This window comes from Delphinus delphis, chromosome 17, assembly GCF_949987515.2.
Source record: "Delphinus delphis chromosome 17, mDelDel1.2, whole genome shotgun sequence".
NCBI classification, from domain to species: domain Eukaryota; kingdom Metazoa; phylum Chordata; class Mammalia; order Artiodactyla; family Delphinidae; genus Delphinus; species Delphinus delphis.
In genome coordinates this window covers 9,929,765-10,001,853 of record NC_082699.1, presented here as the reverse complement: position 1 = coordinate 10,001,853, position 72,089 = coordinate 9,929,765, and the positions used below count along the sequence as shown (strand labels likewise).

General features: G+C 37.7%; 1 protein-coding gene and 1 non-coding gene across 2 annotated transcripts; one reads left to right on the top strand and one right to left on the bottom strand.

Annotated features, from left to right (window-relative positions):
* Positions 1 to 44,164: 44,164 nt before the first annotated feature.
* On the bottom strand, positions 44,165 to 61,102 carry LOC132413402 (UDP-GalNAc:beta-1,3-N-acetylgalactosaminyltransferase 1-like). The gene is given in 3 exon segments (XM_069540010.1): positions 44,165 to 44,350; positions 44,666 to 44,793; positions 60,049 to 61,102. Coding segments are annotated over 3 exon segments (1,314 nt in total). The 5' UTR covers positions 61,049 to 61,102.
* LOC132413425 (U6 spliceosomal RNA) lies at positions 59,656 to 59,757 on the top strand. Its single transcript, XR_009516723.1, has one exon. It is a non-coding gene; the product is annotated as a U6 spliceosomal RNA (small nuclear RNA).
* Positions 61,103 to 72,089: the final 10,987 nt, after the last annotated feature.

Sequence of the window (72,089 nt, the reverse complement as noted above, 5' to 3'; positions counted from 1 at the left end):
TAACATCTTTATTGGGGTATAATTGCTTTACAATGGTGTGTTAGTTTCTGCTTTATAACAAAGTGAATCAGTTATACATATATCCCCATATCCCCTCCCTCTTGCATCTCCCTCCCTCCCACCCTCCCTAGCCCACCCCTCTAGGTGGTCACAAAGCACCGAGCTGATTTCCCAGCTATGCAGCTGCTTCCCACTAGCTATCTACCTTACGTTTGGTAGTGTATATATGTCCATGCGTCTCTCTCACTTTGTCACAGCTCACCCTTCCCCCTCCCCATATCCTCAAGTCCGTTCTCTAGTAGGTCTGTGTAATTCATTCTTGAGACCGGCACCCATATGTAAAATTTTCCTTCCAGAGGTAGTCAATGAAGAGCCCTCTTGTATTAAACTCTACAGGAAAATGAGGGTTGAAACATCAAATATAAATAGAAAATTTATAAAATAAATTATAAATAAATTATTCTATTTATATAAGTAAAATAAAGAATTTTAGAAGTGACTCTTGATATTTCTGTTTTATATAAACAATTAGAACTCCATATGAGAATTCACACACACACACACACACACACACACACACACACACACACACACACACACACACACCAAGTACCAAAAATCCAAAAAGGTGAAAGAACCAAGACTCCTATCAATTCTATTAGTTAAATACTTTATCCTGTAAACCTAAGTTGTGTAACACTAAAAGCAAACGTCTTACCAGTCTTCCTGTTTTTTTTCCCTAAGGAGAAATTAAACTGGATTATCTGTTTGATGACTTCAAATAACTCAATTTTCTAGTGAGTATTAATGGGAAAATGCATGATAAGTCAAAATGATAATTGTAAAAAAGTGTAGCAACACTAAATGCATCCCTAATAACTTCATTAATTTATAAAGTATCTAAAATATTAAAAATAAAATAGAGGTGCAGGGATTCTAGTGCAGATTCTGTCATATGAAGTTGTTACCTTCGGTTTGTTTTCTCATGCTCCTTATATATTAAAAGTAGACGATAATTTCTTCCCAGTCTACATCATGACTTGTTTTAATAAGTGGTATGACTTATGTAAAAAGTTTCTTGGAAACTATGGCATTCCATGGTATGAGGTCGCTATCTCAGCTCTCCTTTATTTTAGACTGAACTGCTCTGCTCATTGTTATCTTTTCAGGGAATAAAAATTTGTTTTAAAAAAAGAGTTAACAGGGCTTCCCTGGTGGCGCAGCTGTTGAGAGTCCGCCTGCCAATGCAGGGGACACGGGTTCGTGCCCCGGTCCGGGAAGATCCCACATGCCGCGGAGCGGCTGGGCCCGTGAGCCATGACCCCTGAGCCTGTGCGTCCGGAGCCTGTGCTCCGCAACGGGAGAGGCTGCAACGGTAAGAGGACCGTGTACTGCAAAAAAAAGTTTACAAATGTAAAGTATTTTCTTTAAAGTGATACTGACCACGAGTTGGGGTACAGGTGAATTAACGCAATAACAGGAATAAGCCATTAAAAACAGAAGAGGAGACAACCTCTTTTCTCTGATATTTATATATGGAAATATGTTTATGTCACAAACACACTGTGTTCCTTGCTTTATAAGTTCCTTAATCCTCTCAATTCTAAAGACCTTCAAGTCTACCCCATTTCAGTAACATACTTATCCCTTGTCCTAAATGAACTGGCTTCTGAGATTTTAATCATTAAAAGCTCTCTCTTTTAGTATAATTTCCCTCATTTCCGCTCATCCCCACCCATCTGTTTTCTAATGTCACCAAGGCCACTAGTTCCTTGACCCTTTCATTCCTTGTCAGTTAGCTTCTTCTTGCTTCACTGTTAAGCAATGAACCCATGGTCTAGCTCTGAAATCACTCACCATTACCCTCAATCCTTCCGCTCTCTTTTTTTTCCTACCTTAATGATTCAGTGTTGGATCAAAACAGTGATTCAGCTCTGTAGCTACAGGTAAACAGCACTGTACCTATTCAGCTGCTGGACAACACAGCTACCCAGACTGATGCCGCAAACAAGTGATACTGAACTAAGTGTTTCATTAAATGAGCCAGGACTATTTTCAGACTCTAGAGCTGATGGAACCTCATTTTACAGATACAGTACAGTACTCTGGTATAATATTTGTCACATTATGATCCTACTTAGCTACGCTCTCTGCGCTCATACTAGAGGATTTATTTCAAAGGCAACCACCTGCTACAAGCCCAGCTCCTCATGCCTCTTCCAAACTTTCCCACTGTCCTCTGGTTTCCCCATCAGTGTCCCTTTGGCTTTCACCTCTCTGTCTCTGCCTAATTCTACTGATTAACTCTTCAACGGCTTTCCTGTTCAGCAAGACAGTTCCTTGACCCAACATCCAAAAGGTCGATAATCCCACACCTGACTCAGTCTGTAGACTTTCACAGGGATGGGCACTTCAGGTCTCAGCTTGCCTGGGAGGAACGATTGGACATATTTATTATGATTACTTATTTGTACAGCTGTATTGTCTAGAAGACAATGAAGCACTTATGACCAAGAACTGAAAGAGTTCAAGACATCAAAGTTAAAGAAATCCCCTACATAGGATCTTCCATGGATTACTTGCAACAGAGTCACCTGGGACTTTTTAAATATATTCTTTCCCGGACTCCACCCAATACCAGTCATTGCTCTCCTGGGGGGTAGGGTAGAAGCATTTGAACAAGTTTCCCGGGTGATTTTTTTTCACCATTTCAAAAGCTCTACTCTAAGGAGACCTGTGTTATAGTGGTGAGAATTTCAAGTGTCCTACATACTCTAAACAGGCTATAAAATGTAGAGATGCAGAAATTAACACAACATTGTACATCAACTATAGTTCAATAAATTAAATTATTTTAAAAAGTACAGGTAAGCGTAGGTTCTGAGTTGGGCTAAAATCTTGTACTACTTACTTCCAGGAGATCTCTGCCCCCTCAAGAAGCTGAATTCTAGGGTTACCAAACTTTTTCAGTTTTCTGATTCCAGAAGCCTGGTATTTTATGTGAAATCTGCTGATTTTTATACAATGGAAAATAGTTCTTAATTTGTTAAAAATTGTTTGAACTACAGAAAACATGTCTACACCAGTTAATAATTCTGATTTTAGAGCAACCTGGACAATTATAACTAGAAAACACATAATTGAGGGCCAAGAAACTAGAAAACCAGTATTTGAAGGCCCAGCAAGGAAGGAGGGACACAATTCAAATAGTCCACAAGGAAAGAGAAGAATGAGGAAGAGGTCAAGGGAAGAAAGGGCTACAAGTGAGGGCTGCTCAGCAGCATCGCATGGTGCGGAGAGGTCAAGCTGGACCAGACTGAAAGTACACAATTGGCAATTAGAAAGTCATCGGTGACTTTGGTGAGTGCACTTTCCGAGCGCTGGGGCAGAAGCCAGAACATAATGGGCAGAGAACGAGTGAGATTAAGAGAGACAGAATCAAGTAGAAATTATTTTCCAGACACTTGGCAGTGAAGTTGAGGAGTGAGCTAATACAGTACAATGAGAGTAAGACAGTACAAAGAAAGCTGCTCTCCTAATAGCTTTATTGAAACAGAACTTTACTCGATGCTCTGTGGTGACCTAAATGGGAAGGAAACCTTAAAAAAAGGGAAGGTATGTATACGTATAGATGATTCACTTTGCTGTACAGCAGAAATTAACACAGCACTGTAAAGCGACTATCCTCCAATAAAAATTTTAAAAATAAAATAAAATGAAACTAAGTAGGAAAACAGAAAAGCCAGAGCCCTAGATTTTGATAGTGGGAAGAGAAGAAGAAAATCGGAGGAAGAATGGATAATGGATAGATTATTTCCATTTATTTAAAAAAACAAAACAAAAAATTAGTACACACTTTTCCTGTGTTTGCATGTCTGTAGCTCTCTCCTTCTTTTGGGCTTATAGATGGCAGGTTTTTTATTGCTTTTTTGTTGTTTATTTTGTCTCATTTTTTAAATCAAATCTCATTTTCTAGGCCTATTGGCTTTGAAGGAATCATGTCACTTGCATGTTTGCACAGAAAAATAAAAATTTTGAATCTTAAAAAAAAAAAAGAACACACACAGAAACGTTCACAAATCCTAAGTGTAGAGTGCAGTGAATTCTCCCAGAGTAAACACCCCTTTGACCACCACCACGGTATAGAAACAGAACATTAGAATATTATCAGGACCCCAGAATCCTCCCTCATGCCCTTTCAATCATGTCTCTCTTTTTCATCACCAAAGGTGACTGCTATCCTGACCTCTAAACACCGCAGAGTAGTATTGCCTTTTGTGAACTTTGTGTAAATGAGATCACAGAGTATGTAATCTAAAGTGTTCACTTGTTCACTCAAAAATAATTTTAATAAAATTCATCCATGTTATTGCATATATGTAGTGTCACTTATTTTCGTTGCTCTACAGTATGGCTAGATTACAATATATTTAGGACAGGTGTCTAGTTTTGGCAATTGTGAATAACGCTGTTATGGATATTTTGTATGTAAACATTTTGGGTATATTTTTACGCACATATGCGTGTTGATTATTTACCTGTGAGTGGAATTGCTGCATCACAAGGTAAATGTATGCTTAAATTAATCAATGCTATTCCATTTTTCATAGTTGTACCATTCATATTTACATTCACATTCTCTCCATCGACATATGACTTCCTATTGCTCCATGTTCTTTTAACACTGAGTACTGTGTTTTTAATTTTGGCTTGTTGATGTTTTGTAGTGGTATCTCATTATGACTTTAATTCATTCACATTTCCATGATGATTAATGAGTTGACCATTTAGATACCCTCCTTTTTTGAAGTGTCTGCTCGTCTGCCCACGTTTTTTCTATTGAGGTATCCAAATTGTTTCTTGTTGAATTAAAGGAGAATTCCTCGTATAGTCTGTACAAGAGCCTCTTTTACATTTATATATGTGATAAATATTTTCTCCAACTCTACACTCATAAGTTTATTTATTTATTTATTTGGCTGTGTTGGGTCTTCGTTGCTTCACAGGAGCTTTTCTCTCGTCGCGGTGAGCAGCTACTCTTTGTTGTGGTGCGTGGGCTTCTCACTGCACTGGCTTCTCTTGTTGCTGAGCACGGGCTCTAGGTGCCTGGACTTCAGTAGCTGTGGCACGCAGGCTCAGTAGTTGTGGCTCACGGGCTTAGTTGCTCAGCGGCATGTGGGATCTTCCCGGACTAGGGCTCGAACCCATGTCCCCTGCATTGGCAGGCGGATTCTTAACCACTACCCCACCAGGGAAGTCTCTCCAACTTTACACTCTTAAACAGTCATTTTCACCCTCTTACTGATGTTTTTTGATGACCAGAAGATTTTGATTTCACACAAATTGATCAATTTTTTCCTTTATGTTAGTGCCCTAAAATCCTATAGCTGTAGAGTAAGTCTTGATATCTAGTAGACTACAGTCTTCCACGCGGCTTTTTTTCTTCAAATATCTTACAGCTCTTCTTGGCCATTGCGCTTCCGTATAAATTTTAAACCTGGGTTGTCAACTTACACATGCATGCGCATGCATGTGCACACAAATAAAATCTGTCATTTTAATGAGGATTTCTGGGAATTTATAGATCAGTTTGAGAATTCACCTCTCTTTAATATAGAGTTTTCCAATTTATAAACATAATATATATCTCCATCTATTTAGGTGTCCTTTACTTCCTTTCAGTGAAGTTTTATAGTTTTCTGGGTAGAGCTCTCTCGCAGCTTTTGTTAGATTTATTCTTAGGAGTTTGATATATGCTCCTGTAAATTGTATAATTATTTAAATTTTATTTTCTAATTATTTGTTAATTAAAACCTTGTTAAGGTCACATATAATAAATTATCTATAGATTTAAAATTTTTCTACATAAAAAATCCTGTTGTTATAGAAAAAGAGTTTTACTTCTTTGTTTCTAACCCTTATCCTAATATACCTTTTCTTGCTTTTTCAAACCAAAGCTTCCATACTGTGTTGAAAAGAAAAATGACAATATTTTTTCATTTTTCCCTTGGTTCTGTTCTCACAGGGAAAACTTAACAATACTTCACCATAAATTATGCTGATTATTGATTTTTAAACTTTCTTCTTTTTAATAAATAAATTTAAGGTTTTAACTGTATCCTATAAGTTTTAATATGAACTAATTCAAATATTTTTAAAATTTCCATTCTATTTTTTTCTTTTAACCCATTAGTAATAGAAGTATTTGAAATTTTTAAAATACAGGGGTTTTTTTGGTTTTCCTGTTATTTATTTTTTAATTTTCCTGTGATCAGAGAGCATATTAAGTAGTATTTCAATTCTTTGAAATATTTTAAGATCTATTTTATGGTGTAACATATGGTTAATTTTCATAAAAGCTTTGTTGTGTGCATTTGGAGAAAAATGAATCCTTCAGTCTGGCAGTTAAATATTCTGTATCTGTCACTTATGTCAACTTTGTTCATCATGCTATTTAAATCTATATATATTTTAACATTCTTTTTGATTTTTATATCAGTTATATAAAGATGTATATTAAAATCTCCCCATGACTATAAATGTATCTATTTTTTGTAGCACATTATTAGTTACATGTTAATTTAGAATTATTATATATTTCCAATGAATCAAATCTTTTGTTACTATAAAAGTTTATAAGTAGTTATTATTTAATGAACAATATTAACTTATGTCACCCAAATGATTGTTAATTTTGTTCTTTATTCCATCTTGCATCTCCAAATATTAATTTTAGATTATTTTCCTTTTACCTGAAAAATATTCTTTAGATTGCATATCCTAGTGAAAATTCTTCTAGGTTTTCTTTACCTGAAAATGTTTTTATATCACCTTTATTTCTTTAGGAAGTTACGCATTGTGTGAAGAATGTGATGTTGGCAATTTTTGTCATTAAGGGCAGCATTACTTTGTCTTTTGGTTTTTAATTTTTATGTTGAGAAATTGACTGTCTGATTGTGGCTTCTTACAAAGTAATGTATCTTTTATCTCTGCATGTTTTTAAGATATTTGTCTTTGTATTTGGTTTTCAACAATTGTTCTATTATCTGGTTGTGATCTTCTTTACATTGATCCATTTTGAATCAGTAGGGTTCACAGTACTTCTTGAATTTGCAGCTTGTTTCTTTACTCAGCTTTAGAAAATTCTTAGTCTTCATCCTTTATATATGTCCTCTATTTTGATACGTCAGTTACATATATGTAAGTCATTTTTATTATATGTTTATGTTTTTTATGCTTTCTTTTTTTTTTTGCTTTTTAAAACTTTATTTCAACATAACTATACTTACAGAAATACACTCATATTGGTTATTAGAACACAATTGTCCTATCTTCTAACTTACCAATTCCCTCTTCAGCTGTGTCCTTTCTATGTTATTCCTAACTACGGAATCCTTATTTTTGATTAAGGAATTGGTCTGTTTAAGAATTTTAATTTGCTTCCTATTTATTATTTTCAGTTCTGTGTCACAACTCTAAGAAGTTTGCCATATTTCACTATTATTTGCCACGTATTATGGTCAGAATGATATACAATTATCCCATTTTAGGGGACGGATAAACCGGTAAGGCACAGAGAAGTGAAGTAAATTGAAGTCACACAGTGAGGGGAGGTAGATTTTTCAGCCAGCTCTGTGGGGCTCCAAAGCTCATGCCCCTTTCCGGTTTATTAAACTAGATGTAATATTCTGTAAACCAAGGAAAATACAAGATAAAGAGCCTAAAAAGATGATAAGGAATGAATATAGTAAACAGTTTACTTTTCATTCAGAAAAATTTAAGGGAGTCTTTCCTAAATTACTTCCTTCATATTTCTCTGTTTGTCTGAAGATACTGGTGATGTGAACCTAAACAAATGTGTTTCTGTTGCATGGCAGAACCCCAGGCCTCAGTGGCCTCTCTCTCATCTGGCCTCTTGATGGGCAGAGGGGTGGTACTAAGAGAATATTTGTGGATGGATGTAAAAAAAATAAAACAAGAGAAAACAAAAACAGTCTTTAATGTGGCTTTGAAGGCCTTCCCCTCTCCAACTTTCTTCTATCTTCTTGACCTTCTCCATCCCTCCATTCAGACTCCTCTCTGATGTGAAAAAAACAAAAAAGATTTTTATTTTGAACATGTTAAGTATGAGATGTTTATCATACATCTGTTATTTACCAGGCAGATATACTGGGGCAATAACATGACTTTCCCATCATATCTACTACAGAGCATATCTGTTCACAATCCAGTCATGACAGAAGCATCTTTATCTTGGACTTCAAAGGGTCCTTCTCACTCTAATAATCACTAAGGGTCATATCATGGCACCATTGGCATGACCTGCGGCATGTACTCCCCTCTGAGAGAACTGTTCACTCAAAGTAACTTCTGCTGTATTCGTTGTTACACTATGGATACTGTAGAAGGGAGAAAAGACATCAAGACTGGGAATACAAAAGAGAAAGACTGTGACATAGACTTTAGCCTACAGGTGCTCAAAATACGCAATAGAGGATAAAGACGTGCCAAGCTGGAGATCTGAACACCATCTGCCATGGATTCATTAAGCCCTGGAAAATGCATCTACCTAGAGGTCCCATCTCAAGGAGCATCAAAGGGGGATGAATGGCTGCAAATTTGAATTGACAGAACTGTGAAGTCATTTGTGTGTTTTTATTTTTACAAACACTAATCCACAGGGTCTTGTATAACATTTCCTCTCACAGTAACCTTTAAAAAGGTTATATTATCCCATTGTGGAGAATTATCTGAATAGAGTTTTACCTGCATTTAGGGGCTGAGAGGAACACTTTGTCCAAGTTAAATTAGCAGTACAAGTGTATATATTACATCTTGAGATACATTTCTTACCTGCAATTAGTTCAGACAACAGAGGGTTCAAAATACACAGTTTAATTTTCCAAGGCATTTGGGACAATAACAATATTGCCAAGAAAAAAGTCCTGCTGAAGACCTATTTTAGGTACCCATTTGACATTTAGAGTAAAGATATTCTTTAGCATGTTAATTTATATAGACATCTTTAAGAAAATAAAGGGCTTGAAAGACTCTAGAAAAATAGTACTAAATCTCTTCATTATTATTGTGTTCCCTTTTCCAAAAAGTGTGGAGTAGATTAAGAGGGTAGCTGATAGCTATAGGGGATTATGGTAAAATGGAGACTTAAAAGGAATAACAGAAAAATATCACAATCTTGACTGACTTTATGAGTAAACTTGCTTGACAATTCATTCAAGTTATATTGATAAAATGGCCCTTTTAAAACGCAGTGTCATGCTACATCTTATATGTTACATTTTTCCACATTTTAATGGAACGTTTGTAATTACATTAGATTAAAATGTTATAAATTAGAATATCATGCTTTTTGGGACAACACAGGACAAACCCCCCACAGAATTGAACTTTCTAGCATTGCCCCTTCCCTGTTCACTTTTCGGGAGAGCAGAACTGACCTCAGAATTTATTACGCAAGATCAAATAATGTGTTTTCTACTTTGCTGTCTTGTTTGTTTATTGTTGGTGGTTGTTGTTATTGGGCTCCAAAAAGTTTGAAGTTATATATTTATTGGATGACTGTATTAAATGCAGCTAAATAGAATCATGGAGCAATTGGGTTTTCAGGGGCTTAGGAACCAACAAAAATATTAACTAAGGCACTGTTCAAATTTGATCAAGCTTGGGAAAACCTAAAAATCATTGATATTAGATTGCTTGTGGGTGACCGGAGTTAGGATTCTTAATACAGCATCAGGAGGCATTTATCTGTGTCATAAAATAACCACAAATATTTGCTTTCTTTTTCAAAAACAAACTGAGCCCTTCTTTTGCTTTACCAACCTCTCTAGTTTAGGGAAGAGGCCAACAAAGGGTGGTGTGAAGATGAAAAATTTTTTGTAATCAATTTGTTTGAATTAAGAAATAAACAAAAACAATAGATAACTCCCTGGGGAACAAATTCACTGGAGCAGGAAGCAGATAATCAAGGATTTGTACTTTTTATTTAACAATCTATAATCTTAGTTATAGCTGCATAACTAGTATTTAAAAGAATATCTGCTTTAGCAATTAGGTGTGGAAATCCTTAGCTAATATGACCAACTCAATACTAAAATCCTATAAGGCGAGGATTTTAATGAATGTGGTTTGGGTTATGTTTTATTGAAATCTATTACAATCATATCTATATTTGAAAATGTTAAGTCACTGTTGAATATCCTCTACTGGTTGTATATTGTACAATTGTGCCTTTTCTTTTCAGCAATACAGAAATTTACATGTTGAATTAAAATGAGGGAAGAAATATTAACAGTTTCTTTCTTTTTAAATAAAGAAATTATAAAGATCGTAATTGTTCCTGTCCCAAAGAGCATGTTACAGGAAGTTTGTAGGTAGCTTTCAATTTTTTTCTTATATGAGATTCTATCTGTTAGTGAGAACATATTAGTACAAGAGATTATGTGACATAAGGCAATATTGGCAATAGAATGAAATAATGGCTTTTGCCAAGGACACATGGAATGAGAGGGTAAAGCAGCTACATGAGATGAAATGAATTCTACCCATGCTGTGACGTTCATTCTGAATCTTCTCTGGATGTTTTGATGAGAAAGAGTAAAAGTATTGGATTATTTTATTACATAAATTTAATTTAAAGGAGAGAGTAAGGTCAATAGATTAAGTAACAATCAAACTTCTGCCATTAGCTATAGATGTTGTGTAATCTAACTCCCAGATTTTTAAATGAACAATTTTCCCTCAACAATATACTTGGGAAAATTGCTTCCTCGTTCCATTGGTCAAAAGCCAGAAGAAAATTTTGTTGCAGTAACTTGGGTTCATTTTTCTTAGAAAGAATACATGCAAATTTGGGAGACCAAAAAAGCAATGTTTTACATACAAAGTATAAAAAGAAGATAGCAGATTCCATGTCTATGTACATTGTATACACACACACACATATGCGTGCACATGTGCACATGCACACAGCATTTGCATGATGCAAATATGTCACAGAGCACTGATCTTTTCATTGTAGGAACTTGAAGGGCAGCATAGAACTCCTACCTCCCTCACAGAGGCATGAAACACACAAGTGTTACTCTGTAAAATGAATTTTATATTGTGATATTCCTGTTACTCAGTTAACTGAAATGTATTTTTAGGATTTTCTTTTTTACAATACCTAGACTACTTAAAATAAGTAATGAAAAAAAATGAAATAGAAAACCATCAATTATTTTTCCTGTCAATATACTAGCCTAGCACTTTCCAATAGAAATATCATGCAACCAACATACATAATTTTATATTTGCTAGTGGTTACAATAAAATAAAACTAAATCTACAAAAAACTAAAACTAATCTAAATGTAAACTAAATATAAAGGTGAAACATACCGTAATATATTTTATTTAACTCAAGATAGCCAAAATATTTTCATTTCAACATGTTGTCAGTATAAAAGTTATTAATGAGATAGTGTACATGTTTTTATTGTCTTCAAATCCACTTGTATATTACCCTTACAGGGCATCCCTCTTTGCAGGAGCTCCATTTCAAATGCTCGGTAGCCGCATGAGGTGTGGTTCTGTGAAAAGTATTTCTGATTCTCAAGTCTAACCCTTCCCAGTGTCTCTCCTAAACTCCTGACTCATATTTCCAATTGCTATTATCCATTTCCAACTACATATAATGGACTGTGACTGACTGTAATATTTTTGGCTTCTTCCTCTAATCTCACAGCTTCACTACTTTTGTCCCTTACCTTGGTCAGTAGCATTGCTATCCACACCCTTAATTGTTCAAATTAAAAATCCGAAGGATATTCTCTACTTTTCCCTCTCCCTCATTCCTCTTCAATGGAATAAGATTTAAAACATCCCAAGTTTGCACTATTTTTTGTTTCCCCGCCGTCTCAACTTCATTCAAAACTGTAAACATCACGTACCTGGATTATTAAGGACTTCTTAATTCATCTCTCTACCATTCATCTCTACCATTCTCTTACTTCAAGCCACCCCATGATCTCTTGAGCATGTGGGCTATGAATTAACTTTTTTTTTTTTGGTCGCGCGTCGAGGCTTGTGGGATCTTAGTTCCTCAACCAGGGATTGAACCCGCGCCCTTGGCAGTGAAAGAGCGGAGTCCTAACCACAGGACTTCCAGGGAACTCCCGACTTTAAAAAAAATTAAAATTAAGTTACATTACTCATGTAAATCAAGATGTTATACAGATTCCTTTGGCTATATTTCTATTTTAAAAAACACGTTGCATTTCTTCATGTACTAATTGTAAGAAATACAGCAGCAAACTAGACAAATTGTCTTCCTGTTCTCAGGGAGCTTAAAGTGCAGTGCCTATGAGATGCCCACTAGGACAAAAAGAAAAGTTTTTGTTTTGTTTTTTTGTGGTACGCGGGCTTCTCACCGCTGTGGCCTCTCCCGTTGCGGAGCACAGGCTCCGGAGGCGCAGGCTCAGCGGCCATGGCTCACGGGCCCAGCTGCTCCACGGCATGTGGGATCCTCCCGGACCGGGTCACGAACCCGTGTGCCCTGCATCGGCAGGCGGACTCTCAACCACTGCGCCACCAGGGAAGCCCAAGAAAAGTTTTTAAAACTATGACCCCATACTACACATCCAGTTTGCCCTGAGCAAGTAAACATGACCACCAAGCCAAAAACATCATCTTTAGTGGTGTAAGACTTTCAAAAGTTAGTCTCATTGGAATCATTGGAAGGCTAGTCAAGTTTTTTTTTCCCCCTTAGGAGTTAAATGTCACTCTAGTTTATCGCTATATAAAGTTGATACTCTATGTAAACTTTTAGAGAGAAGAGAAATGGCTCTAAGTTTAGTGAGAATGTTATATACTATTTTCTGATTATATTTCACTAATGAATTATAATAGTATTAATCTTTTACCTTGTTTATTTATTTCAATTCCCTCATTTCTGCCTAGCTCTAATCCCAATTCATTGTATTGTTTCTTCCCTATTTTCATTCCGATGGAAATCTACCCAAAAAATTACTTTGCAGTTATAAGAATTAAGACATCTTTTAAGGGATACATTTCACTCTATAAAATCCATATGAATCATACTACAACACTGGATTATTGTTAAGACGCTTTGAGTTCCTCCACTGGATCGGGCTGGAGCCCAAGGAAATGAAGTACGGTGGATCGTGCAGAAAGTGTGATGGGATGGGTCTAGAAACAGTGAACCTCACTTCTCCAAATATTTCATCGGTCAGAAGGCAGTCACATGGTCTGGGAAAGACAGTCTTCTTGGAAACCAAGGAGGAAAAAGAAAGGGTTTCTGCATATAAAGCTACATTTCTTCTGTGCAAGGAAGTGGATATTTTTATCCTCACTTTATAAATGAAGATAGGAGGTATTAAGTAGCTTGCCCAAGATCATGGAGCTAAGAGGGAGAGAGCGAATTCAAATCTAAGTAATCTGACTTGAAAACCATTTATCTTTCTACAGACTTTTTTTCTGGCTGATTGCTTTTTTCTTAAACTTTTCCAAAATAACAGGGAGGCAGTAGTTGCCCTACTTCCACTTCATTACTCTTTGTAGTAATTTATTTGATTGATAAATTTGACTCAGTCCCTTCATCTATTTAGAGCAACCTGCCTTCAACATGTTCCTGTTCATCTTTCTGCTATATGGGAAGTACCTGCCTAGTCAGGGATATGTTATAGCTCTGCCCTGGGGAGTGGAAAGGAGGTTATTTAGAGTGTGAATATTAGAAGGACTTGGCCATGGAGCCAAACCACTTTCCCAATAAAACTTTTCACTAATATAGCTGATGTCTTGATCTCGCTCCATCTCAATCCTTTCTCCCTAATGGTTCCAAACTTCAGAGGGGAAAAACGGCATATAGCTGGTCTTAAGTCAATCTACTATTTCATTTAATTTTTAGAACAATAATTTAGCATGCAAAATTTAAAAGTCAATGTACATCAAAGGCGACTAAGTCCCTTCCAGAAGAATGTGTAGCCATTAGAAATTCCAAGACAATTAAAACAATAGCAACGTTTGTATGTTGCATAATACTTGACGATTTCATTTTTAATCATGCTGCTTAACATCGGTTATAACCAGTAATGGAGCAGTACCTTGAAATGGGTGGTTAGTAACATAAATGACCCCAAGAATAGTTTTGTCTTTGCTTAGAATGCATAGAAGTTTGACATCTTAGGGTGACCCAGTGACTAATGAAAGATACCCCTTTCCAAGAGGGAAAGAGGGGAAGAAACTGAAGCTTGAAGAGGTCAGACTAGGCAAAAAGTTTGTGGAAAAAGAGGAATGAGGACAAAAACCTCCTGGAACTTGGTCCCGTTTTTATTATTTAATTTTTGAGAGCAAATACATTCTTTATTATGAGTAACTTAATTCACTGTAGTAAAGGAAAGTATCCCAACATATACTCTATAATGGAGGGTTGATATTTCACTTCAGTTAGTCCATGATGTGAATCTAAGTGCAGTTAATGAGGACTGGATTTTAGATTATATTTTCTAATGGGATTTTTTTTAATGAATACCTTTTTTTCCACAGTGGAAAAAAAAATGAAGGAAACTCAAGTAACATGCTCTAGGTCATAATATAAGTGCAAAACCAAGTAAGAAAATAAGCTAACAGTCCCTCTCTACCACTTATAAGTACAATGTAATAAAATTCATTATAATAGCATTCTAGTTTTGTCATAAAACCTTAACAAACCATAGTTATTACATGAAAAATAGAGTAAATAATATTTTGCCTAGTAAAACTATAGTAAATTGGTCCTAGTAATAGCAACACTATAATGATCATACTGAAATATAGCAGCAAGTTACGATCTGTATATTTACTACATTATTATAATAATTTTAGTTCTACCATAGATTTCTTTTATACAAAAGCTAAATTTACTCTAGTAATTGCATTCTCTTTTCACTTCACTTCACATAAGACCGTAAAAGAGTAACGTTTGATTTGAAATATGAAAGTTTCAAATTTTTTTTTTTATTAAATGATTTGCAGTTGGGGAAGATTAAAGGAGAAAAACACAAAACTTTTTCAGAACAAATATATCTACCTGTGTAAGACTAGTAAAATGTCAAAATCAAAAAGTAAGCTTTTATCAAAATTTAAGCATAAAATTTTTCTTAATATGTGGAATACAGAATAACCTGACATAACTGAACCGAACTGAAAAGAAGCTCTTGAACATATTCTATGTCTTCTCCAAGGGAATCTCTCCATCTTTTCCTTGCCTGGTGACATGGACCAATGCACTTGGACTCTGCCTGTTGTACAAGCTCTCAGACAAAGGTAAGGACTCATCAGGAATTTCTAAGGGAAAATGATGTAAAGGGACTCACTGACACTCGTCAGAGGATGCAATAGACAGTTGAACAGGCGTGAGCCTAGGAAGAAGTGAAAACGGTTTCTTGGCCAAGAGTAATCTTACTCATTAGATATCGACATTTCCTGTGAGAATTCAGGTCTAAAAATATTTGATAAAGAAACTTCAGCTTCTATAGAAAATGTTTTCTCCTTCTGTCATTTGCTTCTACCTGTTCATACACTGAAGTGACGGTACTATGACAGAGGCTGGCTAGATGCTCACCAAATCTGTTTCCAATTCCTGGACATAGAGTTAAACTACATTTCCCAGCCTGTTTTTAATTAGGTGTGGGCAATATGACTCTGTTCTGTCCCAGAGAACGTCTGCCACCTCCGGGCTCACCCTCATGAGAACCTCATCATACTTCCCGCTCCTATGGTAGGTAAAGACGGCAGCACCACAAGATGAAAGGGACCCAGGTCCCTGTGTCTCATGCTTGCGGGAGAGATTCCCTAGCCTCGTGGCTGCAATGTGTGCAAGCAATTCATCTTTACTGTATTCAGCCATTGAGAACTTGAGGTTGTTTGTACAGCACTTAACCTTCACTGACATTGGAACCCCAAGTTCCAGTGGCCTCTCTGAATTTTGCTTTAACACTATTTGTAGAAGCTGTGAGAGAAAACAACTTTAACTATACTATGTTTTCTTTCTCTTTCTTCCCTCCCTCTCTCCCTTCTTTCCTTCTTTTTGTTTCTTCCTTGCTAATGGAACTAAGTAGGTGGAGGGCTATCACGCTCCCATACCCCTATTTCCTCGCCTTTCCTTTCTTTCAACTCTCAGTACCACCTCTTTGCTTCTGTTTTGAATTATATTTGGAATAATATTGTACATGCAGATGTGTAATGTTTTGACGGTAACCTCCTAAGAACCTCTGCTGAATATCTGTACAAATCTAGCACAGAGACTCAAGCAATAAAAGGTTTACGTATAAACTGTCTAAATAGCTTAAGGATGTATTGTAACAGTGAATTTCCTGTTACTTAACATTACTTAAAGTAAGGTAGAAAAACACTGGTGATTTTGATTTTGAGCTCTATAATTTCTAAGACAGAAAAAGCATTGTGTTTCATCATGTTTACGGGTTTTTTCTGTAATTTCCTGCCTCTTGTTTGTTTTCAGAACTTGCATTGTATTGACTCCTTCAACCCAGCTTCTTGTACACACCTCTGCTGTGCATATCTAGAAGATCTTTCTCACTCCTTGCAAGAGAATCGCAAATCCAGCTTCCCAGCCCCACAGTAAATGCCATATTTTATATGAATTGTTTCAGAAGATTCTCCAAATTGAAACGGATCACCTTATTCTCTTCCCATTGCCTTCATTTTCTTAAATGGAATTCATCTCACCATACCTCTTACAGCCTGTTACAAGGTATCATCCAGAACACACAAATATCTGTCAGGGTCTTTCTGCCTTTAGCAAATTTCCCTCTCTCTAAAAACTCGAGAGAAGAAAACGCAGCAAGTCCTCAAGGGCGATGTAAGTATTTGTGTATGTATGTGCGTCACACTGGACTTATTATTTTTTTAATTGCTTAGAAAGAAACAGATTTTTTTATAGAAATTGTCAAAAGCAAGTTTTGCTCTAAATGAAATTTGGGTTTTGTTTTTTATACGCTGCTAACATGAGATAATCTGGTTCGTTTGTTTGGAAGACAGGCAGCATGGGAGCACTTGGCTGTTCCTGATTCGCTGGTTCGGTTGGAGAGGCTCGAACAGCATTGCTGAGGAGCTGTCCAACCCAAGAACTTCAGTTCTCTCCTCCCCCACTGATGGCAAACATCCAGGGTCCTCCTGTAGTGGCCCCTGAGAGTGACCCCGGAATCCTTAACATCGTGTTAAGTGCAGTTGCTGTAACTGCTCAGAATAAATCTTGAGTTAAAACTTACTTCCCGGGCTTCCCTGGTGGCGCATTGAGAGTCCGCCTGCCGATGCAAGGGATGCAGGTTCGTGCTCCGGTCCGGGAAGATCCCACATGGCGCGGAGCGGCTGGGCCTGTGAGCCATGGCCACTGAGCCTGCGCGTCCAGAGCCTGTGCTCCGTAACGGGAGAGGCCGCAACAGTGAGAGGCCTGCATACCGCAAAAAAAACACCTACTTCCCATCTCGTTTTTAAGGCACTACTGACACATGAGTTTTAAGATCAGAAAGGCCTATGTTCAACTCTCTGGCACTAACCTGTTATCATTCAAGAGGACATTTTGGGCACTGCTACTTAAGGTGGCAGGGTAACCGCCAGCCTCCAGAAGTGAGCCCAGAACATGGTAGGAGGCTGGCACCCAAATTCCTCCCTGTTTTGCACCGTCCCCTTTTGGGCAGGAACATGGCCTCCGAGGGGAAGGTCACGGTTGGCTCGGGCACCTACCTGCCTGCTCATGTATCCAAAGCCTTGACAACTTCCCTTTATCAAAATCTGCCTGGATTTGTTGGCTTCTTTAAAAAAACCATAACGCAAAAAGGTTTTGCATTGAAATGCTGACTTTCACCCAGCCTTAGAAAAAGGATGTCCAGCACATGGATGGAAGAGTGGCTACATTTATGTCCAGGGAGCTTATACGTGACCTTCTTACGAGAGCAACCACTTCTCTTTTAAGCACTTCTCTTGCTATTATGCGTGCGTGCACACACACACACGTGTTCACATGTGCACACACACACACAACTTCAGCTGCGCAGGGCATCTTACTATGTATGTCAGTCACCTATAGGAATGTCCTGCACACTATTAGGTATGACGTTCATGTTAGCACACTTGTCTTTCTAGGTGCATCTATTGTTTATTGCTCATTGTTCCGTCGGGCTATATCTATGTATTGTTCTTCCAACTATTTTATACTTTATCAAAGGGGTGGGTGTCTCATCCAAACAGAATTCAGATGAACTCCACCCAAAGTGGGTAGGTGAAATGCTAGGCAGTCTTAGATTTAGGAATGGAGATCTCTGATTACTAGCAACAAGCCTATTAGGGTATTTCTTTCAATATTTTTTCTTAATTATGTAAATGTAAGGGGTAAATAACCACCCTTGGTATTCAAAGGACAACTGAATAGGAATGTTCAGGAATTCTTTTGTTTGTTTTTAGAATTCCATATCAAAAATCTCTCCCCCTAGAAAGGGGGGATCTATGACCAATTTACAAAAGATATTCAGGAGTCTTCAGATCTAAGGAGACCCATTGGGGTGAATGTGGTTGCTCCATGTCAGGTCCAAAAGGGGGGAAGAACAATAATCTGGATTAGCATCTGTTCACTCTACAAGGGATTAAGTGCTCATTAGACAGAGTTTGTGTGTGTTTGTCCGTTTTCCACTGTACATGACAGTTTCTGGAAGCTTCTACTGACCCAGCCATGCTGGCACAGTGGCTGGAGCTTGGGGAACAACGGCCAAGCCTGTGGGTGTGAAGTGGAGAGCTGGAATGTGGGCACTCATGCAGTGGGCAGGGATCTGAGCATCACAGGCAACCAGGCAGAGCAGACCTGTGTCTCTCACACACTGTTCTCACGTCGCGGCAACAGGCAACGGCAGAGCTGCAATTCCAGATCCCCCTAGAACTAGGTGTTCAAGGCAGCACTGGTTCTGCGTCAGGAGTGAGCCCACGAGGGTTCTTGAACCCTTGGTATGTGGGGACCTCAAGAGGAACATGTAGGATTTCATTGTTTATGCGATGATTTCCTTGCTCTAGAGAGTAATTGGGAAAAAAAAAAAACCCAGATATTTATAAACTGAACTGGTGAAGCAAGACGTTGGAGAAGTTTCCATTTGCCATGTCATCTACTCCCCTCCTTGTTTCTTGCTCTATAATATAGAAAACAGAAGAAGCTAATGTATGCTTCCACAAATAGCAGAAGTCTCATTTAGTATGGTCAGTAAAAAAGACGCTGAAGAAACCACTCCAAACTCCAAAGTGTAAATGAGAATTCAGAGCTATGCATATAAGGACCTATAAAATGTATCACTACAGGTAGGGAGGACTCTATAGAACAATGTGGATTATTGGATCCAATCTGCAGTTGTGAAGCACTAATTCTACACAAGGCTCTACGTCTGAGACTTTACCCTTGAGATGGGGTAAAGAATTATGAAAAGTGTTGATCCAAGAGTCCAGTTCCTTGGTTCTTGTTACAGGTCTGCATCTTGCTAGCTTTGTGCCTTAACTTCTCTGGCCCTCAGTGTCCTATATAGGAAGTCGGGGGTAATAACAGTCCCCATCTTACAGATTTGATGTGGGAATTGAATGACTATTTAATATAAAGCTCTTAAAACAGTGTCCGGCACATCCTAATAATGAAGAGTTGTTATCATTATTATCATCATGGTTATTATTACTAATAGTAATGGCAACAGTACTATGTTACTTGACTTGAGTAAGGAAGTAACATTAGACCCTCCCCTCACACATAAAAGGAATTGTAGACTCAGGATGATGAAAGGAAAGGGGGAAAAAAATCAAAAGGAGACAAACAATTGAAAGCACCCAGGATACTTATTTGGGGCAATTGGAAGGAGACCATTTTTCAAGGAGTTTTACGCGTTTAGTCACTATACCAAATAAATTCTTGGATCAATACATCGAGAAATAACTTTGTAAAGCGGAAGTCTAGGATTCTTTGGGTCTCCATAGGGCTCCCCTCCCAAGGTAACAATGCCTTTCTAGGTGTTCACCAAGTAACACGCTCCCCACCCTTCCGCAGCCACAGGGCCGGGGAGGTGCAGGAAGTTAGCTTAATGCCACCAGTTGTTAACTGCTGAGCGAGATGATAATTAGTAATAATTACCACACTTCAAAGAAATTAAAAATAGTACAGTGTGCTCTCTTGATTGTATTAAGTAGGCATGGCCTCTGGTCTGAGCTCAAGCAAGAACTCCAGCCACAGAAATAAGTTGAAAAGCTACAAAGAATGCTGATTTGTCTGTGGCTTTTGCTGTTACCTTCTCCTTTGGACTCATTCTCCTCTATACAATGAATTCAATCAAAAGTTACAGTGAAAGAAGGGGGGATGCAAAAATACTATTTTGGACATAAAGGGAAAACAAAGAAAACTGACTTTCTCTAGAAGATAGGGAAACACATGTTTTTTAGGAGGAAGAATATTTTTAAATTGTGTCTACACTGACAGTCTATACGGGTGCTAATTTAGTTGTTTTTTGTAACTGTTATCAAACTACAAAATTGGCAGGGATTTTTCTCTCAAGTGCTTTATTTATTCCTTTTTTTATTTTGGTGTATGAGAAAAAAGGTCCAAGTGTCAAAACAATTGCTGGTTCAAAAAACGGATTCATTACCTGACTTTTGTGTGTGTGATAACATATCAAAAACAGAGTTAGTACATCCCAATTCAAGAGAAACCAAAAGGTGACTAATGATCTTCCCACATTCAGAATACAGGGATTCGTTAATGAATCTTTCTTCTCTGTGTGGCTCAGACGCCCTAAAATCGGGCCCATTTTTCTTTCTTATTTTCAATTGGCTCCGTCTGCTAATTTTAACTTCTTGCTTTCTTTGGGGGTCGGGGTGGGTGCAGTAGTTTTCAAATAACCTTTCAGTGACACAAAGGAAAAACTGGAGTTTGCAGTTTGTGGAAGCTAACGCTTCAAATTAGCAACTGCATCTAACAGCAGCAGCTATGATTAGAAACAAACTCCTGCCAATGGCACCAACAAAAGAGAAAGAGACGCAGAAGCACACGCCATGAAAGCCAAAGCCTCCTGCGGGAAGACGGGAGGGTCCTGATGGTGCTGGAGAAAACGAACTTACGATACCATGACTTTAAAATATGGGGAATAATATTTATTATATTTATACTGTACAAATGCAACAGCCAGCGGGGTTGGGGACTGTACAAGATTGCTTTATGACATAATGGTAACACTTGATTTAATACATGAATATCACAGGGTCTTCTACCGGGAGCTCGTTAGGCAGGTCACCATATTCTGAGACATATATTGGGATAAATCGCTTACACTGACTGTTAGAAAATACATGCCATTTTCCTTTTGCATTTTTGAACAATCTTTTAATCCTGATAATAAAAGTCAGGCATTTGCAGAAAATCTAGAGCTTACAGAAAAGAATAAGAAACCAAATATAATCTCACTATCCAGAGATCACCTTTGTTGATATTTCACATTTCTGTCTTGCACTTGTATGTCTGCATGTATATGATAAATACGATAACGTAGAAAAACAATTTGATTGCTTTTAAAACTATATATTTCTTAAAAAAATATTTAAAGTATAATTGATTTACAATGTTGTATTAGTTTCTGGTGTACAGCAAAGTGATTCAGTTATATTCTTTTTCATATTCTTTTCCATTACGGTTTGTTACAGGATATTGAATATAGTTCCCTATGCTATACAGTAGGACCTTGCTGTTTATCTATTTTATATGTAGTAGTAAAACTATATTTTAATATACAGAAGTAATAGATGCTTATTGTAGGAAATTCAGAAAATGTGGAGGAAATTTCAAAAAAGACAAATCAGTCATAATTCTACTATCCGTATCCTGGGGTACGTGGATCCAGATTGCCTTTTTCTTTATACATATAGGTTAATATTTTAGCTACTCATTTTAGTCAACAATACATCATCATGTACATCTTATCAAGTCTCTATAACATGCTTTTTAATGGCTGAATAACATTCCACTGAATGACTGTACCATTGCTTAGGCAACATATTTTAAGATACTTGAGTTATATAAATGGCCATTTTCTAACACTTTTTCATTAACAGGTTTTTGGTTTTGTTTTGTAAATTGAGGGCTGTATGTGTACTTAGGAGTAGAGTGTGATAGGAATACCTAACTACTCTGCAATTAGAGACCCAGGAGATGCACTATGGTGCTTGCATCTTCGTGTCAACAATACTAAAGCTGCCACTGACTGAATTACTAACAGGAGAACTTACCAAAAGCAGCCCAAAAAGATGGCACAGTTTTGATCCTGAGTAGCCAAATGTGGCCCAAACAGAAAGGTCTGTATTAGCCCCAGCATTTTTATTTACCAAGTTACCAAAGATAATACGAGGGATCCTTGGCATTTTATAACATCATTTCACAATGTCCATATGCAAACTCATACTAATTGTTGGAATTAATCACTCTTTACAGCAGCTATATGAAATAGCTTTCTGTTTCCAAGTTCTGTAAATGGAAAACAATAAAGAGATATAAGAAAATGTAACTTTCATAAAACGACAGAGGAAATCACGAGGAAAACAAAGCACAAATCCTTACTTTTTCCCTTGCTTCCGCATTTAGAAAAGAATTAAAATTAGATCAGGAAACCTATGTTAAGAATCTTTTCTTGAATAAACCTGTTCATTCCTCATATAGATCTGAAGCTACCCACCCTTATAGAGAAGTTTATGCTTTTCAAAAGCATCTAGATGGTCAGGGCTTCAAACTGAACAATTTATTTAGTCGAGTCTATCCATACATGAGTTAGTTTGAACTGTATCATCAAATTGGTCATTAGTGATGATTAAATAAAACCCCAAAGAAAGAAGATGTATGTGTGTTTATGTAAGTGTATAGTATACAATTTTTATCTTTTATTGCGTTTTTGATTAAGCCATTCAGTATTTTTGAATCAAGTAAACCAAAAATATTAGTTATATCTAATATCTAACAGTGTTATCAAATGGTCATAAGTGTTGATTAGGTAAAGTCCCAGTGGTGAAGACAGCTCCGAGCAAATATAGATATCTGCTATACGTGTACAGTAGAATTGCTTTTTCCATTTTAAGTGCACATATATCTTCATGTCTGAAAGAAAAATGCTGATCTATCTCTAATGTTGCTGCAGACTATCATCTGTCCTTTCCAAAAACCTGATGAACAGACAAACCCCAGGCTCTTCTCCATAGAAATCCCACTAAACAATATTGCTAATCCTGAGCATTCCACTAAACCAAACAACTAGTAAATAAGTTTAGAAAAAAAAAAAAAAAAAAACCCTTTTTGTTTGATCAAAGTTATCGGTAAACTCAGTCAGAATAATTGAACTAGGATTCTCAAATAGGCAACACTCGAAGACTCTTCAAAGGTTTACAGGACAGAAACAATTTCATTTTCAAAGCATACAGGGCTGTGTAAGAGAAAATGTAAAAATACCCTCACAACAACAGTGCTCAACTAAAAATAAGCAGTAGAGATTCAGCCATGTGGAAGAGTTTCTACCTTACAAATCCCTAAGGATTTTGAATAAGAAAGCTTAGACTAATAGCCGTGTGTGGTACAGTGGAAGAAAACAGCCCTTCAGGAAAACTGTGTGCTCGTGTTAGGATGTGTCCAGTCAAGTTATGCTCTTCCTCTCTCAGAGAAACAGAAATCTTGAGCTATGAAAAGAATAAAGAAAGCTAGATAAATTTCTGTGTGGTGCTGAAAATGTGAATTATTCTTTGTTCTTAATATATAGAGGCAGGGTGCTGCTAACAGAGCATGGGCTTTGGAAGGAGATTAACTGGGTTTAAATCCCAACCTATCAGTGTGCGACCTTGGGCGAGCAACTGAATTTCACCCTCCTTCCTTGTAAAATAGAGGTAATAATACCTGCCCACTTTTCAGGGCAGGATATAAGCAGTAAATTACCTACTGTGAGGGGCAAAAACAGCTTAACATAGTCCCAAGCACCTGCTGGATACCCAACAAATGTTAGTTTTGTTTCTTCCTCTTAAAAATACTTGGCTCTAAATACTAACACTTGGGTGTCTGTATAAAAGACACTTTAGGATTTTGGCATTTCTTAATTTTCAGTTTTATCACAAGTTCTAAGTGTTCCCTTAGTTTATCTATGTTTTCCTCATTGTTTTCCCTGTTTTATTTTACTTCATAGCTTTTATCATCACTTGATACCTATTTGCTTGTCCGTTTTCTACCTTTTGCCGTTAGAATACCAGCTATAAGGGAGCAGGAACTTTGTGCAATCTCTACCAGTGGGACTTCAATAAATATTTGTTGAAATAAAGAATAAATGCCTTATAAATGTGTTTTATTTAAAGCTGTTTCCAGCATTTCATGCTGAAACCGTTGGCAACAACACACCAGCTATTTGTAAATAAATATGTACACGAATAGATAGTATCATAATATATACTCTTACAGCTCCCCATAAGATAAATAGTTCCCTGAATACAATCAACATTTAATCAATATTTGTCAAACGTGTTAATACGAGCTCCTCATTCAACCAATATATATGCATGAGTATATCTTCGGCTGGCAGAAGGGTATTGTTTCTTATTTTTGTGCAGACAAATGACTGCTTTGTGTGGAGATAAAATACCATAGTCATGTATCGCCTAGTAACATATATTCATAATTTACCATAATAAGTACTGGAGGAGTCTTGTAAAAAGCAGTATTCTGGGATTGAGTTGTCATTCACACATGTACAAATAAATATAACATCATAAATGTTTAGGTGTGTTATGTGTGCATATGTGTACGTGCTTGTTAAGTGGATCCTGGCTGTCTATTTGTTGAATAATTTATTAATATATTCACATATGTGTATAAAAAACAAGCTATAAAAATGCATTGACACAGTGGCATGGTACCATAAATGTTGGGATAAATGGTATATGCCAAATGTCACTGAACTGAGTTGTGAAAGAAGAAGAATGCTAAAGTTTGATTTAAAAAAAGGCAAATTATGTGAGATGAGCTTAAAAGAAGCCAGGTTGTATACCATGTTTTTATTTACCATCCTTTTAATATATATATATATATATTGCCACGGATGAGAGAGAGAAATGGAAAAGCCTTCCAAGGGCCTTTTGGACGACAAGGAACATTAGAAACAGGGGTGGAAAGTTCTGGTCGTGGAGAGATTGTAGCCAACCTCCGGCCCGCACACCCTCAGTACTTCAACTCCTGCCAGGCAGGAACTAGAATCTTCTGTAGAGCACCATTATAGTATTAGGAAGTAAGACAACCACAAAGGAGAGAAGAAAGGCTCTATCTACCGCCGGATAGGACTCTAAAATGCTCCCCTGCGAGGAAGGCTGGGGCAGCGTGAGTCGGAAGAAAAGACCTCCCCACCGAAGTGTCATGTCTAAGAGAAGTTCTGAAGCCGGCTAGGAAAAACATTTCCACCCCCAAGGGCTTTCATTTATTTTATTTTTTTTTAAGTTAGTTCAAAGTTAGAGATAATGAAGCACATTTGTGTAATTCCATCCCTAATCTTGGCTCTGGACCAAGGCCTCTCCCATCTCTTGCCTACCTATCTCGATTCTCAGGCTCCTCCCACATCAGGGGAAACTCAGGGATCTCTCGTGAAATGTGCTTGACAAGTTATTGAACATTGGCAGAGGATGGCACTATTGATAGAGAATCCAGACACACACACACACACACACACACACACACACACAGATGCTTGAAAGCATCTTTCTCCATTCGCTCTGTCAGTTAGAATATTCTCCTTTATTGATTTATTTATTTTTAATTGGAGTATAGTTGCTTTACAACGCTGTGTCAGTTTCCACTGTACAACAAAGCGAATCATCTATATGTCTACATATATCCCCTCCCTCTTAGACCTCCCTCCCACCCACCCCCACCCCACCCATCTAGGTCATCACAGAGCGCCGAGCTGAGTTCCCTGTGCTGTACAGCAGGTTCCCACTACCTATCTATTTTACACATGGTCAATCCTTAAAAAAAAAAAAAGAATATTCTCCTATAACTCCCAGCCCACATCACCATTTTTATCCAGACCCCTTTATTCCCCTCAGGAACAGTCTGGGATCTTCCAAACTGGCCTGTGACTTTCTCAGTAAGGTAACAGGGAAAAAACCCAATAAAATAATATTGAAAATCCTGCGGCACCACCTCCCGTACTCCCCGCCCCAGACACACACACAGAGGCACACACGATTCCTTGCTCCACTTTACAATGGAACACTGGTTGTTTCATGGGCCTTGGCTGGTGCTAAGGCCCAATACATCTGAAATCTAGAAGCTGAAGGAAAAATAAAAGCTAGGTGTGCAAAGGAGCCAGAAGGAATTGTTGTCTTGTCCTGGATCAGAGCTGGAGAATATTCCCTTCTGTGATTTCCTCTCCCCATCACAGGGCTATGAAAAGTCTCCCTGAAATAGGGAGACAGAAGAGGGGAAAGAAAAGGTGAAAGAAAAAGGGACAGTCATAAAAAGACTTATTATTTACTTTTGAAATAAATCAGCAAAGGGAGGCCCAATCTGCCACGCACTCTGAGGGCCCTGGGATCCCACACTGACTGATGTGCCGCTGCCCATTTTGATCTGCACTGAAATTAACCATCAGCTGCTTTATGAAATATTATCTTTGTTAGCTTTACCGCTAACAAAAATACACTTCCAATTTTTCACATCCACACACTACATCTATTAAAGCAATCTGGGAAATTAGTTTGAGATAAACTGTACAGCAATTTTATTCATAGCTTCCCCATATCTCACACTGTTAATCTGCATCACAGCTCACTAAATAGTGCCTAATGTTTATTGCATTTAACTGAATGTATACAATTCTGAGGGTACGCCAGGGACCGATTATCATAATTATACATGTTTCTATGGAAACCCACAAGTCTAACAGTTTTGATTCATTATATTGTTATACCTTCTAGCACTTTCTAATTATTAGGTGCCCATAAAAAGTCTCCGTCTTGCTGTTACTATAGAAATGAGCTATAGACAGGCCTCAATTGTTAACCCTTAAAGGACCAAAATATATAGACTCAGACAGCTGGTAGCTATTCACATAACTGATACAGCTAATAATTTCATCTGTTACTTAAATTCATAATTGATTTTATATAAATTTCTGAAAACATTTCGCATGGATAACTCACGAATGATTATCTCAGATTTTATAAAACTGTCCTGACTTTGAGGTTCCCTATCCTATCAAACCCCTTCAGGTCTGATAAAAGACACACGAGCATTAATGCAACCTGGAATTAGCATACGCCCAAATCTGGAGTCTTTCAGGACCTATTTCTTATTTCATAGTAAGGATGCTTTTGCTGCTGTAAACTTAGAATTCACATGCTAAGTGATAAAACAGATAGCTCAGGATATTACAGCAAAAACTCAGATGTACTGAGAGCCTTTAAGTCAAACATCTAAAATGGCTTCAGACTAATATGGCTATTTAGGTATAATTTAATATTGCTACTTAAATTGCAATTTGTAATTTAATATTTTCATTTTACTTTTTCTCCTATATTCACTAACAGAACCCTGTGAAAATTGAAAGGGACTGAGCAGTTTCATTGTCTCTCTAACCCTCCTGCTATTATAGTTTTCAATTAGAAGTGCCTTTTAATTTAGATCAGGAAAGCTCTCCTAAAGTGACAGCTCGCCCTTCACACTGCATATCTATTTATTTCGGAAGTCAACACACCATTCAATAACCTGAGAACAGCCCTGATTGCTATGCTAATAGTATTCAGAAATATGTCGACACAGATCGAAGCAAGTAAACTAAGGCTAATTCATAAAGTGAATAATAAAAGGCAAAGGAAAGCCTTTCATACCTTCTACTACTACTTCTTCAGCTGGAATCTTAAGCTTACAAATTTAATTTTTTTTCCTCCCTTAGGGAAATGAACACTATATGGTAACCAAACTGAAATTAGATTTTACCTAATATTACAGCCTTGCCTCTTTGACGCGGCTTGTTTTATTATATAAGGCTGCCATGGGAAGCACAGAGACAATGACCGGGTATGTTAATGTTTGTGTGATCTAGGAGTTGCTTGCTTCAGCTCAAAGCTAAATGCATTTTGCTTTTGGAGGTAGGGGGAGGAGATGGGAAGCCATAAGAATTTTAAACGGATGCCCACATGAAAAACAACAGCACATGTGAGGGAACAATTGTCTTCTTATTCCACGCCCAAGCCACCCATGTCCATAGCAGCTCCCCGCCAATTAGGAATAAATCAGACTGTATAAAGAACAAAAGGTATGGACATTTGCGTGTTGACATTCAAACTCTTAAAAACCAGAGAAGCGATCACAGCCTTTTGTTCCCAACTCTTATAATGCCATGAGCCTCTGAGAAAAGTAGATTTACCACTAAATAGAAAATTTAAAGTCAATTAAGAGTAAATTAAATCAGAGAGTTTAAAAACTCCATTCATCAGTATGTGCATATATTACTACTTACATGTATGTGGCCTGAAATTGATTATATTTAATTCACATTAAAATTCGTCTCCTCGCTATAACCAGTTATTGGTTATCCAGAATAATTAAAGTAGGTCTGCGTATTTTTTTTTACTTAACCATAGAAATCAAACTAACCTTCGATAATCAACATCTTATTTTTCATCGTGTTTATACTGTCATTCCCATGATTATTAGTTACTCCACCTAATTCAATAGCCCCCTCCAAAAATCTAAAGAGCTTTTTCATACATTTTAAACCAAGCAAATGCATACACTCATTGATAAAATGTAACAAAATATATGTGTGCAGAAAATATATGAATGTGTCTAGATGAGTCAAAGAACTAGATGAGAAGAACAATGATACTAGAGCCAAGATTTCACACACTCGATTAATAAGCCTTAAAAGTGACAATAAAAGCTTCTGAAAGCAAAAGCACAACCGTTGTGTGTTTTTGAGAATACCTTAAGATCACTGTTAAGTTAGTGAGTCCTGGGGTAAGACGGGGGTCAGATACCGAGGTCAGGAGGGTGATCAGGCAACAAAAGCAGAGACAGTAAGTCGTTCAAGCAGCAAACATATTACCACCTGGGATGTCATTTATTTCCTAGCGATAGAGGTGGGTAAAGTCCCTGCATGGTAAAACCATGAATTAATTATATTCTGCCCCTCCCAGTGAGCATAAAGTGCTCAGATTTTCTTTTGGGGGGATAGGGGGAAAGATGGCTTATCATTCACAGTTGGATGTTAAAATCCCAGAGGAGAAAGCCAATAAAAGCAGCTCCTAGTGACAAAAATCCAGGAGCTGTACCATCACTATCAATCAAACTGAAATGTTTTAGGATTCATATTTATTTTCACCACTTTGTCACTGAAGAAAATGTCTAGTCAACTAGACAATGTATAAATTCTAGTTTTCTGATGCTTAAAAGAAAAGTGAAAAGACATTAGGGAGTTATGATTTACTTCAGTGGAGGGGATTCCTTTGGAGAAGGCCGGTCCATGGTGAGGGCGGCTGATAGATGCCTCTGGCACTGTTTCTAGCCCCCAGGGTCAGTCTCAGGGGGACCAGCATCAGCCAGGCCCCGGGCAGAGGCACCCAGACAGGTTCCCCTCCTTGAAGTGTTCAGGATGAAGCAGGAAGATAATGTTATTTCTGTGGGGCTTAATCAGAGGCCCTTGAGCAGTAGTTCTTTTTCCAGTTTAATTACAAGAAATCAGAGAAGGAAGTAGATGGCTTGCTCCCCAGTTAGGAGCTAGCCAGTAAGTGTAACAGAGTGAGACCAGGTAAAACAAATTCTGATCCAGCTGAAGGAAGATGTTCTGGGGAGAAAATGTAGGAAGAGAAAGAAGCCAAGGAGAGGCTCAGCTAAGCAGTCACCACAAGCAAAAATGCTCACCTACACTGTTCCTTCCAATACCCTTCCTGGCCGTTTGTCTTCCATGTCAATTTAACATAGACACACGTGCCTTTCAGCTGTGGATTGCCACATCGCTATGAGCACTAAGGATCTGGGCAGGGGCACTGGGTACCAAAAAGAAAGCAATAAAGGAGCCACTCCCACGGGAGACAAAATGTAATCACTACACAAGAGTATTACAATACCATCAAAGTGTCTTAATGTGTCTATTTTTCTCAGGCCCGATGTATTATTTCAGAAAATATTATATTGCTTATGCTTGAGGAACACAAAAAGTCAAATATTTTAGTTTCTCCTCTTTAAGCAAGTGAAGAATATAGCTCTCACTTTCTCTTTCTCTGTGTCTCCCATGTTTCCTCTCTCCCTCTCTTTCTCCCGCTCTCTAGCTCTCTCTCTTTCACTCTTCTACTTTATCAGGGCATCAACAAAACACTCATTATTATTCACTCTGGAAGACAGTCGTTTTAAGAGGCTAATCAGCAATGCTCGCGGTTTATGTTTAGTTTTTAATGCTACTTGGAAGTTGGAAAATGAAAAATCACCAGTATTAACACGTGCTTGTTTGAGTCTCACTGTCTGGCTGATAGACACCGTTCCTTGGATGTTCATACATGGCACACACGTGTTCCCTACCAGCAAGTAGCTTACATTCTCTCCCAGAGGCAGGACACAATACTAAACAATTACATATACAAGGGGTGTGCTGCAAACCAGTGTGTCAGCCAGTACGTGCTCTGTGACTCAGGTAAGGATGGGGGGGCTAGGGAGGGTTGGGACTACCGGGGACTTGAACATGAGCTACAAGGAATGGTAGGTTTAGCTCATGGAAGGGAGATGCAGAAATGTATTTGACAAATACGGGAATTATAATCACCTAAATAAAGTGGACCGTTTGTTTAGATGGAGAAGAAGCAGAGAAACTAGAGGGTGCTGACTGATTGGTACAGGAGTTTGGGGATTATTGTATTGTAATAGAAAGTCATTAACGATACTTTTGAATAGAAGATGTAGCTTGTGTAGCAGGAGAAAAGTTGGAAATCATGTGCCAGAAGACTAAAATGAGGAAAGATTTTGCCTAAAAAGCCTGTTAGAGACTCTTATACAATACTTCTATAGATACGAGTTTTATACTAGAGTGTTCCTGGGGAGAGGAAAAAGAAACAAGCGTGATGAAAGAGAAGTAGGATGAACACATTATGGGCAGAGAGGAAGAAATAAGGGGTTAGTCCAAGCCACCAAGGCAAGTCACAAAGGGATGAGGACGTACTGGCAGAAATCAGTTTTGGGGGCAAGAGAATTCGCCTGACTGTTGACATATTGCTGGAAACCGTGCTGAAGTCCAGCAGGCAGCAGGACTAAAGATCGGAAAATGATCTTTAAAGCGAGGTCACTAATTTTCATTCTCATAGTCATGCACATGTTTTGTTTTGTGTTTTAAATGAGCCAGTAGGTAAATGAATATGAATAAGTAAAAAATGAACAGTACATGTGATCTGATAGTTGATGTTGTAAGAAAGAATAAACTCTACAAGAAGATATGGAGGGGGAAAATTAAATAAATAAGAACCGAATCTTTTAATTTTCATCCAACTATGGACAAAGGAAGAAGTAAAAGAAAGAAAGAAAGGAAAGAGAAGGAGTCGCAAAAATGAAGGGAAAATCTGCAGCAACATGGAAGGACTTGGAGGGCATTATGCTAAGTTAAATAAGTCAGACAGAGAAAGACAAATACTGTTGTTATCACTTAGGTGTAGAATCTTAAAAAAATACAACAAAGTAGTGAATATACCAAAAAAAAGATGCAGACTCACAAATATAGAAAACAAACTAGTGGTTACCAGTGGGGAGAGGGAAGTGGAGAGGGGCAAGATAGGGGTAGGGGATTAAGAGATACAAACTACTATGTATAAAATAAGCTACAAGGACATACTGTACATCGTGGGGAATATAGGCAATAGTTTACAGTAACTATAAATGGAGTATAACCTTTAAAAATTGTGAATCACTCTATTGTACACCTGTAACTTATATAATATTGTACAGTAACTATACTTCAATTTTTTAAAAAAGTGAAGGTAAGGCAAAGACGAGAGGATGTCAAGAAGAGAGAAAAATAGAACAGTAGCCTAAGGGAGGTATCAAGACTGAAAGAAGCTTTAGTGACGTTGAATTTGTGTGTGTGTGTGTGTGTGTGTGTGTGTGTGTGTGTGTGTAAAATAAGAGAAAACTAGACACATATGAAGGCACAGGAGGAGACACCAATGAAAAAGTTCAGGTTAAATGTTTCATTCTTATAAGGACCGGTTGATACTCTCAGGGGCGAAGGCAGAGGGGAGAAAATTTGGGAGAGTTCCAGGAGGACTTTAGACCTGGCAGTGGTAGGGGTGGGGGGAGGTTTATTCTATTGAAAAGGAAAGAAGAGAAAATAAGTGATGATCCAGAGATATTTTGAGGTTTGAAGAGATATGTGCACAAAGATATAAGTAGGAAAGAAGACGGAATACATCCAGATGGTCTCAAACTAGGAACAAAATGGCTGGGTAAACCAGGCTTTAAGGAACCAACTGAATGAAGCCAAAAAGTAAAATTAATATTGAAGAGTTGAAGGGGCAAGGCCCTAGTATTGCTACTGTGAACAATAGTCACCAGGATTTTTACTGCTAAGTAAAACTTCCATCTGCAAATCTTGGAAGACTACCAGGTGTAACAGTGAGGCAAACAAAACTGTCAGCAAAAAAAAAAAGGAACTATCTTAAAACTCAATTCAATTAAAAATATATCTTGAGCATTGATTACATGCCAGGCACTATATTAGATAAGAGCAGGAAAATTTTAATGGAATTCTAGGACCTGGAAACTTGCAAAAAGTGAACATAAAATTTGTGCTAGTTTCTTAAAACTCTAAAAATGAGCTTCCTCTAACCAGGATGACTCAAGATGACATGAAACTGGCCTCAGAGGACCCCTCCATTCTTTTCCATATCAGCTTGTTGGGAGAACTCTGCATATCTAGCCAAAAAAATTTAAGTGAGGATTAGGTAAACTAGGATACCACCAATAATAATGCTGTTGTGCTACCAAAGCCAGAAAGAAATAGTCTTAGTTATTACTCACTAATTTCCGTCTCATCCATCCCAACGGCTGTAGGTTTTCTCATGACCTACAACAAAGCATGAAAAGCACGATGAAATGATGTACAAAGATTTAACAGATGCTAAATATTGAATGACTACTGTTTCGGGAACACTATCCATGTCATCTCAATAAATCTTTACATCTTTATGAAGCAGGTATTATCATCCCCATTTTACAGGTGAGGAAATTAAAGCTGAGAGACAATAAGTAACTGCCCAAGGTGACTAAATCAGTAAGTGGACAAGCTCCAGCTGAAGCATAGCTGCATCGTTTTCCGAAGTCTGTAAATTTTCCGCCTAGCCTAGTGATGCTCAATCTTGGTTGCATATCAGAATAAGGTGGAGAAGTTTCAAAACATACCAGTGCCTAAGTCTCATCACAGACCAATGAAGTCAGAATGTCTGTGGGTGTGGAACCGGCCTCTGGGTGCTGAATGATCTTCCGGTGACTCTCACGTGCGGTCACCACTGGGAACCACGCTTCTACATCAAGCTGCCATCATTCAGTCATCTTTCATCCCTCTGTCTTTCTCTGACTTCCTCAGAGTCAGCCTACTTTTTTATTAGTGCTTACACTGGACAATAAGAGCAAATACTATGTCTTCGTGACCTTATATTTTCAAATTCCTGGTTTTCTCATCTGCAATTGTCCCTTCTAGCTGAGACTTTATGATTCTATAATTAATAGGTGTAACATCTTTTACATTTTAATGAGTTATATTTATATCTGTTATACACATAATACACATTATTCTTAGAAAATTATTTATCAAGTATTCACTATTTTTCAAGCACTATTCTAGGGACTAGGGGTATGGTAAGGAAAAGAAAACACAGGCTAATAAAGAGTCAGAATTTGAATTCAGCCTTTTAATTATAGGTTTAGTCCTCTTTCTACTTCCTTATACTCATATAGAGTACATTTATGTAGCTATTATAAAATTATTAAGGGGGAAGCTAATATAATCCAAGGGTTGGCTATGCAAACATTACGTTTATTACAATATATTCTGTATATGATTCCGTCTGCTCCAAAACATTTTCCTCACTATGCTATCTACTCTAATTCTTCTTTTACTATAAAGTCTGAAATTCCCACCACTCTTTAGAAATATACATCAAATATAAAAATGATGATACTTCAGTAAGGGTTACTATCACCTGCTACTTACAGAAGTCCTGATTAAGAAGAGCTTAAGCCAATCAGTTCTTTACTTCCAAGAAGTCTGAAGACAGGTGGCTATTAACATTGGTTCAGTGGCTCACAGATGGCAAAGCCAGTATCTCTGTAATTCTCATGAGCAGAGTGACAAGATGGTGACAAGATGGATGTGCAGTGCCGTCATTCCCATCTACACTAAAGGCAGGATAAAAGAAAAAGGGGCTTTCTGTGTCAGCTGTCTGTCCCTTCCATCAAGAAAGCAAAACATACCCTGAATCCCCAGCTCACTCCAGCTCATATCTCTATAAACCTTGTTACATGATCGTATCTAGCTGCAAGGGAGACTGGGAAAGTGTGTCTTTTCTCGTCTCTTTAGTGAGGACTTGAGAGACAACATCTAGGCTCTAGTCACACATTATTTAGAAGCCATATTTAAAAGGTACTGCATTTGCAAGGATATGTGGACCATCAGGAAGTCTAGCCTTTTCTCATCTGTTCATTCACATTACTTAATCAAATACGCTGAATGTTTTCTTGGAAAGCTCAGAGCTCCAAACCAAGGAATCCCGGAGTTTTTAGACAAGAAGAGGTCGAATGCCAATGATAGCCCTATACATCTGGAAACACCAAAAGGGACTAAGGATTTCAGCACCTCTGAGGGGTTGTTGGGGAGGCAGCTGCTCATAAACACGGGAGATCCAAAGAAGGGGTCTGTGGAAAGGTCGTGGAAACATGGACACAGTTTGGATGAGAGTTGGTCCTCTCTCCATGTAAACTGATTCTAATATTGCAAAAGTCATTTCAGTTTTAACTGCTTTATTGGGATATAATTTAAATACCATATAATTCACACATTTAAAATGTACATTTCAATGGTTTTTAGCGTATTCACAGATATGTGCAAACATCACCACAGCCAAGTTTAGAACATTTTTATCCGCTCAAGGAAGCCTGTAATATCACCTGTCTATCCTTCATCCCCCACCCCTGTCTTAAGCAGCCACTAATCTACTTTGTATCTCCATAGAGCTGCTTCTTCTGGATGTTTCATTTAAACGGAATCGTATAATACGTAGCCTTTTGGGACTGGCTTCTTTCACTTAGCACTAGGTTTTCAAGGTTCATTCGTGCTGTAAATGCATCAGTACCCTATTCCTTTTTATAGCTGAATAATATTCCATCCTATTATTTATGTTTGTCCATTCTTTAGTTGATGATGTTTAGGTTGTTTCCACCTTTAGGCTACTCTGAATAACGTTGCCACAAACATTACTGTTCGAGTTTTTATGTGGATGTATATTTTCATTTCTCTTGGGAATATACCTGGGAGCAGAATTTCCGGATCTATATTAACCATTTAAGAAATTGCCAGAATGTTTTCTAAAGTGGCTGCAGCATCTTGCATTTTCACGAGTAGTGATAAGCGTTCTGATTTCTATACATCCTTGCCAACACTGTTCTCTTTTTTTATTCTAGCTCTTCTAGTTGGTGTGAAGTAATATCTCATTGCAGTTTTGATTTGCATTTTCCTGATTACAAATGCTGTTGAGCATCTTTTCATGTGCTTATTGGCCGTTTTTATTTCGTCTCTGGAGAAATGTCTATGCAGGTCCTTTGCCCAGTGTTAACTGGGTTATTTGTCTTTTTTATTATTGAGTTGTAAGAGTTTTTAATATACTCTAGATACAAGCCTAATATTAGATAGATGATTAGTGGATACTTGCTCCATTTTTTTGGTTTTTTTACTTTCTTAATAGTGGTTTTTGAAGCACAAATGTTTTTAATTGAGATGTTGTCCAATTGATCTTGTTGTTGTTCATGCTTTTAGTGTCATATCTAAGAATTCACTGCCCAGTCCAAGGTCCTGAATATTTACTGCTATGTTTTATTCTAGAGTTTTATAGATTTAGCTCTTACATTTGAGTTTTTGATCTATAATCAATTGATCTTTGCGTATGGTGTGAGGTAAGGGTCCAACTTCATTCTTTTTCATTTGGCTAACCCATTTATTCAAAAGACTATTTTTTTTTGTCTATTCAATGGTTTTGGCATCCTTGTTGAAAACCAGTTGACTATGGACACATAGGTTTATTTCTGGACTCTCAGTTCTATTCCATTGATCTATATGTCTGTCCTTATACTAGTACCACACTGTCTTGATTACTGTTGCTTTGTTGTTAACTTGAAATTAGGAAGTGTGAGTCCTCTAATTTTGTTCTTTTTCAGGACTGTTTTGGCTATTTTGAATCTCGTACAATTCTAGATGAATTTTAGAATCCGCCAGTTGCTACAATGAAGCTAGCCGGAATTCTGACAGGGATTGCATCCTATCCGTAAGATCAGTTTGGGGAGCATTGCCATCTCATCAATAGTAAGTCTCCTGATCCATAAACTGGTTCTTACCTTGTCAAGGACATTTCTTACTGTCTCTGTGTTTGCCATTGTTCAGTCCCTTTTCACTTTATTGGTCATGTGTAAGCAGTGTGTAATAAGGAAACAGAGAATCGAAGTATAGTGGTATATGGACAAGGAACCATAATTAAGGAATAGAACATGGTTCCTGTGAATAAATCCAGGTAGAACAGTTTCTTGTAAGATCAATCTTTTGTGTTTGAAGGGAAATCCTAGAGGCATTCCATTCCAGCGCCTCATTTGGGGTCATCTCTTTCTTTCATATGCTGCAGCCCTGGGCTCCCTTTTTTTTTCTTTCTTTTTTATTGCTGTGGCTGCCATGGCAACGGTTCACATGGGCTGGAATAGAGAAGATGAGGCCTCTGCGGAGCCATCATTAGTGCTACTCTGGCCAGCAGGGGGTGCCAAGAAGAGCAGCCACTTGCACCTTCTGTTTGTAAGTGTTCACACCCACACCCAGGAAAGCAGAGGACCTGGAACGAACTGAGGGGTGATGTGTGTACTACTACAAAAGGAGATCTTGAACTCTCTGGAGAGGTTTTTAAAGATTTGTAAGGATTTCACTAGGAATTCATATCAGAACATAATGTGTGAGTGATTAAATAGATAGGAAAATTGAAACTTAAAAAAATTTCACTACAAAATATGACCTTTCCAGAAATCAGAGGTCATATTCTTATTTTTACTTCTTTCTGCTACACAGATTTAATTTTTATGTATCCTTCATTCAAAAGACTCCCACAGGTTAGCTTCTCTTTGTGCAGAGTGGTTAGACATCCTAAGGAATTAACAAATGTTTATTAAGTTGAATTCAAATGCCTGTTCTCTAGATGCTGAAGGAAATTCTGTTTCCATTCAGTATAGAGCAGTGAGTTGACCACCCACCAGTGCTCTCCTAGAACCACAGAATGAAATTTCAAGAGGACACCTGGTAGCTCTTTTACAATTCCATTTCACGTATGCATCAGAATATTGTACCCTCACACACGTAAGCAGGCAAGCAGCTATTAAATTAAAATGTGATGCCAAATACACTTTAAAAGAACTGTGGAGAACAAGGTAATGACCTCCTATCACTCTCCCCAAAGTATTGTGTGGATAGTTATGGATTTATATTTTGGGGTTTATATTATGTGGAATAATTTGCACAGCTCTGACGTGTGAGCTTGAAATCTTCAGATCTTTGATGCCTATGGCTGACAGTTTTTACCTTTGCAAATTCTTTGGTATGCAGCCAGTGCTGCCTGATACACAGAGTTGACTAAATATTTAGCAAATATTCATACAGTTACTCAGCGCATTAATTATTGAACAAGTTTCCACTCGACCATCCTTCTTTTTGCTACAGCTAATTCTCCGTCGCTCCACTGACATCTGTTCTGGGGAGAGGCAGAGAAATAGCCAGCTCAGCAACTTTTATTCCTTTCAAGGTTATGTATTAAAGTGTGAGAAAGCAAGACACCCATGAAAGCTACATCACTGGCTTGGCTAGCTTAGAAGTTTAAATATATAGATGAAATTCCTAATGGGTTTGTGTGTTTTGCTTTTTGAACAAACTTATTTTTAAAGTAACTCTTTAATAATCTATTAACTGACAAAAAAGAAATTTTTTTTTTGCAAAGCTAAAATTTTTTATTACAGAAGACAAAATATTTTCCACTGAGTAACGTTCATAATAATAATTATGAATTACAACAGAAGCCCTGTTCTTGATGAAAATATTCTAATTTTAATGGCTTATTAAAAACATTTATTTAGTTATTGAATATTCAATCTAGTTTATCTTATAGACCTTAGATATTTCTAAATAATGAAAGCCAATACGTTTATAACCACTTAAACTGAAATGTACAAGTTCTGTTTTCAGTAGCTTTTTCTTCTTTTTTTTTGAATTTTATTTTATTTATTTTTTCCTACAGAAGGCTCTTATTAGTTATCCACTTTATACATATTAGTGTATATATGTCAATCCTTTAAATAGCTAAAAAAATAATTATTTCCATAGAGACTTATTATAGTATATTCTCCTGTGCAGTATTTCATTTTTTTCCAGAGGAAACCCAGGCTAGCTTCTCTATTCCCATTTTACAGAGGAGGCAGATGAGGTTCTGAGCTACTCACTGATTTTTCCCAAATTCACACAGTTGATAAGTGGCCAAACTGGCACTGGGACTTGTGTTCCGTTTTGTGTAGTGTAGCATAGCTATGTATATTAAAGGGAAAAAACGGAAATATTTGCTACTGGGATCAATAGGATTTTATTTTAGCAATGTTTTCATCATTCTCTGTATTCAGAATTGAAATTACATTATGCACAATTCTCCTCTTGATTTTGATAGACTATACCAAAAAGAAGTTACTGTTTCCATAAACCAGATCAGAAGAAATGGGGGAGAAGGCGGACCCGGGGATTTTTGTCCCCTCGTAGAGCAGCTGTGCTACAGCACTGGGATAGTCTGGACCAGAACGAGCAGGTGTTCAGGGATCAAGTGATTGCATCATCACCGCCAATCAGTCATCCAAAAATTCATAACCTTAGAGAAGACGGTAGAAATAAGATAGGTCGTGGGGGGAGGGGCGGTGCAGGGGAGGAAACCAATTACTGTCAATATTCAACTGCGGCATAGTCTTAAATAACAGGATTCTCTTTGGGATCTTTAACATAGAATTTGCACTCCTCGGAAGAATATCATTTCCATTACAGAGTTTGATTTCCGCTTTCAGTTAGATCTAGGTAATTTATATCTCCTTCATAGAAGAACAGACCCCAAGCTACCATGCAAGCATCAGGCATCTCAGCATTTCTGTATTCCAATCCAGTGCAGAGTTCTCATTTCTACACCCTTTAATTGGGTCAGCAAGATTTTGTTTTTCCATCAAACATTCTCAACAAGACGTTATAATGTCATGTCATATGCTACGTCTCTTCATTTTTTCCCTAATAACATTATCATAGTTTACCCATTTGGGCAGTCTACTTAAAATCTTAAAACTAGGAATTTAAACAATATTTTTGGGATCACAGTAAATAAAGATTTTGAAACAAAACGCCTTAACATGCTTCTAAAGTATCCTTTTGTGAAGAAATGCTTAAAAACAAAAGATTTGCTATACATGTGATAATTAATATCTATTATAAATAGGTCAGGATTTCAAGGTTACTGACCAACCATTAATTATTAGTGTATTGTTTCAAATAAATAATAATACAGATTATTTACAACATTATCAGCAGATGTGATCATGTTGTAAAACACGGGTAGTATATTTAATTAGTTGTAAGTAATACAAATGCTCGACATAAACTCTTGAGACTTCAGATGTGGAGATGGTTTGTGAAAATCTTTGAAATCCACTGGCACACACCATTCTTTCATTCAAGACAAATATGTGGACGAATCAGCAGGAGTCCATTCTGGCTTCCAGAGAGTGCCCTGGAGCTGTCCACAGGAAGGTGCTGGAAAAGGCAGCCGCAGATGGTCCAGGTACACAATTATTTCAGCCTGAAATGCAGCAGAATAATCAGACTCATGTTAGGGTATTTCTACAATTACATGACCTGGAAACGGCTTCATGAAGGTTTTCAGGGCCACCTTCAATCTCCTTTGATAATTATAAAGAAAAGATTTTTTTTCCTAAGAAATAGGGAGAAGATTCACGTAAGACAAGGAATCATTTATTTAGTCTCAGATTTAAATGACATTCCTAATAGGTACCTGGCTGAATTGCTACATAACTGGCATTTTATTCCAGAATATTTAAGTTCTTTATTGAAGAATGTTAAGTTCAGACTCTCTGGATGTTCCTAATATTTCCAAATCCATATTGGAAAATCAAACATCATTTAAAAAATCAGCTATTTACCTCCAATAGAGTTGCCCTCCTAGCACACTGAAAAGAAAGGGGACAAAAGGATTTGTAGTTTTAGCAATATACAAGGACTGACTTTCAGATCCGTGGTAAAGGTCAGGTGTAATATTCAAAAACAAATTAAAAGGCAGCCATTCTATTGGACTCAGAAGATTCCAGCAAGCATTGGGTACCCATGGGCATTGGCTCAAAATGTGTTTATTGTGATCACACCCCAGATGATGCTGCAAGCACTATTAAGGACCCTATTCACCACCATCCTTCTTGCATTATGTATGCAGTTATTGTTTTGCATTATGCACTATCTAAAATGATACAAAAACATTTTGCTGAAAAATAAACCACTGGTTTTATGCTTAACACCAGGATTACAAAATGTGATGTCATGAATTATTCATATCATTCGATTTAATGTAATCATTTTCTCCCCAGCGCTAAGCCTCTGTGAATGGTGTCCTATGCAGCCACTGTTTTGAAGAACTTAATACGAGGGGGAGAAACACCTGGCATTAACTGACAGTGAATTAGGCTCATTGTCACTCTGGAAAAAAAATTGCAGTTTAATCTTTGATCTTCTGTACATCCTAATTCCAAGGAGCATTTATCAGCACTACAAAATGAACCAACCTTAGGAATTTATGGAAATATTGACCTCGACGTCTAGACACAGATGTATATAAAAGTGCACATACACATTTGAAATTTGAACTATAGAATGGAATCCATCTTTGTTTCTTTCAAAGCAATAGTGGGATCTATTTTGAATGTGTTTACACTAATAGCAAATAGATTTTGATACACATTGATAATTTATTTAGATCAAATCTTTCAGAGAAGAACTGACCTTAGGACAAAGCATTTTGAGAAAGATAAATACATCAATGCAACTTAGCCTGCAGATTAAAGTAATTTATCTTCAAGGCAGCCCCGCCCCTCAAAAAAAATCAAAACCGAGAGAAAAGAACACTTCTGAATGTTTGAAACTCTTTAGAGAAAGTACAAACATTGGCTTAAAACTGGTAGAAGAAACTTTTAAAAATCAGAATCTCCTTCTGGTGGCCTATCTTTGACTTTGAATCCATGTTTAATGAGAAAAGTTATACCAAAATGTTTCTATTACTCTTAAATTAGAAGATGCTTCGTTCTGGGATTGAATACAAGATTGTGTTATTAGTGAGAAGAGAAGAAATGCAGCCAGCCTGATTCCTAATCCCAGCCCCTTTCAAAGTCCAGCCCCCGAGCATCTCAAAGTGGTGCTCTCACCTACCCTACCACCCACAGGATGGGGTAGGGAGACCCAAATGATGTACTGAGAAGTAAAACACATCCAAAACTCCGAAGTGATCCACAGATGTGAGGAGTTATTACTTAAAACCAAAAATGTCTGTAACCCGTACATGTCTATAATCTACAGAAGTGTTGGAATGGATACTGATACGGGTATCAGTAAGAAAGTAAGAAAGGTTTAAAAATAAAAAAGGAATTGACTTAACACAAAGAAAAGAACAACATGCATAGCAATTTAAAAATTAAATGGTACCCAAATCTATACGGAATAACTCACCCAGGTAATTAGGAAAAGGAAGGAAAGTTTGTACATAGTGCCAGGCGAGATCACAATCACAGTTCCAGAACAATTTTTATCTCTCGCGGCACCTAGTATAGCATCTGGCACATAGTTGGGACTCAGCCAGTGTGGCCTGATTGAAAATGAAGATAGCTACCATGGTCAACCAGTAATTCAATGTTCAGTCTTTATAAGGTCAGTGTAGTCTGTCAACTGCTCCTCTGTGATAACAAACGCCTGAAAAACTTGAAACTTGGGCTTTACCAAAATAATAATTGACAATGTTTGCCGCTTTTCAAAACAGCAATGGGGTATTTTAAGAGGTGCTGGGGCAGGGGGCCGGGGAGTAGCAAGAGAGGTAGAGCCGTGGATGGAAAGTATTCCTTAAACTAATGGCTTCTTTGATTTGTTTCTATAACAAATCTCTTTTCTACTTCATAGGTAAAGGAAAATTTCTCTTTCCCCTAAATAAAAATTATTAGGCACTTTGTCTATCAATCTTAGAAGCAGGCTTCAACTAGTCTCATTAACATTGTGAACTGGGCCAGAAGAAACCGTGTCATGTCATAAGAGCAGCCTTCCTTTCATTTCAAGAGCACCTTGACCTTCTCCAGCACCCTGTGCTCCTATCATCGTTCTCACTGCTTCCCAGGGCGGCTGTCTGGTCTCCCGAGGGTCCATCGGTACAGGGTGATTCCCAGAGACAGTCTGCACGGGAAGCCTTTAGGGTCAGCTTTTCATTTGCTCACTTACACACCCACGGTTTTAAAACATTATCATGGCTCCAAATCCAAAAAATGTTTGTGCTTTAAAAAAAAAAATCTGGAGAAATGAGAACCAGAGCCGGTGCTTTAAGCCTCTCCGTGAAGCTACAGCCTAATTACTGCCTGCTGCGTGGCGCAGTTAAACACAATCAGTCAGAAAGCCTTAAAGATACAATATCCCTTTTCACAAACTGTCTGCTTGTCAATTCCAAGTCACCCCCCTGCTTTAAATCAACCAACCACAGAGCTGTTATGAACAGCAACTGATTTTCCATGCAGTGCTGCAAAACAAAATCACACCGTATCCTATTTTTAATGGCCACAGTTTTTCAACTACATAACAAGAGTTAGCTGGCACTGCTGAGCTGAATGGTATCAAAAAAAATGGGTTCAAGTAGAAATAGCATGGAACCCTTGAAGTGAACAAGCACAGACCCAATTACAACCGCTCAGTACCAATTACATCCAAATAACAGTGGAGCAAATTCCCCCTTAACAGTTATATTGTAGACATCAACTTCTTTTATTTTTGTTCCTCTAGGTTACAGCTTGATACTTAAAAGGAAAGAAAAAGGCTGAATCATAAATATTATTTTATTAATACATGGTCTATTTATGCACAAAGACCTTTCTGTGATGTCAGCTTAGAGACACGGTACCTTGGTCACCATAGAGAGAAGTGCTCTGCTTCTTTCTTGCAGAGTTCGTGGTCTGTCAGGAATTTCACTTGGGAAAATCAGATTTTCTTCCTTGTGTATTGCTCATTAGAAATGATCTTCCCTCAAACAATACTGTTTTCAATTATTTGAGCCTTAGAGATATAAACAGACACTACCAGGGAATTTTTTTTTCCTTTTTAAAGGAAACCTAGCCCCATCTCCAAAGTAGTGGGTAAAATTAGGCATTCCATGAATTAAGGAAGCTGCCACTCGGGCCCCTGGGGGTTGATACATGACAGGTGCCTTAATAGCTAGAAAGAAAAAAGGAAGAAAGGGAAATAGAAAAACAAATGAGGCTGAATGGGAGTTGAAGAGATGGAAAAGAAGGTGCAAACACCAAATAGGTCCTTAAAACACGGAGACAAGGTATGAGGAAAGAAGCCGCAAGGGAGACCAGATTAAACCAAGCAAACCAAGGAAACGTAGCTCTAGCGTATGTGTGGTGTTTTGTTGACTATCAGAGAAATGAGGTCCCTTCAATGTCATCCTGTCTAACCCTGGACCACATACTACCCCAGTGGTCACCCTTGCTCTGCTGGAATGTTCTGCTATAGCAGCCAGCGTTCACTTATTCCTTGGGTATTAACTTCACTTCCAACTTCTTCCAGGCCAGTATGGGCTCTAGAGTCGTCTGTAACAGCAGAACACCGGCTGCACCTTTCCAAGGCTGGCCACTCAGGCTTGAGGAAGGTAGCGAGAGAAATTAATGATGTCTCCAAGGCTTCAACAACATGCTTCAGAGGATAGGAGCACAGTTGTGAACAAGTAGATCTTTCTTTATTTGCCCCTTTGCTCTGCCCATTTTCTCATTATTCAGAACCATGAGATGGAGCATGTGGCCCCTAATTTCCCCAGCTTGCTATCCTTTGCTCTTTCCTCTTTTCCAGTTCAGTGTGAGCTTCATCCTGAAACATAGCAAAACAGAATATGCACCTTGGGGTGTAAGATGAAATGCAAGTTCTTTAAAAGTTTTCATTCAGAATAAAAGCTAAACAAGAGACAGGCCACTGATACCAAGAAAAGTGTTAGAAAGCTACCAACCATCTCACCTTAGAGACGAGGAAACTGAGACTTCGGATGACCATGAATTCAATGGCACATTTGTCGTCAGCAAGCAGGGGTGTCAACGGCAGTGACACCTGGCATTGATTCCAAGACTCGTGGTAGCAGGGGAATGCTATTTATTGTACATAGTGACTCACAAATCTAGGTTATGTGAACTATAAAAAGCCTGACTCAGAACCCCAGAGAGCAAGGAGGTGATCCTACTTGAAATATAGGCCATAGATTGCGGTATGAGGGTGTTTGTAGGATTATCTTTCAAGGCAACACGATCCAGGCAGCATTGAATATAGCCATAGGTCCAGTGATGAATAGGTGTCAGGAACTTTATAACATTAACTACAATAACTTGTGATGGTAATCAGCCTATATACTTTAGGGCGTTCTTGGTGAGAGGGAGGGAGAATCGGGGTATAGCCGAGGTGGAGGTTGTGAGGCGATGAGCCTGTGATGCAAGTGCGCCTGGGGGCGGCCAGAGAGGGCAGGAGAAGCCAGGGCCCCAGACCCACCAGCAACCCAGGGCCAAGTCTCTGTCAATCTCTGCTATCTCTTTGTCCCTCTGGAAGGTCAGGGAGAAAAGTTATAAACGTTTCCATGCCCAACTTCAACATCTCCCCCAAAATGTTAAAGCAAGTCTACCTTCAGGACATTTGAATGATTTCAACCCCTCCTGCCTTGCCTCCAATTTCCCCAACCTCTGTCAATAACTGACGTTCCTTTAGACACTGAGAGCTGAAATGACCTAAAATGCAAATGCTTGGATGAGGTAATGTTTAATCAGTGAAATAAAAAATAGAACCAATCCATCAAAAGGCAAAGCCTGACTTGTGATCTTTTCCTGTTTTGACGGAGGAGTCTGTAAACAGTAGGAGGATACTGGTTACCTCACGTACTGGGGAGAAGAAATCAGTTTTAAAAGAGAGAGAGCTGAAGACACAGAAAGAACATTTCAACGACAGCCAACACAGCAGGGGTGTGGACGGAGGCTTAGTATCGAGTGTATTTTAATCTGCAGCTAGGAAAATGGAGTTTTATCCTCAAATGATTTAGGGAGATTTTTGTGGGGATGTTTTGGAGATGTTATGGGGATTTTTATTGTTTGCTGCTTCTGTCGTTTTTAACATCACTTGCTTCCTATAAAGAGAAATTTTTCCTTCAGGGGATTCTATCCCTGTAACTACATTGACTTAATTCTGAAGCGCCAATGCAATTAAAAGACGGTTCTAATTAATAGGCAATAGAATGGTTGTATGTGAAAGATTTAAGCAGTTTATGCTTGGTGCACTAAACGAATCTGAACAAAGTCGCAAAAGGCATCGGAGCTCCATTAGAATTTATCAGTTGAGATGCTTGGAATATTTTTCACACTGGGTAGCCACACTGCTCCCTGCATTTGAGATCGCACTGAGAGGAAAAATAAGGTCGACATATTTTTCTGTACCGGTGGCAGTAAAACGGCTTCTCATTTCAGCTGAGAAGTGCTAACCACCAGAGCAAAAGTACCTTTACTGCAGGAATGCTGCTTCTGACCCGCCAAAGAGAAACCTGATAGCATCACTGTGTGTGCTTTTCTAACAGGCAGCTGGACTGAGTGGGTCAGGCTCTGGGCTCTGGGGTCAGACTGCCTGCTTTCCACTCTGGCGCTGGCCACTAACGAGATGTAGAAGCCTGGGTGGGTAACTTGCTCTCTCTGCTTCAATGTCCTCATATAGAGGAGAATAGGATAAGAACAACCTTTCTTCTTAGGGCAGTTGTGAATTACGTAAGTTAATTGACATAAAGCACCCGCGATGATGTCTTACAGTGCCGTGAGCACTTGATGAATTTTGCATTATTATTATCTAAGTCTGTCGTCACAAATCTGTGATGGTCTTGTAAAGGAGCTGCATGACTAAGCATGTTCCATATTTCATAGGATTATATTTTGTCCTGTGGATCTTATAATGCGTGGTCAGGTATGAAGGGAAAGAGGTTCTAAACTCTTATCTCCTAAATAAATAAAGTTCCCCAATGGAATGCTGTACAAAGCATTACAATTCCACTTTCTCGTCTGTTAATGCCCATGATTTCTGAGCACTTGAAAAAAAGATGATCCCTGGTTACCCACAGAGGCTAAACACAGTAAATCTTAGATACTGTGTCATTATCACTTATTTACTTTAAAAAATAACGTCCTTGATATTCTTACTCCTGCGTGCAGTCTGTAGTTAAAATAGCAAGAAAAAGTATTATTCAGAAATGGAAGCATTTAATCCCCTACCTACCAGAGGCCATCTTAAAAAGGTAAACATGGTACAGAGAATTTTGGTCTTTACATAAGTCTAAGATGAGAGGGTATAAAGTAAGGAGGTAAGAGGGCACCAACGGTAATTTTGCCAGTCTTGGGGCTGCCCAGCTTCTGAACTCTCTGCCTATGTTTCGAGAAGTCTCCCCTCATCTGGTGCATTGTGCCATTTTCGCAGCCATTGTCCTGACATGAGTCCTAGGCATTACCAAGAGCCTGAATAGCACGGGTTGGAGAGCGGCTCTGCTATCCGGGCAGTGGCTGCTGTCATTCCAGGGGCAGCTCCAGGCTCCAAGTTCTGTGGGGCAGGAAGTAAAGCTCGAGGGTACAGTCCCCAGGGGCAGTGGCCTCTCCACCGGAAGCCAATTGAAATGTCACCTTGGGCTCCATTCCTGGCTGCTTAAGCTCTGAGCCTAGTTCTCTGGCCCTGGTAGAGATTTTGTAAGCTCCCCAATTATCTTTTTAGTAAATTTCTTTTCACCATACATCAGCCACTGTAAGTTTCTGTTGCTTACAGCTAGGAACTCTGGTGGACTGATAAAGTGGCCAGCGGGGTTTTTCTGAGCCAAACAGTCTCATAAATATTGATAAGTATGAACTGAAGTGAAATAACCTAAGCAGCTTTCCCTGGACTCTTCTTGATCAGGGCACACTGGAAACTGCACTACTTTCTGAGTGCCAGGTATCGGGAAAGACATTGTCAGACTGGAACTTGATCCCAGTAGCGCAAAGCTAGGATAACAGTGTGGGAAAACCTATCCGTTAAGGAAGGTTCTGAGGCTATTCCTCCAGATCGCTGCTTCCAGGCTGGAATAACATAGACCAACGGCAAGCTCCCCTTCCTTCAGTAATCCAACAGGATCCTTACGAAAGGGCCACCTTTCCTACTAGAGTAACTGTCCTCAGGGCCTTCAGCATGGGGTAGCAGGTGAGATTAGGTTACATCTGAGATCCCTTCCAAATACAAGATGCTATTCAAGCTTGGGTGACCTAAGGTGAAAAATATTGTCTGACGTCCACTAGCAATAACTTTTCATCTTCAGTACCACCATCTAATGTGAAGGAGAGAGAATATTTGACATCACAGGTAAAATATCATGTGTATTCACCAATTTTTCTTACCTAAGTTTTCAAAATGGACTACATTCAACACCTAGTAGGAACGCAATCAATACTGCTCTGAATTGGACTGAATTATGTCCCTGTGTCCATCCATCCAGAACATTTTTTCCAAGTTTTCAGCTTATCATCCTTACTGGTTCCCTGACTCTGTGTTCACCTTCTCCCTGACCCTAAATTCACAGGCACTGCTGTAATCACTGTGTCTTCTTGGTCTCTCCCCTACAGACAAGCGCATCTCAGCTTCAGCCTGACCCTGATCACCAGCTTTCTTTACCAACTTTTTTTTCTTCCTTTTTGTCCATCTAGTCCAAAAACCCACTAGTCTCCCTCTGCCCAAGTTCCATTCTCAGAGTAGAGGCTCAGAAAATATTTGTTGAATAAAAGAATAATTCACTATCTCGTAATGACTTTTTTTTAACACACATTGGCTTAAAAAAAAGTTTATCATTTTCTGATATTTCCTGATGTTAATGAGCACATATTTTAAACTCTTCTTGAAAAGAAAAAAAAAAACTGATTTAAGATCTTTCAAACATCACTTACATTTGTACTTATTTTTATTTGGGGTCAAAGAACATACCTAGAAATAAGACTTAAAAGGCTATCTGTGGTAAACGTTCTATAAACTTTGAAAATGACGGCTCATTTTCAATGCTATCGTTCATAGCTTATCATATTCCTAAAATTATGTAATATAACAGTGAGAATTAGCATTGCTTTAGGCAAAGCTTGCAAATAAATGCCTCTTTTCATAACACTAAATAAATGTAGAAGACTCTGCCCTCTTTATTTAACAAACCAGGGCCACTTTGACCTTACATGAAAAGGTACTGGTATTACGCGATTAAGTAGGGACTTTTCCAATTTGCACTTGAACACTGGAAGTACTAGTTAAGTGAGGTATAAGTCTCTCATTTTAAACATTCCATCACAAAATTTAGGTAAAGCTGCCTCAATTTTCCTCACAACTGCCCAGCAAGTAGCCTTTAAAAATTTCAGCCACTAAAAAAAGCATTTCTATTAATTTTTATCTTTCTTCCTTCAAATATTAATGAATAGATCCAGTGATAATTAGCAATTTTCCCTAATTACAGAAAATTGGCATTTCACAAATAGCAAACTCTGATATCTAGTATTGTGCCAGTTTTCCTATTAATTTGGAAATTCAGCAATTATCACCAGAACTATGTAGGTTAAAGTGTGTCGGATTCTGGATAAACAACTTAAAATACCCAGCAATACAAGGTTCAGTGTCAAGGAAAGTTCAATATCGACATTTAAAGACAAAAAAAATATTAGTGACCACCCCTGCTATTACAGCTCTGTGGGAAGGCTTTCCAAGTTTGTTTTCTTTCAGCCCAGCCCCTCAGATGACATCAGTGGCAGAACCTGGACAGCTTGCCTCATTGTCATTTGGAAGAAAACTGCAACAAAAATATAAATTCTCAAATTGGAAAGCAGCATATACAAAAGTGCTGTATCAGGTCTCCAATGGACATTGTTATTAGTTTTCTTTTCCGGAAACAGAAATTCTCCAAGATCTTCGTTGGGTGAGAAATAACTGACACACTCATGCACTTAATTCCTAACATGTAAATATTTTTACGGAATGCAAACCAATCTTTATACGAACTGTGTTCTTGAGGTTCACCTTGCTGTTAAGAAGTCAGGTGTTGCGGAAGTGCAGTATATCTCAGTTCACTTTGGAATAGCTTGTTTCATGCCGGCCTCTCACAAGCCCCTAATTAACTCTGGTTAACACTAGGAGTCAGCAGATAGACTCTTACTTTTTCATCTTAATGTGTGTCAGGATTACTCTCAGCACAGTGTCACTTAGTTTTATCTAGAACAGATCCTCGTAAGTTCAACAGCTGAAGGCAAATGCTTGACTAGGCTTCCCAGCTTTCAGCAGTCTTTCCTGAACTCAGCAATTCTGAGACCAAAATTTAGGCTGCATTTGCATGTCATAAAAATAACTGGTTTTTCTGAAATGTAGAAAATTCAGTCAACTGAATCAATCCTCAGGAAGCCAAATCATTTTGACAGATTTTTTTTCATTAAATTGATAGTGTTATGTGTGTTACTCAACCTCCTCAAAAAGGGAAAACAAGGTCAGGCAACAAGGGTGGTCAGATTTCTGTTAACGTGATAAATAAAACTACGGTTTCCAAAAATGCCATTCAGAAATTAAGAACGTATTAAAAATCAAACTATGTTGAAAAACATCGCAATTGATTTTCCACCTTCAGGGAGGGAAGACAAGAGAGGAAATGGACTAAAATTCCAATAAAAAAGATTTAACACACATTACTATATATAAGATAGATAACCAACAAGGACCTATGTATAGCACAGGGAACTCTACTCAATATCCCGTGATAACCTATATGAGAAAAGAATATAAAAAAGAATGAATATATGTGTATGTGTAACTGAATCACTTTGCTGTGATTGAAACTAACACAACATTGTAAATCAACTATACTCTAATAAAGTTAAAATATAGAAAAAAGAGATTTAAGTCGAACCAAAACAAAATCTTCCAGTCTTTGGGGGTTAGGAAATGATGAAATGTATTAGAGAGGGTGAGATAATAGGAGACGTTCTTTCCTGTGATACAGTTTCCAGTCCACCAGAATTTCGACATGAGGGAGATTATTTCCTGTATCACACCCTATGAAGAAAAGAAAATCACAGTGGTTCTGCGTTTTCCCTCAGGCCAAGTCCAAACCTTGACACACCGTAACCAATTCACCCCTGCCTCCTGCAGTTCCTCGTGCCCCCTCCACTTCCTCGTGCCCCCTCCACTTCCTCGTGCCCCCTCCACTCTTGCTCCCTACTCCACCGCCCCCAGACATCATAGCTATCCCTATTCATTGCACCTTTGGTCAAGACAGCCCTCTCCCCTTTACTCTACTTAGGCAAATCCTGCCATGCTTTCAATCTGTCAGCTCAAATTATGCAGAATATATCAAGCAATGCTTCCTTCAGTGCGACAGTCCAGTTGAACATATTTCCTCTATTTATCTGAGTCCTACCTGAATCCATTTAAATCCCACCTCTTCCTTGAAACTTGTCCTAAAAACTGCAGGTAATGATGGCCTCTCCTCACTGTGAGTCTTGTAATACCACAGGCATTGTACTAGATACTTACTTTGGCACATGAATTTTGTGTTAGAACTTTATTGGTTCACTAACTAGTTCCATTTTCTAATTATTTTTAGGACATGAGACATGTGTCCCTAATCAGATGACAGCGTCCTTCCTTGAGAGCAGGAACAAATCTCACCTTTCTTGTGTCATCCACAAAGTCTAACAAGTACTTGACAGAAGAGGTTAATGGTTTAGAGAAAGGCTCTGGGGTTGGACCAGAGGTCATTCTAGTCCTTTGTCACTGACCAACCAGATTATGTTGTACAAATTGCTAAGTTCTTACTAAGTAAGTAGCATTTGTAAAAGCGGTAATAATTTCCACCTCATTTATTTGTTAAGAGGATTAGATAAAATAATCTATAGAAATTCCTAAATGCTGTGGAATATGGGGTATAATAGGAAGATGGATCATAGTCTATGTCTTATATTATAACTTACATTTGTACTATAAATATTTTTGGCCTTATCTGAAAGCAGAGGACTCACTCCAAAGCCTGTTTTACTTCTAAAATAAAATACTAGAAACTCTGTTTTATTCTTTAAAATAAACACTTGACTCTGGTCTTTCCCTGTGAACCGCCTTCCTCCTCCTTCAGCCTCTGTTTTTCCTTCACCTATAGGGTGTCAAATCACCATGGTTTTTCTGGAGTAATGGGGAGTGTCAACACCATTAACCAGCTTGATCTAACTATACTCAACAAGTAGAGAATTCATATTTTCTCAAGAAAACCTGACACATTTACAAAACTTGATTATCACTAAGATTATAAAGCAATATTCAAAGATTTCAAAGGTTAATACTCCAATCACATATTCTGATCACAATTCTAAAAAATCAATAAAAAGAAATTTTAAAGCACCATACATTTGGAAATTTTTATAAAACACTATTAAATAACCCATGGTCAAAGAAGAAATAAAAACGGAAAGATAAATGAAATTATAATAATTAAACTATAATTTTATAACTGAAAGATAACTTTGGATATAATAAGTTTATCAAAAGTTGTGCCATATAGTAAAAACAGTATCTACAGGAAAATTTAGTTTTAAAATTTTTACATTAGAAAAAAGCTAAAAACGAATGTTTCCAATTAAAAAATTTTTAAGTATAATGAAAGATAAATTAAAAAGAAAAAAAGATAAAGTTAAAAATATTGGGTTTCCCTGGTGGCGCAGTGGTTAAGAATCCGCCTGCCAAGGCAGGAGACACGGGTTCAAGCCCTGGTCCAGGAAGATTGCACATGCTGCAGAGCAACTAAGCCCGTGTGCCACAACTACTGAGCCTGTGCTCTAGAACCCGCGAGCCACAACTACTGAGCCTGTGTGCCGCAACTACTGAAGCCCGCGCACCTAGAGACCATGCTCCACAGCAAGAGAAGCCACCGCAATAAGAAGCCCACGTACCGCAACAAAGAATAGCCCCCGCTCGCCACAACTAGAGAAAGCCTGCATGCAGCAATGAAGCCCCAACGCAGCCAAAAATAAAAATAAACAAAATAAGTAAATTATAAAAAAAAGAATCAATAGGCTAATTGTTAACACCGACAACCAATGTTTAATAAACAAGTAATAAAAGTATTAATTAGTGAATATAAAATTAAAAAGATTCAATACAGAAGGTCAACCAAAACAATTTTTTTAAAGGCTAATAAAGTAAAAAATCTTTACTATGCTGTCTAAGGGAAAAAAAAGAAAAAATACTAATAAACCAAATTAGGGATAAAAGGGTATAGATACAACAGGAATTACAAAGATACTAATACGTAAGAGAAAATTCTGAGTTTTTTTGCCAGTAAATTTGAAGCTTTTTATGAAATGAACAAAATCCTAGTGAGATATAATGTATAACTGATTTAGGAAGAATGAGAAAGGTTGAAAAGTCCTATAGCTATTAAAGAAGTTGAAATAGATGTTTTCACAGGTTAATTCCACCAAAGTTTAAAGGTGAATATCTCTTATGCTATGCTTGCTCTCCCAGAAGATAAAAAAGGGGGGATGCCTTCCAGTCCATTAATGAGGTTAAGTGTAACCTTAATATCAGTATGAGAAATGCAAATTACCTGCCAGATGCACTCACCATTCCGATAGTTTATGTGAGTTAAATCTTTATCTTGCATCATGTGGCATCATAGGACAGTATGCTATTTAAAAATCAACAAGTAAAAGTATAACAATACTATTTAAAATTATGGGCATACAACCGATGACGCTAACAACAGACACAAAAAATTATCACCTCTGGGGAGTAAGAACAGAGTTGGTGGGTGGGAGAACTTCTTCAGAAGCACTTTTGAACTGTTTGACCTATAATCAAATGATAAATTAAAATGTGTGTTTTATCAGAAACAGAAGAAGAGGATATATGGATAAGAAGTAAAGATAGCAATTGGAATATAACATATTTCCAGGAACAGGAACAGGTTAACGAGTGTCTGAAAGTTTAGATCTTATTTTCTTCTTCCATTACCAGGCTGCCTTCTTCACGATTGGCTGGGACAGTGTTGCCATGGAACCAGGGCTTGTATAGTCACAGCATCATGTTTGTCATTGTTCAGACGTATCGCTTTTTTTCAAAATAGGTATCAAGGCTTTGCCATAAATTAAGTTACCTCCTTTCCCTGTTTTGTTTTGTGGTTCTTGAATCACTAGAATTATTTGGATTAATGCACGTTTCCTCATTTGCTTCTATAATAAAAAATATAAATATAAATGAACTGATATGTGTAAAGTACCTAAAACATGGTAGACATCTAATAAACATAAATTTTCTTTTCTCTGCTTGGGTTTCTGGACCCACTCATTACTTCTCATTGGAAGATTTAAGGGGGGAGAGAGGATCAAATCGTATTTTGTAGACTTCAATTAAGCACTGCCATTTTCTTAAAACTGATGTCCTCTTATTACTAGAGCACATAACTGCTATTTGTTATTCCAGCACTTTCATGAATACATAAGCACTCCTTTCCATTTGTATATCCTTAAAGAACTAGTAAGTTGGCATTATTTTAAGATAAGATTCTCGAAAGCACATTCAATAGTTTTTGTGGAGCATTTAAGTGGATACAAAGATTGAGGAGTACCCAAATAGTTACCGTCTACCAAGGATCAAAGTTACATCATCATATTAGGACAACTTGAGAAAATAAGGGATGGGAAAACAGAGTTCTTGAATAATTTTGTTTGTTTGCCCTCATTGCATGCAGTGAAAAACAAATCCTCTTGTGATTCAAACATTAATAAAACATTCTAGATAGCTCTCAATGTCTTCAGTACGTATATTGCTGAAAATATGAAGTTTTTGTAGCTATTTTCTTAGCTACATAGACGTCTTATTCTTAGCAATGACAGCTAACAACACTTTCTCTTTTGCAGGGGATAAGTTAAATCCAAAAGGGTCCTGGGACACAAACGATCCCTGCAAATATTTCCTGATGTCAGAAAGACACTTCTCTTGCCCATTTATCCTTGTAGTAGCAAAGTGATATTAAGTTCCTTAGTTTGACTGGAAAAGAAAATCACCAAAGTAGGGCTCAGTCAAGGGAAAAAAATCATTGTATGTTCAAATATAATACTGCGGTTCAAAACGAAACAGCAAATGTTGGAGCCAGTACCCTTCAGGTCAGATGAATAAGAGCTGCAGATGAAGAGTGATACTCTCCTTTCTTGCTAAGATTTTGCTATTGCAGAAGATTTGAAGGTGGGATATTAAATTATTTGCTCTACTTTGTGACCACTGCACAGTATTCTAGAGCCTCCTATGTGAAGAAAGCTCATGAAAATAAAATACAGAGAAAGAGGCGGAAATGTTGAAGCCCTTCATTGAGGTTCTTTAGACCAGTGACCACAGAAGAGATCCCACAGTACCTAGAGTTCAGTGCTGCCTTAAGGTTCAATGAATAAAGACGTAAAGACAAAAATCCTTATGCCTTCCATTACTGAAGTATTAGCTAATAAGTGAACAAAGACATCAGGATACTTGGCTGAATTTCCCTCATTTCTTCAGGATTTCTGGAATCATACAGATGTTGAAATAACCCCTTTGAATCAAATGTATTCTACTCTATGGTAAATGAACTTCTGCTTCAGAAGTTCACTTGAAAGAAATTTGATGAAAGGCTTGATGTCTTGGTCATCTGCAATTTTCCTCAGTTTATGCACACTGGGCTCTGGATAGGAAAGAAGGACTTTCACAGAGCATGAATCGAGCATCTATACCGTTTTTCACACCCACCTCAAATCTGAACCCTTTGAAAAATAGGGGTGTAAACTAACTTTGTGAAAAAACTGGTCTCAGTAGTCCATAACCTAAAACACATTGTACTACAGGGGTTTAATCTAACTTTGTGAAAAAACTGGTCTTGGTAGTCCATAACCTAAAACACATTGTACTACAGGGAAATAATATCCTGAGGATTTTTTTTAAAAGGAAACACACTTCCCAGAAGCATTAGCATTATGTTTGGTTTCCATCCACGTCAGGTGTCACACTTTATAACGTGGGATACCTCTGTTTACACAGATCTATTTCAATAAAGTTGTTAAAATTCAGATTGTGAACCCCACTGGTTACTAGCTTATGGAGTTTTTATATTTATGTATTCCTCTACAAAAAAAGCTTTATTTGTGGATGGAGTGAGTACTGCCTATTTGTAAAGTCCCAAATGGGTCTTCTTGTGCCAAAGCCTATTATCCTACCATTATAATTCCATGTTTTTGAGTTCTGAAAACTTTTTGTATTCAGAAGTTCCCTATTATACTTGTATGCACAGCTCTTCAAGCTTATGTTTCTAAAATTGCAGTAGATCTACCACCTGGCACATGCAGAATTGTGTCAAGGGAATGAGAAACTATATAATAAATATGACATCTCCTCCTGGAAAATAAATTTCACTTGAAAATTTTGATGCAGAAAGTGAAGTGATTTAAATGAAAATTTAAACACATTTTCTTTTTAAATATATATATATATATTTATATTGTTGAGGAGAATGCTAAGTGTGTGTAAATTGTTAGGCTGAAACCCAAAACTTCAAATAATTTCAAGGATATGGAGTTCGTGCTAGTGATTTTCATTTGTTTGTTTCAAATGGCACAAAGTACCCAGGTGGCTTAAACACACACACACAAAATATTTGCTTAGATAAATGAAAAGTCCAGGAACGGGACTGGCTTTAGATACAGCTTGTCCAGAGACTCAAAAGATGTCTCCTAGACTTTGTTTTTCTTCATCCTCTCTCAGAATCTTCCCTCCGCCGTACTGACTGTATTCTTATAACCAAAAGATGAGTGCCAAAGCTTCATATTTTATATCTTCTCTGTCTTTAATCTCAGGGGGAAAAAAGCAAGAGTCTCTTTCCTAGAAATCTCAGGAGAAAAGAAACCTTGAATCTCACTGACTCCGGTTGGGTCACTGAATGAATCATGGTGGCCAGCTATAGAATTAGCCAAATGTCACACCCACCCTGGAACTTCAACAGAAGTCTGTAAATTAAGAGTGGAAGAATCCTCTCCCCACTAGGTAAATTGTGGGATGTTTCCCAGAATAAAAGTGAATCATGCCAGGTGGCATGTTTTACACACACACACACACACACACACACACACACACACACATTGCTGTCACCCTACCTCACCTCATACACACAAACAACACCTTCCCAGGTTTAGTTCCATATCTTAAGGGTATGCTGGTGGAAAAGAATCTGAGACACACTGCTTTAACTTATCCACCAGCACTTTAGCAGGGATTAACAGCTGGTGGAATCCAGCAACGCTCACTGGCGATGGGATAGAAGTACCCAGCTCAGAGGCTTCCGATGCACTGACAGCAGATGCACCAAAGATCCTTAGCTCCTGAGTTCCTTTAGTGCTTTTCTCACCTAATGACTTGCTGATGGGAGATAAACCTAGCTGACTTAGCGTAGGCAGAGCTGGAGGAGTGTTTGCAGGACAAGGCCTTTTTGAACTCATCTTCAAGGTTGGCCAAGATAGTTGCCAACAGTATAATGAACCATAATAATGACACTGCAGAGAGCTGTAAAGTGCAGGATGATCAATGCTGAGCTCGCAAAGTACCTGATCCTCTAGGCAAACCACACAACTGGGAAATTCCTTGTTAATGGATGAACTTTGTTTCTCTCCAAATTTCAACAGCAAGGGGTTTTGTTTCACGTGCTATAGCGCTGCACTATATTTTCCCATACTCCTTTTTCCCCAAAAGCAGATCTCTTGCTCTGCCTCAAGAGATTACGTTGAGTTTATTATGAAATTTATTTTCATGTAACTACTTGTTAAATATACATGAGGTAGTGGATTTTGCTAGAGAGAATCCAGATTTTGTTTAAGGTGGAAGTGTGCCCAGAAAAATAAACCCTCCATATTCCAACCTTGATCACAGATAAGGGTGACCTTGGGACATATTTCTGACCATCGAGATATAAGCAGAAAGCTTCTGTGGATTTCCTTCCCACTTCAGTGACTTCCTGACACACAGACATGAAGGTTGAGCTGAAGTAGCCATTCTGTGACCATGTGGTGACACACACGAGGGTAAAACCGTGTGTCAAGGAAAGTACAAAGGAGGAAAGAGCCTGGAACAATGACAGAATGTGCTGTACCACCCTGGGTCTAGGCTTAGTTGTTAGATGAAAACCATAACGTATGTTGTATGAAGCCGCTATAATTGACTTTCCTTCTGTTGCAGGCAGCCAAACATGTTCTTCATCAGTAAAGCCTGCTTTTCAAAATTCTGCAAAATCTATTGATTTCTCACAACCATGGCAGAAAATTAGCCCAAAATAATTCATTCCACTGGAAGTTCAGCCAGTATAATTTCTCCCCATTTTCTTTTTTTCATTTGATTGATTTTATTGTAACTGGATCAGGTCTGAGATGAGGGAGATGGAAATAGCCTTGTTATAAAGAATCAAACATTATAATGGTTCTAACTGAAATTAAGCTTTTCTTATAGGAGAATTATAAATATATGAGCATTACAAGAGCTGACTATACACTTTCACGTTCATATTTTCTGCCAACAGATTTGATCTTTCACCATCATGTAATCCAGATAAAAGGAATCCCTTGTCCCATATCAGGCATAATGGGAAATCGCACAATCCCGAGAATATGGGGGCAAGGGGTGCCCCTCTTTGACCAAGTAGCAGGTCAAAGGTGACCTACATCATCTCTCCTATGAAAAAACGTGCTTCACCATGACATGGAAATCAGACTTGATTTTAGACCACATAGTAGGGCTTTCCTCTTGATGTGAAACTAATAACAATAGCAGCTGTGTTTTTTTGTTTTCTTTTTATTCTCAAACTGATTGTTAACGAGAAAAAACGCAGAGCAGTTAACAATGCAGCTCGAATCTTTAGTCTTCTCTTTCCAACTCAAGCACTGAAATATGACACTCCTTTCATAATATTCTGGCCACCACATTCTCTCTTTTCTTTTTGGCTTCAGAGTCCTTTCCAAAAGGAAACATGCTGCCTGGCATTCTATACTACTCCTAATTTCCAGGTGGAAAAATGAGACAGATGAAGTGACATCTAAAAACACCGGGGATGATATTTTTAAAAACAAGACAGTAATTCAGATCTTCTTGCTTTAATTCTTCTCTGTGTTACCATGACAAAATATTTATCAAAGTTCAAGAGATTACTGATATGCAATAATGGCCAATGACTACACATTAATGGAGCTATTCATAATAAACTCATTAGTGAAGTAACTGGAAAAGAAGTTTAAATATAAAGAGTGATTTTCACTATTCTGTTTATACAGTATTGAAACAACCATAACTTCAAACACCCATAAAAGTGCAAAACTCTAAGTAACATTAAACAATAATTGATAACTCTGAAATACTGCAGCATCCTGACGTATCTTCCAAATGACCAAAACCAGATGAAATTTTATTCAGTATAACTTCAGTTTTTTTACACAGAACTATGTATTTTAAAAACTGTAATCCATGTAAGATATACACAAAACCCTGAACTGACTAGATTGTTCAATGAATAATGCTTCACACTGCTTTGTTGTTATGGACAAATGAGCTTATAATTCAATGAAACCCATTTAAGAAATTCTAATCTATAGAATGACATGTTCAAATTGTTTGTTTAATTAACAAAAACCTCCTATTCCTTTGTCAGATGTTTAATTCCTCTAAATATCATCTTTAAAAGGCCTGATTTGATTGTTGTCAAAATAAACCACAGGTCAAGTGCAACCCTCCAGTATCCAGCCTATGGGCTCTTCATGAGTTTTGGTTCCGTGTAAGCCACACAATGACCTTCCCATGAGTTTTCCATTGGAGATTTCACAGTCTAATTTTAACGGTCTCCACAAAGTATCCCTCCCTTCTCTAGGCTTTGGGTAGAATGTCAAATTAATAATGGCACGTGGGTGCTTGCTTCAGCACATATACTAAATTGGAACGATACAGAGAAGATTAGCATGGCCCTGTGCAGGGATGACACACAAATTCATGAAGCGTTCCATATTTTTAAGCTGGGACGAAGTGAGAGAGTGGCATGGACATATATACACTACCATATGTAAAACAGATAGCTAGTGGGAAGCAGCCTCATAGCACAGGGAGATCAGCTCAGTGCTTTGTGTCCACCTAGAGGGGTGGGATAGGTAGAGTGGGAGGGAGACGCAAGAGGGAGGAGATATGGGGATATGTGTATACGTATAGCTGATTCACTTTGTTATACAGCAGAAACTAACACACCATTGTAAAGCAATTATACTCCAATAAAGATGCTAAAAAAATAAACAACAAAATAAATAAACACTGATATAAGGGGAAAAAATGGCAGGTGGTGTTCCTTAGCATAGCTTGCCAAAATGTGATAATTTCCTTGGAAGAAAAGCCATGGGCTGCAATCATGCATCTGAGTTGACAGACATTCAGATGGATCCTATATAAAAAGAAAAGGTTGGTGTCTTCTGGAATATGAATGTCCACTTTTAATAAATTCAAACAGATCCCAACATAAACATCTTCAAACTTGATGGGTTTTACGTGACTCATCATTTCATAGATTCTTGGCACCAAATTTCTGGATATTATATAACCCAACCCACCGCAGTAGGGAGGAAACACCTTGAAGGGATACCCCTGGTATGAAATATGGGGGTTTTGGTAAAATCCTCTATAGGAATAATCATCAATTAGAGGATAACTTGTGAAAAACTCCTCTGAGTGGTTTAAATTTAAAAGATACTTCACTAAGTTGCCAGTATTGATGAAAACACCAGTGTCTGTCTTCGTGATGTACCATGCGTTGGGGCAAAACTCAGTTACCCACCTAAATGCCATAATTGTTTTCAAGGTCACATTATTGTATGTGTCTAAAAAATCTTGTATTATGTTGCCATAAAGGAGGTGTTCATCCTCTAAGGATAATGCTAATACTTTGTCTTCCCTTTCAGCCTACTGGCCTAATAAGAAAAACGTAAGAACCTCATATCTCCACCAAGACTTCTTTTCACCCCGAGTAACTCCAATGGCCCGTCTGGCTTTCACATCTGAGGGGTGTGAGGTCACCGGGATGACAAGACATGCATTCTGATGAGAGCAGCTCCAATGCTCTCGAAGTGTGAAGCGGAAGACTTGTCTGTAAATGGGCTCATAGTCATAGAAGTACATACAGTTCACGCCTTCTAGCACATTGTAGTGGGGAAGACTGAGGTACCACATCACCGGGAAACTCAGGAGCGACGGCAGCAGGAGGCTCCAGGGATCTCAGTGACATCCACCCGGAAGGGTGGTTCGGAGCGCCGGGGCCATTCACAGAAGCTCAGGAGAACGCGAGCCTCGGGTTCTTGATTTACTTCTTGTGAGTGAAAGACCTTCAGTTTCATCAACTGAACATTCCATAGCAAGTGGTAGTCAAAACTGATGCTTGAAATTTCTACTGAAAAACAAGACTCTCAGATTGGCCTGAAACTCTGCCATATACTGCTTACGAGATACATGCCTGTAGAATTTCAGGTGAGACTAAAGCACTAGTTGAAGTCTTTTGTTTCCCGTGTTCCATATGCTTTAATTAAACGATTTGCCATGAACTCTCCGCGCGCCGCGCGCACCCTGCTCCAACGCGGGCAGAGGGACGACCCTCCCCTCTCCCCATTTTCCAAGGCCATATTAATACTGACATCTTGGACAAGTCACTTAACATTTCTGAAACTCACTTTCTCCACCTCTAAAGTGGTATTAACGTATCACCTATTCCCTAGGTTTGTTATGAAGATTAACTGAGATAATCTGTAAATATTTCCTGGTAAAATATAAGCACTAAAAAATGGAATCCATTATTATTAATTATTATTTAATTGTATAATCTTGACTGGAAAGAAACATATCAAAAGGCACATAGTAACCCCCTAATATGCATTTATGAATGAATGGTTAACAGTGGTTGTCTGTTTGTTGGGAGTAAGAGAGTTGGTGATTCTTTTTTCTCTTCTTCTGCATTTTCTAAATTTTATTGAATAAACATATTTATTATTTTATAAGAACATTTGTTCACCTCTCCGTCCACCCTAAATACCTAATAACCAAAATTATATATATTATATAATATATAATTTGATATAATAAATATATTTAATACATGTTTTAATATAGTTATTTCGTAGTTAATTGATAAAGTATAGATTTATAACATATCTGAGGCTTTATTTAAAAGACTAAGAGTGTTAGAATGAGGGGGAAGATGCAGTGATGCTTCTGTGAATACAAACACATATGCACGTATACATGCACAGACAGTCACAAATTATAACAATAAGCTATTTGAACAAGACACACCTAAACCATGGCATCAAGAGTTTAAAAAATAAATATGTAGTCTATAAATAAAGAAAGCAAGGATAACAATATTATTATCTGACATATAAAAGTCAAGGTGACAAGCATCAAACAGTAAGAATGCTTGCTTGAATTATATTATTAATAATGTGGCCCATTTTTATATGGTAGAATACAGCAAATACGTAATTATGTTGCTGCGTTAGGAATTAAGAATTTCTGTGTACGAAAATAAGGGATCAAAATAAAATGACACAGCAAAAACTTGTAATGTTAAATCTGAATTGGAAATACTATTAAATCATGAACTTTTTCTTTAAAAAGTATGTATTCCCTAGTTCTGTCCACTTAAAATGCCTGAAGGCAATGACACCCCCAGGAGCAATGAGTGCTCCTATATGTAGACTGTGCTCCGTAAATACCAGGGTTCTTTGGATAAGTGGCTGATTACAAGTCTGAAGCATAACATTAGACTTGCCTGAGACATCTTGTTCCAGAACTCAAGGACACTATCACAGACTAATGGGGTTACAACCCGATGACACAGGAATCACATGAAGGAAGAAGGGACACGTGAATGCCAAAGAGCGCAAAGTCTACGAATTATTAAATCTATGGAACAGAAAAGCTATGAGTTAAAAAAGGAAAAGAAAAGAAAAGAAGAATTTATAGTAGTACTTAATAAAGAGAAAGCCAAAATAAACTCAAATCCTGAAGATTATTGCAAATAACCATTACAACAAAGAAATCTAGCTAATGAAAGTGAAAGAGAAGATAGAATTTTAAAAATAATTCGACTTCTGGTTTCCAGTTCCATATGCAAGGAGCCTGGAAGTCACTCCATCATAGCAACAAGCAAAAACAGACTGAACAGACTGAAAAATCAACAATTCCTCATGGATTCATAAGAGAGATTGAGGGCACAGGACAAATCCCCAACACTGGAGAGACAGATGGCTGAGTATAGGGAGTCACATATAGTCAAGAGCATAAACTGCCACAGGGACCAGTGCCAGGGTGGGAAAACCTCAACTATAATTTAAAAGTTGCTGGAAGCTCAGTGTGGACAAGTCCGAGAGTTAAAAACTTTGGGCAGACCCTATCACATTGAGATTCCCACGCGTTTTGTAAGTTTTACCCCCAGGAGCTCAACCAGATTTTCACTGTAAATACTGGAGAAAAATCCCCTCTTGCTTCCAGCAGGGGGAGGAGAAAAGAAAGAAACTGGAAATGAACCACAGTACTCTGGGTTGTTTTTTTTTAATGGATAAAACAAACTTTATTTTATTTATTTTTTTTAAATTTATTGTAGGGCTTCCCTGGTGGCGCAGTGGTTGAGAGTCCGCCTGCCGATGCAGGGGACACGCGTTCATGCCCCGGTCCAGGAAGATCCCACATGCCGCAGAGTGGCTAGGCCCGTGAGCCATGGCCGCTGAGCCTGCGCATCCGGAGCCTGTGCTCCGCAACGGGAGAGGCCACAACAGTGAGAGGCCCACGTACCACCAAAAAAAAAAAAAAAAAAAAAAATTATTGTATAGTTGATTTATCTATAGTTCATTTACAACATTTTGTTAATTTCTGCCATACAGCAGAGTGATTCCGTTGTATATATAGATACATTATGCATGTATATACATATGCACATTATATATATATGTGTGTGTATATATATGTATACATTCTTTTTCACATTCTTTTCCATTATGGTTTATCACAGGATATTAAATATAGTTCCCTGTGCTATACAGTAGGAACTTGTTGTTTATCCATTCTATGTATAAAAACTTGCATCTACTAATTCCCAACTCGCAATCCATCCCTCCCCACCCCTCTCTGCCTTGGCAACCACAAGTCTGTTCTCTATGTCTGTGAGTGTTTCTGTTTTTTTTTGGTTTTTTTGTTTTTTTTGTGGTATGTGGGCCTCTCACTGTTGTGGCCTCTCCCGTTGTGGAGCACAGGCTCCAGACGCACAGGCTCAATGGCCATGGCTCACGGGCCCAGCCGCTCCGCGGCATGTGGGATCCTCCCGGACCAGGGCACGAACCCGTGTCCCCTGCATCAGCAGGCAGACTCTCAACCACTGCGCCACCAGGGAAGCCCTGTTTCTGTTTTGTAAATAAGTTCATTTGTGTCGTATTTTAGATTCCACATATAATTGATATCATATAGTATTTGTCTTTCTCTTTCTGACTTACTTCATTTAGTATGATAATCTCTAGGTCCATCCACATTGCTGTAAATGGCATTATTTCATTCTTTTTTATGGCTGAGTAGTATTTCTTTGTATATATCTGCCACATCTTCTTTATCCATTCATCTGTCAATGGACACTTAAGTTGTTTCCATGTCTTGGCGATTGTAAATGGTGCTGCAATGAACTGTGCTTAACAAGGCCTGTCCTTAGGAGAAAGTACTTAACCAGCACTTAATCTGCTGAGGTATTACCAGACCATAATGGACCTAGGGGAGGAAACTAATCAACTCCAGTCAGTTCTACACTTACACATGGGAGAAGGGAAACACTGAACTCCAGCTCATTCTAGCCATCCTGTCTGACTTAAGGGGAGAGAAAAAACTGAGAAATATTTGTGAGGTTCACAGTCTAGAGGCATAGGCTCAGGTAAGACTGAGACTTAATCATAGGACTATACAATTATTCCCCTGCAAACCCACATTATCACCACATTACTAGAGAACTCTTTACAGCAGTGCTTTTACCCAGTACATCATGTCTGGCTATCAAGAAAAAATTACAAGGCATACTAAAAAGCAAAAAACAAAATTTGAAGAGAAAGTGCAAGTGGCAGAACCAGACATGACAAGGATGTTAGAATTAACAGAAAAGGAATTTAAAATAACTATAGTTAATATGTTAAGGACTCTAATGTAGACAGCATACAAGAACAGATAAACAAGGGAAACAGAGAGATGGAAATCCTAAGAAAGAACTAAAAAGAAACAAAATGAGAAATACATTAGATGGGCTTATTAGTAAACTGGACACAGCTGAGGAAATAATCTCTAAGGATGTCTCAATAAAAACCTCCAAAATTGTAAATAAAAGATAGTAAAAACTTTAAAATAAAACAGAACAGACTATCCAAGGACTGTGGGACAACTACATAAGGAAACAGAAGAAATATCTGGAACAATAATGAGTGAATTTTCCCAAATTTTCAAACTGGTCAGACACCAAACCACAGATCCAGGAAGCTCAGGGAACACCAAGCAGGATAAATGAAAAGAAAATATATCTGCACCTAGGAATGTCATTTTCAAATTACAGGAAATCAAAGATAAAGAAAAATTTTAAAAGCAGCCAGAGGAGAAAAAATGTAAGAAAAGAATTATGTTCAACTTCTCCTCAGAAAACATGCAAGCAAGAATAGAGTACAGTGAAATATTTAAAGGGTTGAGAGAAAAAAACACCAACCTGGAATTCTGTACCCTACAAAATTATCCTTCAAAAGTGAAAGACTTCCTCAGACAAACAAAAAATGAGGGACTCTATTGCCAGTAGACCTGCCTTGCAAGAAATGTTAAAAGAAGTTCCTTAGAAGAAAGGAAAATAATATAGGTAAGAAATTCAGATCTACATAAAGAAAGGAAGAGCATTGAAAAAGGAATAAGTGAAAGTAAAATAAGAACTTTTATTTTTCTTATTCTTGGTTCTTAATAGATAACATTTTTTCAAAATAATAATAGCAACAATGTATTCAATTATATATATATTTGTAAATGCTTATGTGTAAGTGAAATGAATGACAATGATACAAGGGATGAGGAAGAAGGAATTAGGGTAATTTTCTTATTATAAGGTACTCACTACCAGTGAAGTGGCATAGTTTATTTAAAAGTGAACTTGGATTATTTGTAACTATATATTGCAAACTCTAGGGCAAGAACTAAAATAGGGGGAAAAAATGAAGCATAACAGATATGTTAAAAAAGGAGAGAAAATGGGGTCATATAAAATGCTTGATTAAAACCAAAGGCAGAAAAATAATGAAAGACAAAAAGAGGAACAAAGAACAAGAGCAACAACTAGAAAAAAGTAACAAATATGGTAGTTATTAGTGCAAGTATTTCAATAATCACTTTGAACACAGATGGTATAAAAGCACCAATTAAAAGACAGAGATTGTCAGGAATTCTCCGGCGGTCCAGTGGTTAGGACTCGGGGCTTTCACTGAGGGGGCCCACATTTGATCCCTGGTCAGGGAACTAAGATCCCGCAAGCCACATGGCACAACCAAAAAATAAATAATAAATAAAATAAAAGACAGAGATTGTCAAAGTGGATCAAAAAACAGGACCCAAATATATGTCATCTACAAGAAACCCACGTTGTATATATTGCATACATATAGCTTAAAATTAAATGGATGGAGAAATATCTACCATGCTAACACTAATCAAAGGAAGCAGGAGTAGTGTATCAATTTCTGACAGAGCAAATTTCAAAGCAAGGAAAGTTATGAGGGAAAAAGAAGGGCATTACATAACGATAAAGGGTCAATTCTCCAAGAAGACATAACAATGTGTATGCACCTAATAGCAGGGCATCTAAATATGTGAGGCAAAAATTGATAGAATTGCAAGGAGAATAACTGAATCCACCAACATAGTTGGAGACTTCAACACCCTTCTATCACAGATGGAAAGATTCAGCAGCCAAAAAAAATCAATAAAGACTTAGTTGAACTCAACAGCACCATCAATCAACTGGATATAATTAACCTCTATTGACGGCTTCATCCAACAACGGCAGAATACACATTCTTCTCAAGCTCACATGAAACAATCACCAAGAAAGACCACATGCTGAGTCATAAAACACACATTAACAAATTTAAAAGAATAAAAATCATACAATGTCTGCTCTCAGACAACAATGGAATTAAGCTAGAAATCAATAACACAAGGGTAACTAGAAAATCCCCAAATATGTGGAGATTAAAAACCACACTTCTAAATAACATGGGTCAAAGAAGAAATCTCAAGAAAAATTTAAAAATATTTTGAACTAAGTTAAAATGAAAACATAACTTACCAAAATTAGTGGGATGCAGTAAAAGCAGTGCTAAAAGGGAAATTTATAGCATTGAATGCATACTTAGAAAAGAAGAGGATAGGAGTGAGGAGAGGAGGAATTGGATGAAGGTGGTCAAACAGTACAAACTTCTAGCTATAAGATAAATAAAGTCTAGCAATGTAATATACAAAATGATAACTATAGTTAACAATGTTGTATGGTATACTTGAAAGCTGTTAAGACAGTAGATCCTAAGAGTTCTCACCATAAGAAATTTTTTTTTCTTTTTCTTTTGTATCTACATGAAATGATGGATATTAACTACACTTACTGTGGCAATCATTTCACAATATATATAACTAATACCATTATTCCATATGCCTTAAACTTACACAATGCTGTATGGAAAGTATATCTCAATAAAACTGGGGGGAAAGAAGAAAAGAAGAAAAATCTAATATCAGCCACCTAAGTTTCAACCTTAGGAAACTAGGAAAAAGAAAACAAAGCAAATTCAACCCAAAGTAAGCAGAAAAAAATAATAAGTATAGCAGAAATCAATAACATTGAAAACAGGAAATCAGTAGAGAAAATCAACACAACCAAAAGTTGATTGAAAAGATCAGTTATCTATAAGCCTCTAGCCAGGAAAACTAAGACAAAAAGAGAGTGCACACAAATTACTAATATCAGAAATGAAAGAAGGCAATGACTTTTTAGATACAATACCAAAAGCATGATCCATGAGAGAAATTACAGATTAGCTGGACTTCATTAAAATATAAAACTTCTCAAAGTTAGCAGAAGGAAAGAAATCATAAAGATCAGATCAGAAATAAATGAAAAAGAAATGAAGGAAAAAATAGCAAAGATCAATAAAACTAAAAGCTGCTTCTTTGAGAAGATAAACAAAATTGATAAACCATTAGCCAGACTTATCAAGAAAAAAAGGGAGAAGACTCAAATCAATAGAATTAGAAATAAAAAGGGAGAAGTAACAACTGACACTGCAGAAATACAAAGGATCATGAGAGATTACTACAAGCAACTCTATGCCAATAAAATGGACAACCCGGAAGAAATGGACAAATTCTTACAAATGCACAACCTTCTGAGACTGAACCAGGAAGAAATAGAAAATATAAACAGACCAATCACAAGGACTGAAATTGAAACTGTGATTAAAAATCTTCCAACAAACAAAAGTCCAGGACCAGATGGCTTCACAGGCAAATTCTGTCAAACATTTAGAGAAGAGCTAACACCTATCCTTCTCAAACTCTTCCAAAATATAGCAGACGGAGGAACACCACCAAACTCATTCTATGAGGCCACCATCACTCTGATACCAAAACCAGACAAAGATGTCACAAAGAAAGAAAACTTCAGGCCAATATCACTGATGAACATAGATGCAAAAATTCTCAACAAAATACTAGCAAACAGAAGCCAACAGCACATTAAAAGGATCATACACTACGATCAAGTGGGGTTTATCCCAGGAATGCAAGGATTCTTCAATATACACAAATCAATCAACGTGATAAACCATATTAACAAATTGAAGAATAAAAACCATATGATCATCTCAATAGATGCAGAAAAAGCTTTTCACAAAATTGAACACCCATTTATGATAAAAACCCTCCAGAAAGTAGGCATAGAGGGAACTTTCCTCAACATAATAAAGGCCATATATGACAAACTCACAGCCAACATCGTCCTCAATGGTGAAAAACTGAAACCATTTCCACTAAGATCAAGAACAAGACAAGGTTGTCCACTCTCACCACTATTATTCAACATAGTTTTGGAAGTTTTAGCCACAGCAATTAGAGAAGAAAAAGAAATAAAAGGAATCCAAATTGGAAAAGAAGAAGTAAAGCTGTCACTGCAGATGACATGATACTATACATAGAGAATACTAAAGATGCTACCAGAAAACTACTAGAGCTAATCAATGAATTTGGTAAAGTAGCAGGATACAAAATTAATGCACAGGGCTTCCCTGGTAGCGCAGTGGTTGAGAGTCCGCCTGCCAATGCAGGGGACACAGGTTCATGCCCTGTTCCAGGAAGGTCCCACATGCCGCGGAGCAGCTGGGCCCGTGAGCCATGGCCGCTAAGCCTGCGCGTCCAGAGTCTGTGCTCCGCAATGCGAGAGGCCTGCGTACCGCAAAAAAAAAAAAAAAAAAATGCACAGAAATCTCTGCATTCCTATACACTAATGATGAAAAATCTGAAAGTGAAAATAAGAAAACACTCCCATTTACCATTGCAACAAAAAGAATAAAATATCTAGGAATAAACCTACCTAAGGAGACAAAAGACCTGTATGCAGAAAATTATAAGACACTGATGAAAGAAATTAAAGATGATACCAATACATGGAGAGATATACCATGTTCTTGGATTGGAAGAATCAACATTGTGAAAATGACTCTACTACCCAAAGCAATCTACAGATTTAATGCAATCACTATCAAACTACCACTGGCATTTTTCACAGAACTAGAACAAAAAATTTCACAATTGGAGCTGGAGGAATCAGGCTCCCTGACTTCAGACTATCCTACAAAGCTACAGTAATCAAGACAGTATGGTACAGGCACAAAAACAGAAAGATAGATCAATGGAACAGGATAGAAAGCCCAGAGATAAACCCATGCATATATGGTCACCTTATCTTTGATAAAGGAGGCAAGAATATACAGTGGAGAAAAGACACGCTCTTCAATAAGTGGTGCTGGGAAAACTGGACAGCTACATGTAAAAGAATGAAATTAGAATACTCCATAACACCATACACAAAAATAAACTCAAAATGGATTGAAGACCTAAATGTAAGGCCAGACACCATCAAAATCTTAGAGAAAAAGATAGGCAGAACACTCTATGATATAAATCACAGCAAGATCGTTTTGATCCACCTCCTAGAGAAATGGAAATAAAAACAAAAATAAACAAATGGGACCTAATGAAACTTAAAAGCTTTTGCACAGCAAAGGAAACCATAAACAAGACAAAAAGACAACCCTCAGAATGGGAGAAAATATTTGCAAATGAAGCAACTGACAAAGGATTAATCTCCAAAACATACAAGCAACACATGCAGTTCAATATCAAAGAAACAAATAACCCAATCCAAAAATGGGCAGAAGACCTAAATAGACATTTCTCCAAAGAAGATATACAGATTGTCAACAAACACATGAAAGAATGCTCAACATCATTAATCATTAGAGAAATGCAAATCAAAACTACAGTGAGATATCATCTCACATCAGTCAGAATGGCCATCATCAAAAAATCTACAAACAATAAATGCTGGGGAGTGTGTGGAGAAAAGGGAACACTCTTGCACTGCTGGTGGGAATGTGAATTGATACAGCCACTATGGAGAACAGTATGGAGGTTCCTTAAAAAACTACAAATAGAACTACCATACGACCCAGCAATCCCACTACTGGGCATATACCCTGAGAAAACCATAATTCAAAAAGAGTCATGTACCAAAATGTTCATTGCAGCTCTATTTACAATAGCCAGGAGATGGAAGCAACCTAAGTGTCCATCAACAGATGAATGGATAAAGAAGAGGTGGCACATATATATAATGGAATATTACTCAGCTATGAAAAGGAACGAAACTGAGTTATTTGTAGTGAGGTGGTTGGACCTAGAGACTGTCATACAGAGTGAAGTCAGTCAGAAAGAGAAAAACAAATACCATATGCTAACACATATATATGGAATCTAAAAAAAAAAAAAATGGTCAGAGGAACCTAGGGGTAGATGGGAACAAAGATGCAGACCTACTATAGAATGGACTTGAGGATACAGGGAGGGGGAAGGGTAAGCTGGGACTAAGTGAGAGAGTGGCATGGACATATATACACTACCAAATGTAAAATAGATAGCTAGTGGGAAGCAGCCGCGTAGCACAGGGAGATCAGCTCGGTGCTTTGTGACCACCTAGGGGGGTGGGATAGCTAGGGTGGAAGGGAGGGAGATGCAAGAGGGACGAGATATGGGAACATATGTATATGGTTAACTGATTCACTTTGTTATTAAGCAGAAACTAACACACCATTGTAAAGCAGTTATACTCTAAAAAGGTGTTAAAAAAGATAAAATAAAACTTCTGCTCTTCAAAAGACAGTGTCAAGAGAATGAGAGGACAAACCTCATACAGGGAGAAAATATTTGCAATATACATAACTGATAAAGAAGTGTTAGCCAAAATATACAAAGAACTCTTAAAATTTAGCAACAGAAACCCAAACAACCCAATTTTTAAAAAATGGACCAAAGACCCTAACAGACATCTCACAAAAGAAAATATACAGATGGCAAATAAGTATATGAAAAGATGCTCCACATCATATGTCATCAGGAAATGCAAGTTAAAATAGCAATGGGAGACTTCTATATACCTATTAGAATGGTCAAAATCTGGAACACTGACAACTCCAATTGCTGGTGATGATGTGGAATGACTGGAACTCTCATTTCCTCCTGCTGCAAAAGCAAAATGTTATAGCCACTTTGGAAGACAGCTTGGCAGTGTCTTACAAAACTAAACACATTTTTATATAATCTAGCAATCATGCTCTTTGACATTGCTGGTGGGAATGAAAAATGCTACAACCACTTTAGAAATACGTTTGGCAATTTTTTATAGTTAAACCTTTACTTAGCATTCAACCCAGGAACTCCACTGCTAGAAATCAAAAGACAAAAAAATGAAACCATACATTCACAAAAAGGCTTGCCGAATGTCCATCAACTAGTGAATGAATATACAATTGTGGTATATCCATACAATGCAATCGTCCCTGTAGATTAAAAAACTGTATTAGTGATATATGTAGTAATATGGATGAATGCCAAAAGCATTATGATAAATGAAGAACGCAGACACAAACGACCACATAGTTTATGATACCATTTATACAATGTTCTGTAACAGTCACATTTGTTC